The sequence below is a fragment of the Sinohyriopsis cumingii genome, chromosome 5 (assembly GCF_028554795.1).
Source record: "Sinohyriopsis cumingii isolate HCF-2022 chromosome 5, ASM2855479v2, whole genome shotgun sequence".
NCBI classification, from domain to species: domain Eukaryota; kingdom Metazoa; phylum Mollusca; class Bivalvia; order Unionida; family Unionidae; genus Sinohyriopsis; species Sinohyriopsis cumingii.
In genome coordinates, this window is record NC_142965.1 from 82,251,468 (window position 1) to 82,323,556 (window position 72,089).

The following is a 72,089-nucleotide window of genomic DNA, read 5'->3' on the forward strand; positions in this document are numbered from 1 at the left end:
CATGGTTGTGCGAGCATTCACCGAGTATTCGAAACCCAAACCGGTGATATTTGAAACCGCCAGTGTGCATCATATTCGAGTTTCAGCGCCATTATGTGCAACGACGAAAATTAACACAATAAACAAAATAGATGGTGGTTCGCCAACAAGGGATATTTCCGCGCCAGTCACATTGATGTGACCGTTGGCCTACGTTCAATTCGAATATGCGACACAAAACATATCAACTGCGACGCCAGCATTACGCGTTTCAATGATCTGCCGATCTATCTTCTGTGGCCAAATAGGCGCATAGAAATATTAAAACCGCCCGTGGTTGCTGTCGCAGGAAAAGATATCGGCAACGTGGTGGTATCTGGCGCCTCAGACACATTCATGTTTAGCTGCGTGATCGCCACTAACGTATTAGCGTGTACACTAACACGGTCATCGTATATTAATATCTGCAAAGACACCCATAATTGGCGCCCGCTTATCATCATTCTAGAAAATTGGCGACTGTGGCTAAATTGATGTGGCAAAGACAATTTAATCATCGTAGACGACGATGAAATCCGGACAAATCAACGATTGTACACGAAGTTTCTTGCAATAAATATGCTCAAATGGGGCATTAATCGCGACAACTGCGATGGACATTTTACTTGGAAAATTATTAACACTAGATCAGCGGCGATGTCTGAATGGCGAGTGTGGATCTCGTGGATACACTCGACGATTATAAAAGGCTGATTGGATCCATCCTGTTATTAAATACGATAATATGACTGGGGATATCGACACCGACGTCTGGAAAATAGTTGATCTACAAGTATTGGCTCTGTCTGAAACGCTATGTTAGATACTGCACAAAGGACGGAGTGAGACGTTGAGCGCTGATAAAGACGATGACGTTGTTCCTCAGGCGTTTACCGAGATGTATGTGGAGCCACCAACGCATCTCGGCGGCACTGTTTGTAGGGTTTAACCTCCTGATTATATGAAGCACTTCCAAGCTTTGACGTGTTGACTCGGTTAAACAGACGCGATATTCAATTAGGTGACCGCGGATCATGATGTCATCGTAATGTCGTATAGAAAAAAAAACACATTACAAACAGCGCCTTCGCAAAATTCGGATTCGATAATTGTCAAAATCACGGACAGTATATTCTTTGCACGAATTCACGAATATGTTGCTAGGTATAGTCTGTGCATGAAATAATGGTCGGGGAAGTGCCATATTATATTTTTTTTATGTGCTCGGAGGCATATTTCGCGAAGTTTTTTCAATCTCATCACCCCACGATCACATGATTATTTCACGCGCCTCGTTGATTTTGTTCTCGGTGTCATTCACTCCAATAGTCTATGTGCCAATACGATTCGAGCCAGAAACATCAAAGTAATGAAGGAACAAGAGGTAATTAAACAATTTAACCCAAACTACATTTCATTGATATCGTTTCTGTCCATATTTCGCAATTCCTACTGACTGTGAGTGTCACTTTCAATAATTCTCCTACGTTTATGCTGTATGGGCCCTGTTTGAGAATTCGCCTGTTGAAAGAAGTTGATCAAGTTAGGGATCTCGTTCACGTTTTGCGAGAGGTTCATAACAAACATATTTTGTACGGTGATGTTTGATCCGTAGAATGGGTTGCTGATAGTCTGATTCTGCTGAATATTACACGTTTGGGAACTTGATATACTGCAGTCTGAATATGTGCAGTATGAAATTACTTTGCTGTGGGGTGCGGGTTGACAGCATCATTACTTGGGTGGCCGGTGTTGCTCAGGTAATTGGATTAATCTATTGTTGTTTGTCCCTAATGTTTGAGTTGCTGTTTATAGATGGTACATTTTTGTGGCCTGAAATTTGCATGATAACAGTTGGGGGAATGTTTCTTGTCTCTTAACTTCTGAATTACGTGTTTTCGGCTACTAGTGTTTGTTAATTTCTTTCTTTCTGTAATAGTTTCTTTCACTTTTTCATGACGCATCCAAGTTTGTTAATTCCAACGACTTTTCTCCTAACCTATTTTGGGTTTGTCACTGAAATTGGCATAGTGTTGGGTGCAATATAGAAAGAACCTTCACGTTGACAGAAGTCTGTTGGTCTTAGCATACCGTTTGTAAGTAGCAAGTAGATCTCTCTCCCTCTCTCTCTCTCTGTGTTGTTTTTGTTTTCATACATCTTAGGATTAATAGCCCTGATGTCCTTGACATTGTCCTCTGCTCTTGTTTTTGTCTGCCTTTCACTGAGTTCAAGATACATGAAGCCATTCACGTCTTTCTTAGTGTAACATCCCCCCATTTCAGATTGTAATGTTCAATCACTCCCCTCAAACCCAAACGCAGAGTTGTTAAACCACAGTGTGCTAACAATAGCTTCATGTGTTTGCATCCCCAATCGTTTTTTGCTATACAAGGCATTTATTTCTTCGTCTGTGATCGGTTGACTCCGACTGGGTTTATTTACTTTTCCTTTAGATTTTAAATCTTTTTGCTTGGCCCAAAGAGTTTCCCTTCTTAATGCAAGATTTGTATCTGTTCCTCTTATGATTGTACTTGCATATTTCTTGAATTTTAGGTGGCGATCAACTAAGCTGATGATTCTTCTTAAGCTGCTTGGTTCAAACTCAGATCTGTCTTTTCTCCTAACACAGAGTATAAAACCAGCCAGGTGCTGATCCAGTTTAGATGGGTGTATCTTGTGTAAATTTCTGAATTCATTATTGACTGCAAGAATTATGTCACTAGCCTTACATCAAAAAGTGTCTTTTTTAAAGTGTTTACATTCTGCCTATTTTCTATAAATTTCAGTATATCATCAGGCTCATGGGATACAAATCCGTCTTCCCTAACACACTGATCATTTTTATTTACAAATGTCACAGCCATGTCTATATCAAACTCTCCAATTAACTCACAGTTTAGCAAAATAAATGTTGCATCATAATTTTGCTCCTTATTTGATGTCATTGTTTTCTTTTTCCACAGAGTTGCAGTGTTTGATTTTTGCCAGAGGGAGAGACTGGAAACAGCAGTGTTGACAGCAGACGACACAGGGTGGAGCTCAATATTATTCATTTCCTGGACTGAGTATGGTTGTTCGTTTTCTCTTTTCTTTTTGTTTTGTATAAAAATGTTAGTTTTTATAAAAATATTTTACATGAAAATTATTTTCTTGTTATTTTCATCATTTTAAATGTAATATTCCAAGAAATTCATATCCATGTTTAGAGAGTATAATAGCTATAAAAACATGTTCATTATGCATATTCATATACCATGGGCAAATCACAATTATATATATCAATATTACTGGTGTATCAAGTTGCTTTATACCAACAATATATATATATATATATATATATATATATATATATATATATATATATATATATATATATATACCACATCCATTAAAAATAAAATGGCCTTTGAAGTGTTGGTATAAAGCAACTTGATATCCCAATAGTATTGGTATATCAAATTGTGATTTGCCCATGGCGTATGAATGCGCATAATGAAGATGTTTTTATAGCTATTATACTCTCTAAACATGGATATGAATTTCTTGTAATATTACATTTAAAAAGGAAAAAATAACAAGATAATGGTTTTCTTGTAAAATATTTTATAGAAACTAACATTTTTATATAAAAAAAAACAACAATACTCAATTCAGGAAATAAATATTACTGAGCTCCACCCTGTGTCGTCTGCTGTCATCTCTGTCAACACTGCTGTTTCAAGTCTCTCCCTCTGGCAAAAATCAAACACTGCAACTCTGTGGACAAAAGAAAACAATGACATCAGATAAGGAGCAAGATCAAGAAGCAACATTTAATCTCCTAAACTGTGAGTTAATTGGAGAGTTTAATAGAGACATGGCTGAGACATTTGTAAATGAAAATGATCATTGTGTTAGGGAAGACAGATTTGTACACCATGAGCCTGATGATATACTGAAATTTATAGAAAGTAAGCAGAATGAAAACACTTTAAAAAAGACACTTTTTGATGTAAGGCTAGTGACAGAAATCTTGCAGTCAAAAAATGAATTCAGAAATTTACACAAGATACACCCATCTGAATTGGATCAGCACCTGGCTTGTTTTATACTCAGTGTTAGGAGAAAAGATGGATCTGAGTTTGAACCGAACAGCTTAAGAAGCATCATCAGCTCCATTGATTGCCACCTTAAAATGAAGAAATATGCAAGTACAATCATGAGAGGAACAGACACAAATTTTGTATTAACAAGGGAAGCTCTTCGGGCTAAGCAAAAAGATTTAAAATCTAAAGGAAAAGGAAATAAACCCAATCGGAGTCAACCGATCACAGATGAAGAAATAAATGCCTTGTATAGTAAAAACCTAATGGGGATGGAAACACCTGAAGCCATTGTTAACACATTGTGGTTTAACAACTCTGTACATTCTGGTTTGAGGGGAGTGACTGAACATTACAATCTGAAATGGGGGGATGTTACACTGAAGAAAAATGTGAATGGCCTTGCATATCTTGAACTCAATGAAAGGCAGACAAAAACATGAACAAGAGACAATGTCAAGGACATCAGGGATATTAATCCTGAGATGTATGAAAACAAAAACAACAAAGAGAGAGATCCACTTGCTATCTACAAACGGTATGCTGAGCTAAGACCAGCAGACTTTTGTCAACGTGAAGATCCTTTCTATATTGCGCCCAACACTATGCCAATCTCAGCGACAAATCCAATATAGTTTAGGAAACAAGTCGTTGGAATTAACAAACTTGGAAGCATCATGAAAAAAATGAAAGAGAAGGCAAATATTACAGAAAGAAAGAAATTAACAAACACAAGTAGCCGCAAGTACTTAATTCAGAAGTTAAGAGACAAAAACATTCCCCCAACTGATATCATGCAAATTTCTGGCCACAAAAACGTGAAGTCTATAAACAGCTACTCAAACATTAGTGAAAAACAACACCAGACGTACTCCAATTACGTGAGCAACACCGGCCACCCAAGTAATGATGATGTTAACCCTCACCCCCACAACAAAGAAATTTTCAGCAGCACAGCTGCAGACTGCAGTATATCAAGTTCCCAAACGTGTAATATTCAGCAGAATAAGATTATCAGCAACCCATTCTACGGATCAAACATCACCGTACAAAATATGTTTGTTATGAACCAACGGAAAACATGAACCAGATCCCTAACTGGGTCAACTTTCAACAGGCGAATTCTCAAACAGGGCTCACACAAGCGGAAACGTAGGAGAATTATTGAAAGTGACACTGACAGTCAGTAGAAATAGCAAAATATGGACATAAACAATATCAATGAAATGTGGTTAAGGTTAAATTGTTTAATTACCTATTGTTCCTTCATTATTTTGACATTTCCGGCTCGAATCGTACGGTTGCTATCGATGGATGCAAATGGCCGCACTGTTACTGTTCATGACAACAAAAGCTGCAAATTCAATGTTTGCATGCACATTATTAAAAATATTTTGAATGTTAACTATCAGCCTTGTGTTTCCATTTCATTAATATTGCTAAAGGAAACATGTACAAATTAATATGAATGAAGTGTACAGGAAATTATGAACAACTACAGAACTTCTTTTTTGAGCGTACATACATGCGAGGGGTTGTGAAGAGTTCACTCCCCTAAAGTGCGCTGTTTGTGGCCGTCAGTTTTATCTCCCATATAAAATGAAAACTTTGATGTGGTATAAATAAACTATATGTATAGTATGTACGCTGTATCAATGATATACCACTCGTTGTATACATTTTTCATTAAAAGGAAACTCGGGCAAGCCTCGTTTCCTTTTAATGAAAAATGTATACATCTCGTGGTATATCATTGATACAGCGTACATACTATACATATATTCTATATATATATATATAGAGAGAGAGAGAGAGAGAGACAGACAGACAGACAGACAGACAGACAGATATGGAAGGTATGAAAATGATGTAGGCTTAATTTGTATTCATTTCGTCTGACCTTTTCCACATTGTTTTAGGTCTTTGGATAGTGTCTTTTGCTTGAAGGTTATATCACATTCTCGGGTTTTTTCGGGAAGGACTTTGTTAACGTACATAAATTCAAGGACGCTGAACTGAACGCAAAAACAAAACATTTTCTGTTTAGACATTGTTGTTTTGTATTTATTGCAAGTAGAATTCTTCAATAATTAGCAAATCTTACGGTAAAATAAAAAAAAATATAAACGTTTTATTTAGTGACTTAGAATACAATAATATCTGATCGACCCAGTCACTACATTGGTACGTTTAAATAGAGAATAGCAAATTAAAAAACATTGTATCAAACCACATATATGCCTGATATCGATAAATCGTTATCTCAGACATAACAATTAACTCATAATTTGTGGCTTTAATCACAGGGACTCGTATCGGTGCTTACAAGTTGCACTTCGAAAAGCGTACAAAATTTGGTGCCGATGTCATGCTCAGGCATTCGACTTCTCATGCCTATGCAGTTTCATTTAGTACAACACATTTAAGGAATATCGGACTATTTTTCTACGTTGATGTAGTCGTGATTTTGCTCACTTAATATGCAACTGCGACAAGCTGAATGGAATGTAGTCGGATAAATCACACACACCCCACTCAGATATGTGTTGATACTATGGACGATAACCAGCAAGTCAACATCCAAACCCGAAAATCAACATCATCACGGGCGAGGGGCTGATTTATCGGCCGAAATAAATACTATCCTGATTGGTCCACACGCAAACACACACACACACATATATATATACACACACACACACACACACACACATATATATATATATATATATATATATATATATATATATATATATATATATATATATATATATATATGTGTGTGTGTGTGTGTGTGTGTGTGTGTGTGTGTGTGTGTGGAGAGATGGTCCTATATCAGAACAGGTCATGGTTGTAATCTGATATAATTTGGTCACTCGGTATGATTGTTTACTTTCTTCAGGCTATCGCATTTATTCAATATCAAGCTTGCGTCAGTCACCTGTGGTACTATATTGTGCGTGTATAATTTATGGGTAAATTATAAGCATTCATTCCAGCCTCTGTGCTTTTAAAAAGCTGACATCAACTGTATCAACGAACAATCTACCAAACCATGCAGCATTGCTCACTCACCCGATTGCCAAATATCGCGGCATCTGTATTCGATCGCAGTCAACTTTTTACTTAACTAGAGTGCGTCACGTGTTCCTTTGATCTCTTTGAATCTTTCTTTTTCTTTAATAAGCAGATATATTTTATCTTCATTCATGTATTGAAATCTAGGTAAATGCACCTGACCTTGAGGTTTTATTGTTTTACAGACAACCAAAATGATATTCAGTCTCGACGACAATGTCACATAATGTAAGTTTTCTTTCATAGTAAAAATATTATTACATCTCCATGTGTTGGCTAATATATATTCAGACAACGTCCACTTAATTTAACAAAATAAATTAAAATACAGTAGTTTTTCAATAATGTGTAAAGATCAATAGGCACATAGCTTTTCTAAAACCGACTTGTTCATCATCAATTAAATTGTTTTGGATCACCTCATTAACCTTTTATTCAAATTAATTGTAAATACAGATGGGGCAGGTAATAAAGTAAGGCCTCTAGAATTATTTGAAATACCTTTATCCCATTTTGTTTGTAAAGGAATTATTATATGCGTGCGCCAGTCTATTTTGGAAAATGTAAACTGCGAACACAGCATAAAAAAACAGTCAGCTGAAGTGTCTATACAAAAACAAGCTCCATGCCTTCGATACCAGCTGTTGCATTAAACTTTACATCAAGAATATCTACTCATCATCGTACTGAATTTCGTTACCTGCAGTAGCTGAGTTTATTTGAGCATCGAACTTGCAATCCAAGGGTCACGGGTTTGATAACTGCCCAGGCCAGCTTGTCTTCCCAGCCTTCTATTGTCCCTGAGAATGGCACTTAATTCCCAATTCCTCGGAATTGTGTAGTCAATAATGTGTTGATAAGTGCCGTTTAAAGCAACATCAACAAAATTTAACTGTCATGTATATCATCCTACACATTTTGATCTTACATATAACCATATGATAAACAATGGTAATCAGCTTTATTTGTCAGTATGCTTTGGAGTCCTTTTCTCCAATTCATGTACTTCAGAATGCTTTGGAGTACTTTTCTCCAATTCATGTACTAAATACACCTGCGATTTTTTTATAGTCATATTTTCTTTTGGCATTTTTTTTAGCTAACGGCAAATCAAGATCAATATATTCAATGAGTATGATGATCAAAAGTTGGTTATGAACAAAATAATCTGAACTTTTCTCAGGCTCGGACAATATCTGTGTATGAGAAAACTTGTCATTACCTTCCCCCTAGTCCATGATTCTTCCCGGGGGTTTTCCGGGTTCCTCCTCCACAAAATATACTGGCCGCTATGTATAGCCTGTCAAGTGCTGAAAAATGGCGTAAAACCCACAAAACAGACACAAACGCAAACATGTCAAGGCACCCACAGTCATATTTTTTTTAAAATTCTTTTATAAGATGCACCATACCATTGTTGTTTTTTCAATGGATAAATTTTGTTGTACGTTATACGTGTTAAAACATGATACAAACATGATACAATATTTTGTTTTACGTTATACGTTTTAAAACATGCTACTATATTTTAGTGTACGTTGTAAGTATTAAAACATGATACTATATTTTATTGTACGTTATACATGTTAAAACATGATACCGTATTTTGTTGTACGTTATACGTGTTATATTATGATACTCTGTTTTGTTGTATGTTATAAGTATGAAAACATGATACCATATAATATTTAACAGCTGTTTGTCAGATATGCACTAACTCTGCTACTTACAAGCATTCTTATAAAATCCCAGGCATTATCTGATCCTCTGTAATTATCAAATGAAAAATAATGAAAATCTTGCTTCAAACGTTGTTGACAGGAACGGGTGTTTGTCATCACAAGATTGTTTAAGTTTAATAAGATTTTGGATTGTTCATGATTCATTTTTAGCGTATATCTTGATGGCTGCTTTGTACACAACAAACACAGCTAGAGTTAATAAAAGTGACATATACTTATTTAAGTATTTCCGTGATATAACTTTAATTACACCACAATCTGATATTAAACCCTAAATCGGTCAAAGATAATAAACTACTACTGCACTGTCAAAATTATGTGTAAAACACATGTCCCTCAAGACGGACATTTACAAAACGTAAACATTTAGATTTGCAACCCCTCTCTTTTTCTCTCTCTCTCTCTCTCTCTCTCTTATTAATTCTAAACATTCGTAATATATATATATATATATATATATATATATATATATATATATATATATATATATATATATATGCTAATTTTTCCCCCGTTAACATTACATTGTCAGAATCGTTCAATATTCCCCGATACTGAACGCGCGCGACAATACACATATAGCATTCACGTGAATAAAGGAACTACTTTCTATTGTAAACAAACAATGACGCAGACGCACTTTTGATTTGTAAACAAATCATATACACTCGCGTAAGAGGCTCTTTACGTTGTGGTTGTTTAAATTTGTTTCTGACTGAACTAAAAAATGTTTCGTGGACTGCAAAGAAAACAAGCTGTTTGGCACATTGCGCGTTGATACAATGTTACGGATTTAGGCTAGCTACATTGTATAAAAGACGGAAGATTAGGTCTTTACAAATAACATACAAGTGACAAAGCATATACTGTCTTCTTTATCTGAATTTCCTCAAAATGTTTTTTTCTTAATTCTGCAAATCCGAATTACATGAGACATGTCATAGGTTTTCAATCTGGATTACACATTTCGAAATTGTGCTGTAATTTTGATGATAAGTGCAATTACATCCTCCTTACTGTACTCAAAATGAAATAAGCATTAAATTCCATAGCGTCGTTTTGATAATTGCAATTGAAAGACTTCATATTTTTCCCACGTTATGATTTCAAACATTCAATGATAGAAACAGAAGGACATTTGCAGACGTAAACACGCTTCTCCCGCGCCACTTCAATCCGATGTATTTCATGCATAATTTGCCCAGATGAATCCAGTCCAAAATCACAAACTTTCGTCGAATTGAAACAAAATACCAAAATATATTCATTCCAGATCAAATGGAAAAGTTGTTGCAATGCGCATTCATTCACAATATGGCTGCAAATTTCAATTTAACTAGACACGCCATTTTCTTTCGAAAGTTATGTCGAGCGCGCGACTAAGTTCAAATTTATCTGGGCGGAGTTATGTGCGCATTAATAATGATGTCATTGTGCAATGACAAATCTGCGCTTGTGTATCTAGTTTGGAATACGGCATTCATTCATTTACGTTGTTTTTTGTAGTATATTTTGTTTTTATAATTAAACCTTAGGTAGAATAAAAAAATTAGCATTTAATAAAAAGGTTACTGCATTTGTATGGGAAAATATGAACTCGATTTGTCGGAAGGATATACTGCACTCACAAGTTCTTGCAGTATTCCATCCCAAAACTCGTTCATATTTTCTCATACAAATGCAGTAACCTATATATATATATATATATATATATATATATATATATATATATATATATATATATACGCAAAAGTGCCCCCATTCCGTTCCTTCACATGTCGCTTCAGGTTGAAATAATTTAGTGTTAAATAGGTCTTAGTCTTCATTCTGCGGCACAGCTACATCCATGTGCTAATATATTAGTACGCCATCATAGCTAAGCTACATCCATGTTCACCATTTGCATTAAAACGTGCCGAAACTTCACTTCTATTAAGCAGTGGTCTATTTTAAACTATTTATCGATGTCTCAAACTAAATTATTGCAGAAATAAAACTTTTTGAGCAGCAACCTGTTTAAGAGACCTTTATCACTTTATGAAGTTGTTGGTCTTCCAAGATGCAAAATTTTGACTTTGTATAAGTACGCACGCTTTTTTTCTTATTTCTTCTATTGTCACACGTGTTGTAAACTAACATGAAATCAGTTTAGCTTAACCTACAACAGTGTTTTGAAACATGTAGTAATGTCACACTTTTATTCAATCATTATAACACAGAAAAATAAATTTACATTTTGTGTAGCAAGATAAGATGTAGACGTGGTCAGATGCTGTTTGTGACTTGATTGTGTGATATTAATTAATTTAATTTCTTAATTTAAGTATGCACCCAGCGTTATCACTGATAAGCGGTATCATACTTTTTTACAGTGGACCGGATGACCAGACTTCGATATCGTTGTAATCACTCATCATCACCGTCTGAACTAGACTCAGTTTCGTGCCTTGCTCTTTGAAGATTCTTAATTAATTCACGATCGTTACCTAGCAACCGTTCCAAGGGCGGTATCATGAACTGAAATTGTTTATCTGTCAAATGTTTCAAAAGGTTCAAATTTGCGTCAAAGAAATGCGGCAAGTTTTTGGACTTAGCGAAGTCAAGCATTTTCCGCAGTAATGAACGAATACAAACGTCTTTATTCAGTCGCTGCCACCGTGGCGACTGGTCAATCACTTCGTCAAGGTCATGCATAAGTACTTGCTTTAATTTGTAAGGGTTGAACACTTGAAGTCTCCAGTCTTGCTTACACAATGAGCTGACCACTTTCACTGAATCCATTCTAAGTCCTTTGTCGGTCCTGGAAATCTTCTGCAATATCTTTTCCTCCCATGGTAAGAAACATACCCTCCATAGAAGATCTGAGGTTGGATCACGATCGGGGATGTTGATTTTTGGCACATAAAGTGGGTCATCATCGGAAATTAAAATGGCCGGAATAGCGGTCAGTTTTAATTTTGAAGTATAGATTACTTCAATAGTCTGCTCTATTTCGTCGAACCTGAGCTCTGGTTTGATATCATTCTCGAATGAATGCTTCTCGAATGCGTCTTGCATGATTTTGTACACTGCTTTGTTAACCTTATTCACCGACACATGCATGTCATCTTCTGATCTCAACAACTCATATCTGTCTCGCACTTCATAGCGTGTCTTCAAAGGCAGCCTTAACTGGATGTATTCCCTCCCAAACGTTTCTGTGTCCCACTTGAGATATCGTATAGAACGTATTGGCAGGAAAGCAATTGTCTGACTCTTACATTCGGTATGCCACGCAGCAATACCGTTCACTGGTATCGGAGAGATTATTTCCAGACCGTAGTCGTTTTTCTTAAAGGATTTCGCTACATCTCGCAACTTCATCATATTTTTGAACATACTCATCATCTTTTCCTTCGTCAACGTCTGCTTCAAAAGTCTCATCTGTGCCTCCTTGTCTATTACTGCCCTGTCTTCTGGGATGGTCGTCATTGTGTTTTCCCTCGGTATAGTAGAAACCTTTGTAGATAATTCGGTATTGTTTTTCTTGATGGCGGTAGGCTGCCTCTCCCTGGTGGAAGAGGCGCTAGATATCTTGGCAAGGACCATCTCTATCTCTCCTAGAAGCTTAGTTCCTTGTACGGTCTGGGTTCTCTGCCGAGTCATACCAGGAATGTACTTGTGGCTCGTCCTGCTGCCGGAAACTGCCATGACTCAGTGTCGTTGGTGGTTGCGTCTCAGATCCTTTTTCAGAAAGCACCGTTTTAGCTACATGACCATCTTTCCCGTCTTCTCTGAAAGAAAGAAACAAAACCTGAGGAAGTTCGCTATAAATCTTGTGAATGATACAGATTAAACCCATGTACAACATGTCACTGAAATGTACATATGAAAAGCATATGCAAATGTACCCTTAGAAAAATGGGAAGAAAAATTCTTTCTTTTTCAACTTTAGTTGCTAACCTGATCTTTTTTTAAATACTAGCTCAACTGTGGTCTTAAGCAACTTTGGCTTACTATCGTACTTTCAAGGAATAACATACAATTTCCCACGCTACTGGTCGACATGGCCATGATCGCGCCCACTTAATATGCAAGTGAAATCCAATTTAATGGAATACTTTCCTCTCATTGGTTAAAAGAAAATGACGCCTCCATTTATTTATAACTTATTTTTAGATGGCCAATGAAAAGGCAGTATTCTATTCAGCGCGTTATTCTTGCATATTAAGCGGGCGTGATCATGGCCATGTGGAGCAGTAGCGTGGGAAAACTGTCTGGCATTCCTTAAAGGTATGATAATAAGCCAAACATACGCATGCAAAGTCGAATGCCTGACCTAAACATTGGTGCCAAATTTATTACGCTACGCGAATGACTTGAGTTATCAGTGTATATCCTTAAATAGATCGCGTGAGAAAAGAGATAAGTGTCCTACCTTGTAGTTATTATGTAATACATATATGACATGTAAATTATAAGCAAAAGACACGAGCCCCTGTTTCCTTGTGAAAAACCGACTTCCTTGCACAAGAAGAAGCGCAATGACAACAATCGGTTCTCACTTGGTGATAGAGAGTAATAGAGATTTCAGCCGCCTGTGATATAATGATTCGACACAAAAAGCAGAAAGTTGGAAGTTCTCTCACCAAATCCATAAAAATAACCACTGAACCAAACTTAAAATAAACAAGTAGACCATACAACCGGTTGTGATTCGAAATCACGTATAAATATGTGGAGCACATAGCCCTGTGTAATTCGAAATAAATCAACAGAAGAAGACAACATACCACTGTGTGATTAAAAATAAGAAACATGTAGACTACATAACCCACTGTGATTCGAAAAAAAAATAATAAAATAATAAGATACTGAATGCAATAATGGTCAAAATATTATTATATAAAAATAATATCAAGTAACCAAAATCAGAGCCTTACATAAAAAAAGATGTAACCTTTCATAAGAGTGTTTTCAACTGATTTAATTTACCAGCAATACAATTGGAATGTCTAAGCAAAAGGACTTTTGCTATAAGGTACATCGACATATAACAAAGACATCTTAAATTTAATTTATGCTTAAATGTTAACTATTTAACTTCGCTTGACCACAACAAGTTTTTAAAATCTGCATTCAGTTTATTTAGCGGCGTTGAGCACTCGCGTACCATCTTTGAAATTGATAGAAACGGTACACCCTGCTTAAAGTTTTAAAGCTTATACTTAACGAGCTGAGTGGACTTTAGATGATTTAGGTTGGTAATTGTTGCTTTATATCTTTCTTCATACCCAGACCAAGTCAGACACATTTTGTTTTGTCATTATTACAAGATTAGACGATTTATCTTTCATCACCCGCAATGAAATCCTTTGTCCCTGCACATACAATACTACCGTACGTATCTGCGAGACAGCCGCTTTTATACAAGTAGCACATGGCCCTGAAATGCATGATGTTATCACTAACATTTAACCAATCAGGAGTCACTGTTATAATTCTTTCAAATTCGAGGACAATCGGATCATACCTTGAATGTATGTCAATAGCTGTTATTCAGACTACTTCGGCTATTTACGAAATAAAGCTTAACCGAGATGTTACAAATGAACGAAGGGTTCCGGATGGCTGAGTGGTCTGAAGCGCTCGCCTTTACCGATCGCGTGGGTTCGAGTCTTAGGCTCAGCTAATATGGGTATGTGAGAAAGCTTGCCAACAGTTTCCCGTGGGTCGGTGATTCATACCGGGGTTTTCCTCGAGTTCTTCCTCCACCAGTTATACTGGCCTCCATGTATGGCCTATCATTTGCTGAAAATGGCATTAAACCCACATAAACAACGAATGATCGAATTATTTGTTTAATGGTAACCTGTTGGTAATCCTACAGTCCAAATGTTCTTAAAGTTTTTGGACCGTTCCGATGGCCTATTAGTTAGGGCGTCTGCTCAGATGCCGGAGGACGCGGGTTCGAACCCCGGCCGAGCCATATAACATGCTTATAAAAATGGTACTAACAGCGCTCAGCATAAAGAGGTTGGTGTTAGGACTGGTCGGCCTGGTGTCAGGATAATGTGACTGGGTGGGATATCATGATACATGTCTGCGGCATGATGCCCAGTGATAGTCATCACTATTAACTGCCACACTGCAGACATCGTAGCGATATGACTGGAGAATTGTAAAAGCTACGTTCCAAATTCAAACCACACACACACACATACACACACACACACACACACTCACGCGTTTTTTGGGGGAGACCTAGATTAAATCTGTAGTGTTATCCTCGCAATCCGTCGAATGCTGACAATACCACTTGGGTTGGCAATTTCAGATTATTACGGTTGAACTCTGCGACCCATTCAAAATAGCAACCAATGCGTTAAGAACCACTACGGTAGTCAATCCAACTGTAGAAATAGCCGAGAAGATCGAATAGACTGGGTTTCCTTTTGTAAAGAAATTTATGGCGAACAAACGTACAATTTTAAGGTAAATTATTGGAGGCATTCAGTTTATTTTGTTGAAATAACGGAGGTACCTTCCTACGTTTATAACTTATTTACTTCTCGTTTTTCCTAATATGTTGAATACTGTAAATTTCAGAATTGTCGACCTTCGCAACAACTCTGAAGTATACGGTAAATGGCATATTTACCTTTATTCCATATGGACCTTAAACATATCAGTTTGAGAAAGGTGATGTGATGTGATTTTTATTTTTAACGTAGCTTTAACAATTTTTCAGTCATATCGCTACGATGTCTGCAGGGGCCCCGAGTGGCCGAGTGGTCTAAAGCGCTCTTCGTTACGGATCACTGCCATCTCACCTCTGTCTGCGGCGGTTCGAGTCTAAGATTCAGCCAATGTGGGTATGTGAGAAAGCTTGCCAGTAGCTTCTCGAGGGTCGGTGGTTCTTTCCGGGGTTTTCCCGGGTTCTTCCTCCACCATTAATACTGGCCGCCATGTATAGCCTATCGTGTGCTGAAAAATGGCGTTAAACCCCACAACAACAACAACAACAACAACGATGTCTGCAATTTGGCAGTTTATAGTGATGTCTAACACTGAGGCATCATGCCGCAGACATGTAGCATGATGTCCCACCCAGTCACATTATACTGACACCAGGCCGACCAGTCCTAACACTAACCTCTTAATGCTGAACGCCAAGCGAGGCAGCTGTTAATACCATTTTTTAAGTCTCTGGTATGACTCGGCCGGGGATTGAACCCACGACCTCCCGCATCCGAGGCGGACGCTCTAACCACTAGGCCACCGGAGCGGTTTGAGAAAGGTGTATTAAATTGACGTACAAAAATGCTAAAGACATCATGGACGATAAAGTCCTAATAAACTATATATTTTCACTCCCCACTAAAAAGAGTTCTGACTGGACTATACATTTTGTAATGGATAATCTTCTAAAACAAGCAACGAATATACAAACATACGCAATAAATATTAAATTCGAAGTTATTCTAAGCATCTTTACACAAACACTCGGATTCAAAGTTTTACGAGCCAAGTAGTTTTAACATTAATAACGCAAAGGACTCCCACGTTGAATTGCAAAGCTGTGCTTCGGTTGTTTGTTGTCGATACCTTGGGCTTAAGCTACAAAGGTTCGATTTTATATCTTAATAGGGTGAATAATACTTCATATTAAGTCTGTAACTATATATGCTCCTATACACTGTATCGAAACTGTTCAAGTTGGAACTCTCAGGTCGAGGGATCATTCAAACACTTGTAATTGTCAACGAAATCGGACCGCGTGGGAAACAATAATGCGCGACTGTAACGGGCCTTCTATATATATAGATCATTGACTCTCGCAGAGGGGCACAGGAGGGCAGTAATCTGGTTTATCAGTAGTGATTGATATAACGAGACCTTAGTGCATCGTCGTCGGGTTCCCGTATCTTTCTTCTTATGAGTACCTTTATTATGTTAATTCTTACATAGAAATAAGGTCTAGATAATACTCCGATAAAAGCATGCGAACAATAACAACAAAATATTTGCTATTAAATGGTTCATGCTGAAGACAACATACAATCTTTTCAATGATTAATCTTTAATACACGTGTGCAATGTACACATCATAATGGCATATGACCAGTTTTAAAAACAAAATAAACAAATTATTAAAATAAGAACTATATAACAATGGGGATAACAGTTTTGCATATAAATGAAAATATTAATAGAATTCAAACGTCATTGAGAATATTGCCATCCGACTTCTAGAGTGTCGTATAAGAAAACGTTTTATCAGTTTGGCGTGTGATTTAGAAGTTACATAAGAAACGAAAACTCGTTATGCAGCAGACAATAGGTGGTTTATTTTTGATAGCGTTCTCCTTGCCTTCCTAATGGTGTCACCCGGTGCGGTCCGCACCCCCCGCAGCCCCCTAGCGACGCCACTGCTTGCCTTCCTAAGTATGAATTTTCGCTTAAGCTATTTTAAGATAATATAGTTACATTTAAACGAGTCACGATGACTCAGTGTTTAGCCAGACTCTTACATTTAAACGAGTCACGATGACTCAGTGTTTAGCCAGACTCTCGGTAATTGTTTGGGCACTAAATAATGACACTTATTTTCAAGTGCCTTTTAAACCATTTAATCAATCAATGATTCAATCATTATTACATTTACGAGTTTAACAAAGAGACCCAAAATCACACAACCCTTGAAGTCTCTTGCAGACACTGTGTTCCTATGCGAAAATGTACGGTTTTTCTGTGCATACAAAACTCTCTTCTTATTCGAGTAATAAAGATAGATCCGTGATTATCTCAGAAGAATCATTCCCTTTGATTCCCATTACAGCAAATTTGTTTGCCAATATCTTGTGTCTAGGATCTCATTATTTATAACAAGTTCAAGAGGATACATTTATATTAAATCTGGGAGGAATGCTGTGTAAACTTTGAACATTAAGTTCAATTTAGTTTGAGCTTCTTCAAGTTCCATTATAAATTACATTGACTTCTGAATATGTAGGTATTAAGTCACTCTTCATCGAGTAAAATCATATATTTCACAAAATTGTTAAATACCATGCACCAACGTTGGCTATTTAAGTTTTAAATCATGTATGTAAAGTATGTAAAGACATTTATATAGATATTAGAACTACATTTAAAATATCCACAACTTGCATAATATGAATGAATCGTATTTACCTTTTGATGCAAAATTTAGAATATTTCAGCGGGACTGAAGTCAATTTCCTTTTAAATATCTTGTATTATTAAGCATATACACGCTGTTTCATCAAAATATGACGTGTCATTGCTAAAAAAAGGTATTAAAAATACTCAAAAGTGGAGAAGAAAAGAAAAAATATTTTAAGGAAATGACAAGGTTTATTTCAACATAAAAAGATTCTTTGAAGAAGCTCTTTGCCTAAACGATCCCACAGGCTGACTTGTTTTACCTTTTTATAGCTCTGAAACATTAAATAGGGATCACCTGTGAATCTGTTATACTAATATTATAAGAAGAAAAGAAAAACGCTTTTATGTCATGGTCTTTTTCTGTAGTACAATCAGGGTCACAGACAGGATTTGTGGGACCTAGGAAAAAATTCTCCAGTAGTCCCCTATGAATTATAAATAAATTTTCTATCTTCAGCGACAGGCCCCTTGACCGTTGTGGGCGCCTGGAATTTTGTCCTGTCATACCCTGTCCGCGACACTGAGTACAGTGGATATTTTAAGTACAGAAAAGCAGTATAGTGAAAAGCGTCTGTAGTGGTTAGAACGTCCGCCTTGATACGTGAGGTCGCGGGTTCGAACCCCGGCCGAGTCACACCAAAGACATACAAATGGTACTTGCAATTGCCTCTCTTGGCTCTCAGCATTAAGAAGTTAGTATTAGGACTGGTCGGCCTGGTATCAGAATAATCTGACCGGGTGGGACATGATGCTAACATGTTGAAAACATTGTTAGTTGATTCTGTTGCAGAAATATTACCGGATGTACACCTTGCACTCCAGGATAACAACTATTTTAAAATCGGAAAAAACCCCAATCGGATTATAAAACTGGACACACTATTTTTATATTATGTATGCAAGTTGAAACTATATCAGCAATTTCGCTCTTTAGGACTATCAAGAAATGTAAATTTGAAATGTCATAAATATACCATAATACCACAATAGTTTGTTTTCTTCAATTTATTTTTGAGGTTTGAATGCACAAAAGCGGCCTGTATTTTAGATAATATTTTTAAAAATAAATTTTGTCTAACTGAGGAGTAAAAGGAAGATGTTTTTGATTGCATTACGGTGTGTCTTTTTGTTCCACGTGATGTAGAAATCTTGAAACAAGTATTATTATTATTATTATTATTATTATTATTATTATTTATCTTGGACTAGATGCATTCCAAAATAGAATTAGCGCATGTAGCACAGTGATCGTATGGAACACTTAGCTTTCAGTAAAGAACACAAATTAAGTGTGTCTGGATTGTACCGCTCGCCTTCCGCCTCCGCGGTTCCAGGTTTAGGGCTATTTTTCGATACATGCAGCAGAAAGTCGCCGCTCATCTTAGATAGGCATTTTTCTCAAGGTTTTCAGATTTGGTAGTCACATCTATGACCAATCAAAAAAATGTGGAAAACAATTTCAACACAAAATGAAATGTATTCAAATATGCACTTATCAGGAAGAATTAAATAACACATGTCACCTCATGCTGATAACACTGATGCTTCCCAGGTGTGACACCTGATCCCCAACATTACAATATCAGTTTTTATCTAATAATATTAACCACAGTGGTAATCATTGGCAGATGAAGTTATTCCTGTTCTTCACCCCCCGAGAGACAGATTATAATCCTGTCAAATTGTGTATGACCTGGTCCCGCTTCCATAATTCATCTCAGCCCTGAGTGACATCTCGACTTAAAAATTCGAACTCTTGCTGTTTGTAAAGCACCTTATGATAACGGAATAAAAAAAAATAAACGCCTTTGAAATGAGTATTTAACTGTTTTAAAAGTGATATTTTTACATAGCAATCTAACATAACGTAGAACTTTACAGGTTGGCTTGTATTTATTGTGCGATACTCCTAGTTGAAAATTTATTCACACAAATTGATCTTGGATAGAACAGAATGACGAAAATTTTCCGGGCGCAAAAAGCAGTACAATAATTGTACAGCATATAAAGAAGTTTCCACATCATATAATAACAATTGTCATCTTAAGACAGCTCTGGCGTTCCATAGCAACGGCTACACAGTCCAGTACTGGATCTGCCGAACTGTCGGTCCACAAACTGTACAATACACCTTGGTAATACAAGTGACCTCATATCGAAAACGTCATACTGAACTGATCGCGTCATTTCTAGCTGCGCAGTAAACGATCAATTTACAAAGGCTAACTACCTTAGACACAATTTATAAAGAACTGGATAGTTTGAAACTTCCGGTGATGACCTTAAACATAACTTAATTGTTAAAAAATACAGAGGGACAACTTTGTGTTGAGTACCTACTCAAGTTGATAAGTTTATGAAAGCCAGGCTTGGGATTAGTACGATATCGATTTCCCATATCTACATGTTTACGTCGGATGTAGATAGCAGTTTTATATTAAACTTAAATTATGCCAACAGGCGTCAGCTATATTAATCTCCATTGTCTATCATTATGTCGACCTTCGTTATCTTTCGGAACATAATCTAGACTTTCTGGCGATGACAGGAACAAACCCCATCTAAAGTAAAGTAGCTACCATTGCATATGTACGTACCCTGCATATTAAATGACTTATGTCAATGTCAATAGTATGCACCATGATAGCGTTCATTACAGTGCCGTATCGACTGCGATAACTTATTCTTGGTCGAAATGTTTCCAGGTTTATTGTTTAAAGGCATAAACTTACATTATAATTTTTTTTTTACTACACGACTGAAATGTGCAGATTATACGGTAAATGCGTCATAATGGTTTTGACATGGTTCGATTCTGCGTTTCGCACTTTAGCGTGTGACTGAGTTCTCTGCCACTTTCTGGCGATTTCTTTTTTGTTGTTGTTGTTGTTGGACTGCATAACTCCATGAAAGTGTACTGACGTAGTCGTAATTTTCTTCAGCTAGACCTCTCCCGTGGCTTCATGAGATCTGCGCCATTAAAGGTCTGTCAATTTAAAGTGGAACAAAGGTTTCTTAAAGTGTGGAAAAGTGATTTGATTTACGATTGAGATTATGTGACGTAAAAAAAATCATTGTGATGGCAAGATGACATTATGTTTTGCATCATCGTGCAGCCGGAAGAAACTCAACAGTTTCCTTCAAGCAGGGAAAAAAATCAGACGCAAACGTATAATTGACTTACCCAATTTGAAAGAAAACAAGAAACCAAACAACACATACTTCTTCCGCATTAAAGCAGTACTCAACCTACAATATGGGTGTTTCTTAAGGTCGAGGTGCATGCTGACTGGTAAATGTGAAGTTTCTTTGATATCCGGGTACCCTAGGTAGTCGGTTAAAACATCCATGGTACTAATGTTTTACGCAGCGTACCCGGATGTTCCTTTGATATCCTGTTATGCTTACTCAATAATCTTGGCTTGAATTACTGAAGAAAGTATGTCAAGATTTTGTAGAGAGCGAGAAATGTTTCCGTACTGTCGCTTTCAACAAATCTGGCCAAAGCGATTTCTATTGGACCCCCAACGGGTTTGAAGATGTAAAGAATAAGTCCTAGGTGCCCTGCTGCATATCATCGAGAGACGACCACGTGAAGTAGGAGCCATGGTGGTTTAGTAGCTAGCGCGCTATTCTCGCGATCGAAAAGATACGGGTTTGAATACAGCTGTTGAATCAGTTGGATCGTCTAGTGCTGTGCTTATATAGGCAACGCTCTTTACTCCATTTGCCTCTGTTCTAAATAACTGACTTATGTTCCTGTGCCGTAATTAAACAACATAAAAACCAGCAACAATAAATTACAAGCAAAATCCGTTTCGTTTAGGGATCACAATGGCAGAAATATTCTTGGATTTCATACTTTATCAAAATATAACCCTTGAGTATGTTGAACTTTTCAGGATGAAAATATTATCCGCCATTGTTGATCACAGGTAGGAGGAATAAAACAAGTTAAAGACATGTTCATTAAACCTTTGAGAACTCTCTTCTAGTAGGGCACTACACATTGTACTGAGACCAGATGCATAGGAAATACGCTATTACCAGTTCATCGATTGGTCTCAACGTTTTATTAAAGATTTCTTTAATGAAAAAAAAGTAAATGTATCCTTCCCCTCAAAACTATACAACTTAGTTTCACGGCATCAGTGATAAAGCTAAATGACCAAAAGAGCCTGTCAATAATGTCTGAACAGGAGCCATTCTGTCGTGATATATATACATGCTAGGTCGGACCATGACACGTCAATGTATTCACAACCAATGGAGTCTAACGTTTGTGCCAAAATCGAACTTTGCTGTCTTATCAAATGCAACTTCTTACAGTAGACAGCTGGTGTCTTAAAACAACATCCACATATCACTGCATCTACAAGATTAGGAAGAGTATATATATATATATATATATATATATATATATATATATATATATATATATATATATATATATATATATATATATATATATGTGTGTGTGTGTGTGTGTGTGTGTGTGTGTGTTTGCTAAGTTTGATGATCTGATTTTTTGTTTTGTTTACTTATCATCAGGTTTACAAAACGCAGTGCTTTTTTAATTTCCAATCATCTTTGTCGCAATATAATAATCAAACAGTTTACTTCCTCTAAGTGCTTTCTCGACTTCCTCTGTGTTTATATTCACATATAGGACTATAGCATTCTATATGCGAAGGGGTTTTGCTATTTATTGCTATTGAGACAGACTATTTACATCTGAGTTGTCTCTTAAGATACTGATATTACCCTTATCGGCTATCCCCTATACTAATTACGTTCATTGTGTATCTCTCATTTTTTTAAAATTAATTTTTATGAAATCCAGTATATTATTTATAAACTTATATGAACCAAGACTATCTTATTTATGTGAGGCACTACTTTGGACACAACATATTAAGAAACCAGCATATGTAGCAAATATTTTTTTTGTGACACAGTAGTTTAGTCGAAATAAAATGACTGTAGCTAATAGTGGAACAGATCTTTCCAGATCGGGCCGAATCACACTTGTTTATTTTGTCATCCTACGCAAATGTCAAATAGGCTGATCTCAGTAAACATGTTATTTTCTGTTTATGCTTTGTGCAAACAACATTCTTCACTGGTTATCAAATCTCCAGGAAAAATTATCCGATAAAAATATGAACGATTTATGCAATAACACCTATTGGCTCATTGTGGTTATACCTATCAGGGTTTATATTCTCTATCAATGTCACACAAAGCGTTAGATTATGTATCATATCTCATTGTCGATATGAAACAAAGCGTTGGATTATGTGTAATATCTAATTGTCAATCTAAAACAAAGCGTTGAATGGTGTGTCGTATCTCTCTGTCCATATAAAACACAAAGTGTTGAATAGTGTGCCATATCTCTGATGAATTGAATATTATCTATATAATCTATAAATTTAGTAAAATTTTCTCATGGGAAAATTTTTCTTTGCATTTTGACTCATAACGATATTGGATACATCAAGATCTGTACAAGGTGTGAAATTTTATTAAAATGTAAATTAAACATTCCACGTGTCATGATACGGTAACAAAAACTTTATCACACATAAACTATTCATAAACGTGCACAAATAAATCTGCACACGTTAAAAAAATATAAGGTAATTATATATGGAAATATTATTAATTGTAATTAGTTGTTCATTCATGCTGTTCTTTCAGAAAGGCAGAAAGACTATGTAAGAAAGAAAACATCTGTGTGATTCAACATTTACATTCAAGTAATTAATTATGCTCATATGTAGTGTCAAAATATCTTGGCAGAATAGTAATTATATTACATAATGTAAAATGTCCATAAGGTGGCTTTTATTTTCATGAATTTTTTAAATTTTGTTTTGTTTCTCGTCCTCGTACAGAATCTCAAGGAAAATAGTAAGTAAGTGAATTAGTTATAAAACACTCATCCAGTTATGTTTATCTATAATTTATTTATTTCAGTAGATAGACACACAATGAACAAGTTATTCCTGAATGTAACACTTAAAAGTTTAGTCAGCAAAACAATTTGCTTCAACAAGCTAACAAGATGAGACTCTGACGCTTGATCTCAGATTCGTAAGACATGAAATGATCAATTCCATCCAAAGTATATTGTTTGTATCGTTTCAATATCAGCATGTGAAAAGGCATGACATTTTTTTGTCATAATGCTGATGACCATAACCTTTGACCTTTAATACTCTTACTATGAACCTTCGAGATTATGGTTAACAGTCCCTTTTCGTACAATGTGCATACCATCCCATTCTGATTCAAATCCCATCTCCACTGTCCTACGTGAAGATTTGATAGCGACCGCTTAGGGGTCATATTCTAGTGACCTTTGAATTAGCCAATAGAAATGTAGTGTTCAGAAAAAAGAAAGTAAATCAAATCATTCGGCACACATTGATGCTACTCAGCTGTACTCTTCAGTCTCCCAAACGCGAAAATATAAAACTTCATATGATTGGCTGATAAAAGTAGCGATTATGGTAATAACATAAGTCACCAGAACATGACTCTTAAGAGGTTGCTCTCAAATCTTCACGTAGGACAACGGAGATCTGATTTTATTCAGACTGCATACCCTCTTTTCTAATGACAAATCTTAGCCTTTGTTATACACGGTGCATGAGTATTAAGTCCAGATTTGCCCCAAACAGCTAGCCTATCTCATCCATAGGTGTAACGGGAGCAGCGTCGGGTGGTAGAGCCTCGGACTGGTAATCCAAGTGTCGCGGGTTCGATACCCGCCCAGCCCAACCCAGATAAACTGCCTCGATGTGTCCTTGGGAAAGGCACTTAGATCCCATTTCCTCGGCACGACAAACCAACGGCGACAACAAAACAAAAACATAGGTGTGACACAGGTAACTAATTGGGGTATCGATATTCAGTCCAGATCTGCCCCACACTGCCTGCCTATTTGGTCAAGAAGTATGACATAGCTAAAATTTTGTTTTAACTAAGGTGTGGGTATTGAGTCCAGGTCTGTAGCATTTCTCTTAGGTGAAGTATAGGTGAGACATGGGTAACACTTTACTCTACTTCGGGTGTAGGTTCAGAATCCAAATCTGCCCCAGACCGCTAGCGTACTTCGTCCGCAAAGCATAGTTTATACATGGGTAACACTTTGTCCTACATCGGGTATGGATACAAAAACCAGATTTGCCCCAGACCTCTAGCGTATTTCGTCCTCAAAACATAGATGAGACATAAATAACGCTCATCAAACAGCGTAGCCGACGCAGGCACCAACCTTATGTTTTTACAGTTTGTGCAGTTTTTCCGACATCACTGTATATACAATAATGCAATTAACGTATTTATTATTCCTGTAATGTGCTTAGTAAAACGCCACATGCAAAAGCTGGTCTTAGTGACCTACATTTTACGCTGTTCTTGCATTTAGTTCAGTTTCTCTGATACAATTGTATGTATAACCCTGAAACTCTATGGTTTATTCGTCGCAGACGATGATTTCCATAAAAAGCAAAGTAGGTCATTGGTAGCAACTTTTCACGCTCCAGTGATTACGGTAAATTCTGCATTTAGCTCTTTGTCGCGAACATTGTTCCAGGTACAACCGTGAAACTTCGTGGCACGGGCATCTGGGAGGGTACTATTAGTAGGTCATAGTTACCTACTTTTGGTCCTCAAGTGATCATATACACGCCTGTCGTGAAATCTGACCATATATGAAGTTACTACTGACACAAGCCAAGAAGATATGCCTACGTAGAAGTGACTAGCATGTACTTTGGATATTTCTTTTTTATTTACATATAGTTGTTGAGGGTTTAACGTCATTTTCATCACATGATAGGCTTTACATGGCGGCCAGTATATCTGGTGGAGGAAGAACCCGGGGAAATATCCGGCAAGAACCACCGACACACAGGAAGCTAGTGGCAAGCTTTCTCACATACCCACATTGGCCTAGTCCAAGACTCGAACCAAAGCGGACAGTGGTGAGGTGAAGACGAGCGCCTTAGACCATTCGGCTACCCGTATTTAGCCCAGTGTCCTGGATACTGTTGCATGCATGATCATGAAACTTTATATATGTGCACTTTTATTTATCATTTTATATTAGCACCCATCATGAGTAAATTGAGGTTGTACTGACCTGCTTTTCTTGAAAATGAGGTTCTGCTAAGTGGCTTTTTTTGTCTTTTTTTCCTTTTCGCTTGTTGTTGTTGTTGTTTTGTTTTGATTTAGCTAGCATTGAAGGAGGTGCAACATTTCATTGTTGGTTCATTCTTAGCACAGACCTTCAAAGTTTGATCAATCATAAGCGTGAAAAAGAAATTATTTCATGGATTGGAACCACAGTATCAACACCGTTTCACTCGCGTCCTCTTCTGATACTTTTCTAAATAATCGTTGCTTTTCTTGTTGTTCTTGTTGACATGGTGCAATTAGGACGAGATGCTATTGTTATGGTACACATTATGAGAAATTTAAACAATTAGTTCACTGCAATATTTTCAAAAACGCACCTTTCTATCCACACCCGCTCCCCTTCAACCATAAGCATAATATGTTTAGACACTGTATATGATATGCTAAGAGGAAAATTAACAAACCATCTACGAAGTGCTAAAGCAGATAATGACAGAGTTGTCATATTTGCATCGTGTCTTAGAAAATGTGATTTTATGAATTTTTATAACATACTTACCTGTGCTTTATATATCTCTTCCAGGTATCCGTGAGAAATATTAACCTTCCATCGGAGTAATGAACTTCGTTTAATGTCGCTAACTCCCCAGATTATACGTTGATAAAAGAATAATTCCAGTTATTGATACACCGTGACGCTTAATATAACATCATACAACAGGTGGTTGTCAGTTAAACATTGACAAATGAAGTCCGTATCGGTCGATAGCTGCAAGATGTAATCAAATACCGTATGGTCATAAAATACCACATCACTCAAGCTAAAAGTCTCAAATTCAGTAAAAATTCTTTGCTTTATTACTTTTTCACATCATAAATCACCATGGCACAATTTCGAGTCCCCGTTCGACTACTCTAACTCCTGTGCATGGTAGGTAACAACTCCAAAGATAGGACATTACATTGGCGTTTATTAGGACGAGATGCTATTGTTTTTGCGCTGCATGGGGTATTTCACAGTACATTGTTGTCAGCGAACATATTTGAACTAATTTAACATGTACACGCTAAGGCCAACTTGTAACTGGCAAATAGTTTGCAGTTAACTTAATCAGCATTGTGTATTCAAAAATGGAACATGCAATTATAGGAAAAGAATAGAGAGCAGTGCATTGTTCTGTAACTACTGGCTATACATTTAAAGATAACTTCTAATAAGAAAGGTAGCGATAACAATACTATGGTAAACTGCTTGGAGGAAAGGTGGAACATTTCTTACCTTGAAATATGGACATAATTCATTTTCGCAGTTGGTAATTGTCTCCCAATTAGCTCGTGGCTATAATTACAGTAGGATAAATAATGATGTATTTGATAAATCAAGAGAGAGAGAGAGAGAGAGAATGATTGAACACATACATATGTGTATATGTGTGTGTGTGAGAGAGAGATAGAGAAGGATTGCACGCACACACACCAACACAGAGAGAGAGAGAGAAAGAGAGAGAGGACTATTTCAAATATAAGGGAATGAGAGGCACAGCGATAATGACATCCGGAAAACAGATAAAAGGAGAGAAAACAATAAACAGAAACAGAATTGTATCTAGTGTTGGATTGCTTTACTGTTAACTGTAAGTAGCATGGCCCACATGAAAGGTGGGGGGGTAGGGAGGGGTGACTTCTCTGGACCTTTCCGCTTAAACATCAATCAGATGTGAACAAAAAAAACCATTTTTTTTATCTGGGCCAATGGGACCGATTATAAGAAGGTTTGTTTGTCAAGACTTTTGTAGCTTAAAGTGATGTATCTGATGTCATCTTTTCCTGCGATCTCCAGAGTTGCCAAATATCCCATCGGGGCTTCGAACTTCTTTGGATTACTCTTAGTGTACATTTTAATATACATTTTAATATTACATGTTTTTACTAAGCATGTCTTTTTTAATCCCAATTTTTTCTAGCAACTTTAATTTAGGGTTCTGCAGAACACAGTATGACGTTTCGGGCTGTGGTATAGACCATTTTCAGAATATATTCATGTATTCATGTGACTCTGGGTCAACGAATCCAAAACGAGGCTAAGCTAGGCACCAGCTTCATTTTACCTCGCAACCATGGCTGCTACAATTGATACTGGCAAGGGAAAAATAGTTACGAATATTTTTATGTTACATTGTGCAATGACAATGGTAGAATTCACATAGATTTAAGCTTCCACTATATTGCATCAGTGAAGAAGATGGAGCTTCGTAGAAAATGGATTGTTGCAATAGGTCGTGATGAGGGGCCGAATGTTAAGAAAATAATCTGGATGAATGTTGGTGTGTTTGTTTTTTCTTCTGAATGATGTAATAAAGTGAAATCAAAACGCAAAATAGGTTATATCGTCGAAGCAAATGAGTGTATGTATCTGTATTATATAATGGTAGGTTTCTAAAAATGTTACCCTAGTACCATTCCACAAAACAGGGTCATCGAAATCTCTGCGTACCTCCACGCAGCGCATTCATCTCAGCGATTATGAATTGATATACGAGTAGTAATTACAGAAAAAGTGAATATTATTATCTAGTTGAAAAAATAAATAGAAACAGTAGAATGAAAATGACCAAAATAGAGAAGAGATATAGCACCAGTAAAATGAAAACGACGAGAGGACAAGTTGAATAAAATTGAGAGAGAGAGAGATAGAGAGAGAAATAACGTGAATGGATACAAATTAATGAAACTGTTGATAAAACCTATTGATATGTGTAAACGTAAGGAAAAGTGCACACTTATATCACAGGCCATTGAAATTATATCATTGTAGTAAGTTAATGTCAGAGAAATCCTACAAAAGGAAGCATATATATATATATATATATATATATATATATATATATATATATATATATATGATTTTTCCTCCCTTTTCCTTTTTTTTCTTGCATATTTTGGCTTTGTTTGTTTACTACAGTGATATAATTTTAATGGCCTGTGCTGATAAAATATAGTTTGATTTTTTTGAGAACTAACTATTGCAATTAATTCATAGTTGATTTTTGTTTATTTGGAGACACCCGTGATGAAATTCTCAACGAATGCAAACGAAATATCTGGCAAACAGCTTGGATCGTTACTCGATGTACACGCCATATTTTTTCTGGATCTGCCTAGCTTAGCCTCGTTTTCGTGATATATTAATATTCATGAGATCTCATTAAGAATGGTTTATTACGTACCAACGCTGTATGTATATGACATGCCAATACGTTTAAACAAAAATGTAATGGCACGGCTTAACGTTAACGATGCTGCCGCCGGACACAGTGACAGATATGCATGTCTCGCAAGTTCTCAATCCGCAGATTGCAGGCTGGACAGTTTGTCTCCTAAACCCAATAGATGACTTTGGATAATACTGAACAACATTATTTAACTGCACTCTTTCTCAGAGATTCGGACATCTCTTTACCTCTGTTAACGGTGGCGCTCAGGAAGACGTTTTTTTATATTGTTTTACAGATACAATAATTAGCTATGCAGAGCGTGGCCTCCTACATGTTAGAATCACTAGGAAGAATTAACAACAAGATATATACATATATATACACACACACACACACACACACACACACACACACACACACACACACACATATATATATATATATATATATATATATATATATATATATATATATATATATATATATATATATATATATATATATATATGGTTAATTGGTGTCCGGCTTTGACGCACAGTGAAAGACATACATTATCGGCAGCGACTTCTACGTTTATGAATGGTTTATTCTAAAGGTTTTGCGCAGAAAGATTTTTTTTCTTCTTCAGAAATGCAGTGCCTATTATCAGATGTTGCGACCGAATCGTTTGCGAATGTGAACTACATGTTAGATTTATGGGCAATACCGCAGAATTTCTGCAGCCCTACCAGCTGGTACTGAAACTGTTTTCCAGAACTAAAGAATAGCCATCTGCAACAAAACGTGTTTCAAATATGGTTTTAACTTGTTTCTCTGAAGTTGTTTATGCTTTGTAAAATATATTGTAATAAAGTTGGAGTATGCGTATTTGGTTATAGCGCCCCGTTTTAAGGAATTCTTAGATTTTTGTGATTACTTGTCTGATTATTGAAATTCGGTGCAAAAGACATATTCCTTTGCCCGAAACAATTGGCCAGTTACTAGGAGCAAACGTCACGGAGTAAAGTGTTAGTGAGATTCCATGATACCATGGTTCACTAGTAGTGAATTCAGGTTCAAACCGAATGAGTGTCCCTGAAGAACAAAGTCCCTACTAAAATCTAATGGTGTACAGCATTGGTGATGTGACTGCAGTGGCAGTATTTACAGTAGGAAGCCGGTAAATTACACCATGGAATCAATAATAAGGGACTCGGCAGATACCGTTTATGTCGCCATGGTGGCAAATGTAGTGCAGTTATACTGGCGAAATGTGCATGGAAACCATACATTTACTGGCCTAAGGTGGCGGAGTTAAAATAGTTCCCTGTGTTAGGGGAGAGGTGCATAGTTTCTACGGCGAAAACTGCTGGCGGCAAGGAAATCTAATGAAAAGAAACCATTCAGATGTGCGGTTGATATATATTTGGCAGGTTGTTTTATCAGTGGTCTTGCAGTGATTAGAGTAAAATTTGTATGTAAAACGGACACGTCGATCTTTCTAATTTGCAACTGACGTTGTATGGAAGTGTTTGTAAGATTGGGGTAAACTTATGACTTCTAGCGGGAATCGTGCCTGGGTGTGACACCGCTCGGTCAAGTAAAGACCCCTGGCTTGTAACAATATGATAAGAAAGTTTGTAATGGCCCTTCGCAGAGATCTGATATATTCCTTTTATTTGTTAGATGCGGGTATTTTGGGGCTCTTTTGACTTCTTGACGTAATAAGAGTTCATCTTTATTGGACTGTTTTTCTCATCTCCATACATAATAATGGTGTTTTTGGCACGCATAATGGAAACTATCTCAGACAAAATTGGACATTCAGAGCTGAGTTTGTTCAAGAGCATGATCTTCTGGACAGGAGAATTGTGTACAGCGTATGAAGAGCAATGCAACTAGAAATATTCTACCTTTTTTCGATGTTATTATGTCTCCTTCCAGCAAGGTTAAGGTTTGAGGGTGAAGGATCAAATGAATGATGTAAACAGCGGTTTTTAAAATAAAAATGTAATCTGAAGATGAAATCATAATAGTTATGAATAATTCATATTATCTACTCCATGGAAATTCTTCAAAATTCAGACATGCACTCTGCCAGTAACCTCTGCACAGATACAACTGACATATTGGTTTGACTGGAAGGGGGGGGGGGGGGGTAGAGGAACTACCAGAAACTCAGATGAGTAGATAGAACAGATTGTATTGTACCACTTGCGCAAAATTTCTAGTGACGTATGAGTTATCGCGAGATATTCTGTTGTCATTGACGGGAACTACTACTACTTATTGGTGAAAGTATGTCATCCTGAGTTTAGACTCTTTTGTCCACAGTCATCAGATTGGATGGGTGTGTTTATGATCCCAGACATAAGATACGTGTAGGTAGAAGAGACATGCGTATTCTCATGATTCATTGAATATTTTCTCCTTTGTTTTCTTTGATTTTGTTTTTGCATTTATATGCACTACTGGTTCGTAGACACTAATGCACGAATGGTCATTGAACAGTGTCAGCAAAGTTAGCAATCATAAAATGTAAATCATGCTTGTGACGACCTACTTTTCTTACTAAATAGGTTATGCTAAGTTTATGGAGTATTTACGAGCAAAGCAGACGAGACACGTCAGTCTACATAATAATCTTTTGTTTTATTCTTTAATCTAAGTCTTACAAATGCTTTAAATTAAAAGTGTAAACATTATACATAGCATTAATTTGGCTTGATTTTATGGATGGGAAATAACACTGTTTCGTGCAGATTCACTTTACGTGGTACTTTTCAAAAGTGCCAGTCTTATTATTGTTTACAATCTATTTTTCAATTCTTTCAGGAGGCCTATGTTCCCGAATTTTTGGCATTTCCTGAAATGAGTGCTTATAACGTTTCGTTGTACTCTGGGAAACAGCTTATTAGCGACATAAAATCCTACGAGCATGAAAGACTAAGGGGCAGAATAATCAAGGAACATAAACAACTGTCACAGAGGGTTTTCTCCCTTTTACATGTACACGAACGTGTTTATGGAAGTTCACTTGTACTAAAATGGTACGTGTAAAAATGCTACCTTGAAAAAAGTTTCATGTGACACCTTTATTGATACATTTATATTAAAAATATATGCAAAGAAAAGTCTGTAATGTTCTATTGTATCAAGGAACATTATCATGGCACCGATCGATCTGACGAGTCATATTATCGATACAAATTACAAACTCACTGCATGGCATATCTACAAAACTTCGAAAATATGGTTTCACACTCATTTCCTGGTCTGGCCAGAAAAATGAATCATCAAGCTATATTCTTATTCTATTTTCTTTTTAAATATAAAGGGTTAACGTTTCATTTGTAGAAAATGTCAACCTGACACCTACCGTTTGGGTTTATGTTTTGAAAATTTGTTTAACATTTACACACATTAATTTAGTAGTCAACACTTTAAGCGGAAACGTTCAATAAAGAATAAAGGATATATATATATATATATATATATATATATATATATATATATATATATATATAGATAGATAGATAGATAGATAGATAGATAGATAGATAGAGAGAGAGAGAGAGAGAATATGTCATGTCTCTGTTTTGCCACACATGGGCTATTTATTTCAATATTTACAAATACTAAACAACTCATATTCCTTTTATGAACAGTTTACATAGTTGGGAATGATTGAATGATTAAGTATGTGTTTGTTATTTTTAGCGGATATGATCACTGTCCCATAAATGACAGTTTGTCTTGTAAACATCAATTAAAATTCTTGGATCTCAAGATGTAATCATCTAGATGTAAAGACCTAATGGATACCTCAAGATGTAATCATCTAGCTGTAAAGACCTAAATGATACATCAAGATGTAATCATCTAGCTGTAAAGACCTAATGGACACCTCAAGATGTAATCATCTAGCTGTAAAGTCCTAATGGATACCTCAAGATGTAATCATCTAGCTGTAAAGACCTAAATGATACCTCAAGATGTAATCATCTAGCTGTAAAGTCCTAATGGATACCTCAAGATGTAATCATCTAGCTGTAAAGACCTAAATGATACCTCAAGATGTAATCATCTAGCTGTAAAGTCCTAAATGATACCTCAAGATGTAATCATCTAGCTGTAAAGTCCTAATGGATACCTCAAGATGTAATCATCTAGCTGTAAAGACCTTAATGATACATCAAGATTTAATCATCTAGCTGTAAAGACCTAATGGACACCTCAAGATGTAATCATCTAGCTGTAAAGTCCTAATGGATACCTCAAAATGTAATCATCTAGCTGTAAAGACCTAAATGATACCTCAAGATGTAATCATCTAGCTGTAAAGTCCTAATGGATACCTCAAGATGTAATCATCTAGCTGTAAAGTCCTAATGGATACCTCAAGATGTAATCATCTAGCTGTAAAGACCTAAATGATACCTCAAGATGTAATCATCTAGCTGTAAAATCCTAAATGATACCTCAAGATGTAATCATCTAGCTGTAAAGTCCTAATGGATACCTCAAGATGTAATCATCAAGTTGTACAGTCATAATGGATACCTCAAGATGTAACCATCTAGTTGTAAAATCCTAATGGATACCTCAAGATGTAATCATCTAGTTGTAAAGTCCTAATGTAAACCTTAAGAGTGAACTGATACAAACTTGCAGCATTTATGTTCAGCGCGCGACCTGATGAATGGATGAGTAAACGAACTGCAGTTTAATATCCGCATGTCATACAATGAAATAAATAGTAAATAAAAGATGAAATTATAACTTGAGACTAAAGATTAGTTGGAAGCCGTAATGGATTATCTATTTGTTTTCCAGACCTGAAATAGCTGTTCTGTTGTATTCTGAAGAATAAACAAATATGAGTTATCTCCCTTCCATCCATATAAACCATATAACCCATATTTGTTTAATCTTCTGAACTCTACCAAATTTGATCGAACATGGCTGGGAAAAGTTTCTTGTGTCATTTTATTTCTTTTGTTCTTCTTCTTCTTCCTCCTCCTCCTCCTTCTCTTCTTCTTATTATTATTATTATTACTATTATTATCATTATTATTATTATTATTATTATTATTATTATTGGTCTCCAGATATCCTAAGATTTTAGCAACAACTAGTTTTAAAACTTGCTTTAGATTTCTTCCTCTTCTGGAAGAGCAAGCTTATTATGATCAAACTTTGAAGGAGTACATGCATACCTGACACATACAAGTGAATGTGATTTTAAGGTATTTCTAGCTTTTATTTCATCTCCGATGCAAAGTTGTGTAAAGAAATTTTTAATTTCACCACAACTTCAGGGAGAGTTAATATCATACATGATTTGTCCCCATTTATCTACTGAAGTTGATCAGTGAGATTTTAACCTTTTAAACAATTAAACTGCCTTTGAATGTTGGGTTAATCCAAGTGAGCAATATCAGCTTTATTTGGACATCGAGTTATTTTGTCTCCTCTTCCTGCTTCTCCTTAGTTAGACACACATACACCAACGCTTTGATACCCACTGAACAGGAGTTTGATCTGTTTTAGTCGTAAATAAAATGTTTAAAATGAGATTTATTTATTTTAAGAAATAAACAGAAAACCAAACCAAAGAAAACAAAAAACAACATAATATATGTTACGGGCGAGTAAGTCTACCAGAATTTCGAAACACAGTAGAGGTAGGTGGCAGCATCGCGCATGGCTTCTGGTGTGTAGTAGTGAAGCAGACGGTTTTTCCAGACAGTCCACGCTGTAGCATCAGTTAGCTTGGGAATGGGACGGTTCAGGAGTGTGATCGGAGTACCAATCTTGTAGTGGTTAGCCACCCATCCAACTGCATCCTGTGAGATATTTGAAGGGAAATCTGTACATCAAAGCATATGAAATGCAATGAAAGGAAAAACAAACAAGCGTAGTATTACCCGCTAAATATGTCCAGTATATAATAGACATTTTACACACGCCCAACCATCAGTGACACACACACACACACACACACACACACACATATATATATATATATATATATATATATATATATATATATATATATATATATATATATATATATATAACTTGCAGGTCTTAATCATTGACGTATCATAAAAGTCTTCACTGTTGTAAATAAATTAATAAATGTTTTGCTTTAAACGATGTAAAACAATTAGAGTCGTAAGTTATTCGCCTCTTTGAAAACAAGATTGTGTGGCGATGCATTGGGCAAAAGTATGCTTACATATTTTTATTTATAACGGTACTGCTCATATTCCCTGAGAGCAAAGAAGCAGAAAGCAGGAGAGTATAAATTGTTGCACATGGTTCAGATTAAACAACAGGTAAATCGCAAGAAAGATTAACAACAACATAATCAAAATAATGGTTCTGACAAGATTTCGTTTTCTGCGATGTTCGTTGATGAATAAAGACTGGAAACATATAGTAATACGAACAAATAGTTTTGAAGAAAAATATTGTTAAACCTTACATGTATGTCCATAAATTGTCAGCAAACGATTACTTTAAAGAAATCGCGCTAATATCATATAATCAATTGCGAAATGCTTTTCTGTCATGCGTTTCTGCCCCCCACCCCCACCCCCTGCAGAATATATTGCCATCGATAAGATTTACCTTAATTCCATTGAAATCCACTGAGGACAGGCATGTGCAGACTTCATCAGATGGTGGAGTTTGCAGGACTTTGGGCCATTCGGTCTCTTTGATCCTTTCCCACAGATCCTGCATGTGGAACACATGAGCCACGCGCTCGATGGCCGACCAGTGAGGGCCTAGGCCGTCTTTGGAATTTCCAAGAGTGCTGAGGATTTTGTCGACAACGTTCATGGTACGGGTCTGGAAGTCATTTCCGAAACCATCCTTTGGTGCATGTTCAAAAACGGGTTGGTCCGAGAAAACATCTTGGTTCACTGTTGGTACAAAATTTATCTCAGTAGCTTTGGGGTTGAAGAGTTTGAGTCCTTCCACGGTCATAGAATGGATTGCATGGGCAATAGTTTCATTATAATTTGGCGATAATTTCGTGGAAGGAAAAGTGCTGGAACAGTTGACGGTGGGTTTCGTCGCGGACAATCCAGCAATGGAAGTACAGAAAAGCGCTGCTAACAAAAATTCCATGGTGAAAGCTTCTTGATTTCCCAAAAGCGAATGAGATCCTTGTGAGGTGACTACCAATTTAACGAAAAATGTCACACGGTCGACCTTGTGATTAGACCAAGTTAGATTATAATGGGTAATCACGCTGCAAAATTATCGGGTCATTTACTAGAAAACTTATCTGTCTTGTCCTGATATGTGACTCTCACCTGCTTCTTATCCAGTAATGTCTTATTATTGTCTAGAACGAAACTAATACGTCAGATATGGTAGTATTTCAACAATAATATTAATACATAAACATGTAAGTCAACTTTACAGTCACGTGAAAAGGAGCCTGACTATTTCGGGCATATCCAGTAATTTAATAATCGGCGAGTCTATTTAGTAACGCGGATTCATGGTTGGAAGGCTACATGCATGTAATAATCCTTTTTAGCGGTGTAGGAAAAGAATATATTCTGAACAAAATATTAGCGCTGTATATAACATTACCATGCTTCTAAGTTTCATACAGACGCACTCAACCTTTTGTTTTCAAACGTCAATGAATGTACGTCCGACATAAACAGGGCCGACATGAGGACAACCGGGGATATACATGTAAGGGGGCCCAGGCCAAACAACACTTTTTAATTTTATAAACGAAATAATTTGCTTGAACAAGAACTAGGAGAGGCCCGGGTGATTCTTACCCCGGGGCCCGTGATTGATCTTTACGACCCTGCACATCAAAGTTCAGATAATCTGTGTTTGTACATGTAACAGAGCTCCAAGCTTACATAATCTGTGCTTATACATGTTATAGTGTGATTTTGATTTTTAACGCAGCTTTAACAATGTTTCAGTCATATTGCTAGAATGTCTGCAGTTTACAGTGATGTATACCATTGGGACTTTATGCCGCAGACATGTAGCATAATATCCCACCCAGTCACATTATCCTGACACCAGGCCGACCAGTCCTAACACTAACCTCGTAATGCTCAGCACCTAGAAAGGCAGCAAGCTATACATTTACTAGTGCAGTTTGCCTAACCACTGTATCAAGAAATGTATATGAAGTGCATATAAAAGACACGTGACTGTAGTGACTCATTAAACACACATATCCTCTTGACTCATAAAATACATCTCATGATCCACTTATTGCCGAGTATGTATGTATATATGTATGTATGTATGTATGTATAGATGTATGTATGTATGTATGTATGTATAGATGTATGTATGTATGTATGTATGTATGTATGTATACCACATAACATACAGAGGGAGAATGAAAGCTGCAGATAGAGTGTTAAACAGATGTAATTGTATTTACATGAACGGATACATGCATACATATATGCATACGTACATACATATGTACATACGTATGTACGTATATACGTAGATGTGTACGTGCGTTGGTTGACCATTTCGAGTAAAATGAAAGTACATTGCCCTAAATTTGGGGTTCTTGCTTCACGGGACGAGGGAAAGAAATGAAGGAGGAGTTGCGAGTAACATAAACTATAAAGGTTCTCACATGGTATATATTTTTTCACACCAACCCATCAACTAGTATAAGGGATACAACAACACTAAAATAAAAATTCCCAAATTTTAAGGAACTAGCGCAACGCACCAGCTTTCTTGTATAATGACAAGGAAACGTTAAAATAAAAATCGATACTAACCAGCGCGGTAAGACAGGGTTTAGTGTGCAACGAATCATTTTCACTATGGCAATTAGTGGACCTTGAATGAAAGCGCCATTGCATCGAAACCGTAAAACCGGAAGAGCTAGCGAAAATTAATAATTTGAAACTTTTTGCAGATGTATTAAATATGAACAAAGGTCATTATATTGAATTTAACAGTTCTCAGAGAGGTGATGTACATATTTAATGAGATTAAAAGGAAAACAGTGTGGTCAAAGACTTATATTCAAGAAAATAAAAGTGTTACTTTGTTGATTTCAAGTATCACTGAAAATATATTCAGATGTGTTTAACAGAATACTTTTAATGATGATAGCACGGAAATGAGACACAGAATCAGTGAAGGCGAAATGGTTAAAATAATACAGTATAAAGGACTAAACAATGTATATTGATGTAGATTAATATATACATTTATATTCGGATATATTTACCTAACATTTTCAAGATCTTGCAAAGTTGTTAAGACAAGTTTTAGAGGACCATTATAGATTTAAAACAGCACACTGCGACTCATTATATCTTTATATGATGTAGCTATTTTAGATTCAACTATAACAATGACACAATATCCGAAATTTTTTATAACTTTTAAAGGATTGAAGATCAAATTTTTGAAAATAACGTGCCTGTTATTAACTGATGTATTGTTGGCTTGTTGATAACATCAAAAAACAACATATCAATCACAAATATTTTCTGTATGTTTCTATTTTGTTTAAAAAGACTATCAACAACAGCATTTGTTATGCATATTTAATTTTCATTGTTTATTATTTATTATTTTTATTTTAAAAAATGTTATTTTATTATATGCTATTATAATGTAACATTGTATATCGGACTTACCATTTTCCAAATTCAAGTTTATCTTCTACTTGACCTGAATTATTGATTTTTCAATTTGTAATTATTTTCAAATGTAAACAACTAATACTTGGGTAAAATATTCTCTATGGGTATGGGTTTATTATTAGGATCATTATAACAGAAGTACATATGTTTATTTGTGTCTGGATCTAGGTTATTGGGATTCCCCTAAAATTTACCTGGTGTACCTGACATTGTCCAGGTTATATATTATAATTTTAGTAATTTTGACCCTAGGTCAAGTGAAAGACTATAATCTTGTTACTGGAAAAAATATTCATTAGTGCTAAAACACTTCGCATACTCAGTTTGTATTCTTGTTGTGTTCATTATTCATTTGGGTTTGTGTTTATCTCTTCAAATTGTTCAATTCAAGTGAATTTTCTCTGGAAATACAAAAGTGCTCTGATAACATTCTTGGAAATAGAGATTTGGATTGATGGTGAATTCAAACCTGGAATTATATTACTGCGTTTCAACAACAGACTATTGGCACATCAGCATTATACAGGTCGTCACAGACACATCAACACCTCATCATCGGACTTTATCTGGGTTTCTACTAAAGTTTATTCAGAACTTTAGATTATAAGGAGTTATGTTTGTAATTCTAAGATTATTTTGGGATTTAATTCACAATACCGTAAATTCTTTTTTTCATTTTCACTTTTGTATTTTAGGGAAATAAATTATGTGTTGAAGTTTACAAAGCTTGTTGCTTTTCACTCTTTTATGTTACTTTTTGTACGAGCATAGACTCATAGTCCATTACAAATCTTTAGTTGATTAACATATGTCACCTCCAGCAGGGGTAAACTGGCAGACATGTTAACTCCTTTCCGGTTTCAAACACAAATTTATATGAACATCACGTGTCATTGCAAATACAGGTGATTGGTTGTAAATTGGTTGTTTCGACGCGTAGACAGTTGGTAACAGTCGTGAGTATGTATTATATAATACAACCGTATTTATATCTAAGCGCATCCTTGCATTAATGAGTTACATCCTATGCATTCCATAATCAATGAATGCAGATTGTAAGAGTTTAACTTACCGGTTAGAAAGGCTTATAATTGAAGTCGATTTCTGATTTATATTATTTTGAAAATGTACAGTTAGAAGGACATTGTTTTTGCGTGACAACTGATGTACTGAATTAATTCTTCCCTTCATCCAGACATTCAAAAGATCACCACCTTAACATATTCATAAGAACATAAAAAGTAATATGTTTTAGTTAGTATGTTTGTAAAGGAAGAAATTGTATATATATATATATATATATATATATACAACGGGGTCATTAAAATGTCCTTCGATGAAGGATCTAGTATAATTCATTTTGAAAAGATCGCTGTAACACTATATGCTAATAATATTAAGTGGCCTGCTTTAATTTCATCGCATCGAGGGGGAAAACAGAATAAAAAATTTGAACAGACAATAAGTGGATTCAGTGATATTAAATAAAATTTGTTAATAGTACCAACAAGAAAACCCAAAATGCACAAAAATGGAAACTTTGCATTAATGAATAAGCTTATATATGCAATCTACTTTTTCCTCAATGTTTTTTCTTCTTCTCGCTCTTCTAGTTTTAACATCATTTCTAGCACATTATTGGAAATATCATGTCGAAGAAAAAAGGAGCTAAGTGCGTTTCTCAAGGACATACCGAAGTAGTCTACCCGGGTTTCCGTGAATTGGCATCGAACCCGCTACCCTTGGCTTACAAAAAGACGAACTGCGCTACCGCAACTTCTTTTATCCCTGAAATCTTACCCTGAAAAACTGAATATTAAAGATGCATGGATAGTAGCAAACTGTATATATGTTGGTATTTTTCTTTGATAAAAGAAACGGTTCTTAATTTCAAAAGTGTCTTTTGAATAAAACATCATAAATAAGCTACCTGTACTTACCTTTATCAGACACCTGAGAAACACATAACAACGTTATACGCACAGCTATTTTAGGTACAGAAAGCGTATGAAACCACATGGAGATGTGGCAAATAATGGTCTATTGAACCCTACGGGGTCACACCACACCCCCCATGTATTCATGTGAAAGATTGTGAAAAAGAGACATTCGGAGTTCCACACTTTCTGAAGGCTATCATTAGGATCTGCGTGTACCTTATGGTAGCGTATTGTCAATACACCTTTTCAACCTGAAAATTAATGGCATCGTCAAATGCCTAAATCCAGTCGGTGCTTACTCATTACATGTTGACAATTTTAGTTATTCATTGGCAAAGTGCTAAAGAAAATCAACGTTATTGAATCCACTGACTGTTGTAAAGGAAATTCATATTTAAGCATGAATTTTACCTAAATAGTGCCCAATAACCTAAGAAAGTGTACTTTCTTTTCATTAGGTAGCCCAATGCGGAATTAAAATTTACCATGTGGTTTGTGACAATACATGAAGATATAACTGACATTTGTATAGTAAGCCGAAAAGGCCGCCTCGCCAAACTTTACTAAAGAAAGAAAGAAAGAGAAATTTATAAAACGTGGTGTAAAACGCAACAGGCAGAATCGACGTGCTACGTGATTTTTAACTTGTAACATGGTTTGAGGTGTCCATTGTAAACAGGATTCTGAGTTACGATTGTACCTGTGTGGCCTCTGAATTTGAAGGAGAGATCGACGGACGGACATATTAACATAGTATATACACTGTTTTTACAACACAGTTTTGATATCAAATCGGTGACCGCAAGAGTCGACTGGGCGAGTGTGTCACTGACATGCTACCCATTCGAATTCGAATAAAATGTGGTCGTACATCAAAATAGAATAATTAGTGTTTGGGCAACACATTTTTTAAATTAAACATGAGACGATAGAATGCGATATCAAATGGGGTGGAGCGGGCGATCTAGCTCAACCACCACCACCACACCCCCCCCCCTCCACATTAGAGCAAAATAACTGGAACGTTTCTTTCCAGGAGTTTCTGGGGCCTCTCCCCCTACCCTCCGACAGGCTCCATCCGACAGTCCATTTGCCTACTTTTTAGGCCCCATTGGACGATATTCCTGGATCGCCCCTGGAAGTCGATGGAGATAGCGTGACATTGACATGACACATACCCCAATTCGAATATAATGTGGCTGTAAACAACGTATACTTTTCTTAATATCAGTATGGTATATTACTCAACTTTACATCGAACTTTTGTCAGTCCAGCCTGTTACCAACAGCATCTAAAGACGCAAAATTCACAGAAGAAAAGAACTTGCAAACTCATGGGATTGTGCCCTACTTGTGGACAAGTGATACGTAGCAATAATGCCAAGGCACACCTATGTCCAGGAAAGAAACGATGTCACATTTGTCATCAAATCGTGGACTTCGAACACGGATGCAACATTCAAAAATAGCATTCCAAACAAGAGGAGGAAGTTGACCAGAAGAAAAGGAATTCCATCTTTTTCGATTTCGAATGCACACAAGAGACTGCCATTCACATTCCTTATTTCTGCGTGGCTCATCGACCGTGCGAGAAGTGCGTACAAGAACACATCTTTAGTCATTCCCTGCACTGTAGCAAGAATCCTGGAGGACGTGATAAAATCTTTCGGGTACCAAACACGCTAGCGATTTCGCCCAACGGACCTTAGACCCCATTGAAGAGACGTGGAGCCAAGAGGACATCGAATGTTAAGGAGATTGAATGCGCTATGCCACGGTCATGGCTCACAATTTCTCGGAATGCGATGGGCAATTTCTTCTGAATTACCTTTCGGAACAAAGTACCGAACGTCCTAAAGTCACTTTGAACGGAGCAAATCTGATCTATACAAAAGTGGAACTAGTACAGTTTAAAACTTCGTTGAGTTACTTGACCATATCATTGAGCCGAATGCCTAAAACATTTTAGTGATGTTTCCAGTGTGCTGTACTTGTGCTGGAACGTGCAACAAAGACCAACCTTGTCAGCACACGAAGGAAAAACGCGCCTTGACATGAACGTATGTCAGCGTGGAATTGTCCAAAGCTCAGGACAAGGGATACCAATTGTTAGAAGTGTACGAAATTTACCACTTTCCTAAGACAGAACAGTACCACAAGTGTGACGAGACTCAGAAAGGCAATTTTGCAGACTACATGAATGCCTTATTGATTCTGAAACATGAACCGAGTGGTTATCTTTCCTGGTGTCATGCTCCCGATGACCAAAAAGAAATTCAAAGACAAATACTTGGAGCAGGAAGGCATCCCTTTAGACCACATTGAGAAAAACGAAGGAAGGCGATCGTTTGTCAAAGTGATGTTAAATCGCTTGTGGGGCAAAATGGCACAACGACCGTGTTTACACAAGACGGAGTACTTGACAGAACCTTCCCGCTACTTCTAGATCATTCACGACAAAACCAAATACATGAAACACGTGGACGTCCTTCCTGAGGACTTGATCTTGGTCAATTACGAAGAAGACATGGACTTTATACAGGTTGACAAATTTGGAAATGTCATCATTGCAGCCAACGTGACAGTGCAAGCTCGCTTACTATTGTTCGAAGCTTTAGAATTTTTAGGAGATCGTGTACTGTACATTGACACGAACAGTCGCATCTACATAGAAATCCTTGGTTAACGTCACCCTGACATCGAATGAGACCATTTAGGAGCCTAGACAGACAAGCACCCCGACGACAAGATTCTAAGTTTTGCTAGTGGTGGTCCCTAAAATTACGGCTACGACTACCGTGACCAATGAGGAGAAGTGCTCACGGAGTGTAAAGTGAAATGATTGACTCTCAGTTATCACAGCAGTGAACTTTAGGGTACTGAAAGAAGCCTTGGAGTCTGGAGAGGATCAACATTTTAAAGTGATCACCTACGAGCTTCACAAGATTGAGCGTTTAGCCAAACACCAAATCGTCAGTCGACCTTTGGAAAAAGTGTATCAAATCGTGTACCACAAGCAATTCCGGCTTTCTTAACGCTTCACTTTACCTTATGGATACATCGATATTGGTCAGCATATTAAAATGGACAATGTCCAAGACCGATAGTTTGTTGTGACTACCAGACTAACATAGACATGGACATCACAGAAAGACCATTCAGGGAGGGCTCCTGTGTGACTGTGCCAAGTGGTGTAGCGACTTAAGAACATTACAAACTGTCCCTTGGACACCACACGTTTTTTTTACCAGTAATGTTCTACAGTGACTTGTTTATATTCCACTTTGATTGTTTTCATGCGTATTTTATTGATGTACTTAACTATTTGGCTTTTATGTATTTTTGTCTTTCGCGTTCCATTTTTAAAATGTTTTGAAATAAACGTGTCCTGAAATTATATTGTCTTGTCAGTCTTGGTTTCAAAAGTGACATTCCCTACACTATTGCTACCTCTGTTGTCTCTGCTCCCTCTTCCTCCACTTCCAAAACTATCGACGAAAACTTTGATTTGTCCTTGTTGGGAGGACTTGTATTTTCAGCATCCTTTTAACATGTTAATTGCTGCACCGAATGGTTCAGGCAAAACTGAATTTGTCAAACATTTGATCGAACATAAAACTTATTTGTTCGATCGTACACATCAACCTATCGCGTGATATTACAAAGAGTTGCAGTCGGCGTACAGCCTACTGCGAGAAAGTCACGGCGATTCAATCGTGATTGTGGCAAGCATTCTTGGCGAAGACGACGAGATCGTGTCTGACCCCAATCAAACCCGTCTGGTCATCTTCGACGACATGTTAGGAGAAGACGAAGAAATTAAACTGTAGTTTACGCGCAAAGGGATTCATCGTAATGTCAGTATCATTTACTCACCCCATCATTTTTTTCAACAAAGTAAAGCTTACCGCACCATCAGTCCCAATCCTCATTACGTGGTTTCATTTAAAAGCCCTAGAGATAATCGCAAGTACAAGTGTTAGCGAAGCAGTTAGGACCTCATTGCTTGACACATGCGTACCACTCAAACTCCTCACGCCTATTTACTCGTGGATTAACACCACCACCACCCTCAATTATTTGCGATTTCGTACCCATCTGTTTCACCACCAGTGCCAAGACAGAAAGCATGTCGTGTACAGAGAAGTGTTACGATGGTTTACGGTGACATCACGTCAACTATTACAAGGCATCATTCACATCCCACATCAAACCAAACGCTTTTTTGAGAGAAACAAAGTAGCCGTGACGCAAATGGCAGATCCCAGCATCGACACTCAAACCAAAAAGCAAATCATTTTGAAACCAGGATGTAGCGGTTCAATAGGAGGTGTCATCATTCACTCCCTCTTAAAATGGTATCTCAACGCCTCCAAAGTCATACACAAGAAAAACTACTCCCCGACCCAACGCAACGGACCCAGAAGAAAAATAGCAGTGGTGTCAAGACCATGTCAAAGCCCCATGAAAAGAAAAGGAAAAGTCCCAAGAAATTAAAGCCCAGAAATCGGCTTCTACCAACAAGGGAGGCAATGCGGCCAGAAGGCAACATTACATCCCAAGCCACGACCTGCAGCAACGGTGACCGCGTCTCCAGTATTCTCAGGCTCTTCCACTTCTCCGTTGCTAGCGATGTCAGTCAAACCCGACTTGCCACGCGTCTTTCCTGAATTGGAAACCCGTACCTGCAGGAACGTTTCCTCCAGTGGTGACACCCTCTATCTCTTTAGCTGCTGCGGAAGCTGCTCACAAAGTACCTGTTACAGAGTTTACTGTATTTATCCAAGCAAAAACTGTCCCGATTTAGTCCGTTGCGAACCCCTCCACGACGCGTAATGCCTGCCTTGAAAATGATACAAGAGGCTGACAATCAATGGCGACGCATTCCACTATAAAAAGACCCGTACCAGACGATAAGTGTCAGTGTTTTTGTGCTCAGGAATAAACAAAAGTGTCATCCACCAGAAGCCATTCCTCATTTAACCCCAAAGGAAAGAAAAGGAAAGGAAAGGATTGCCTCCTCGTATATCCAAATGCAGGGGCGTGATATCCGTCCTGTCCAAAGCCGCTCCACCCATGCGAAAAGAACTCATTCAAACATCATTGAAGGACGTCATCTATACCGTGTGTGAATGCTGCCTGAATGTCTTGAAAGGCACCATACCTTTGTCTCAACATCAGAAAGAATGCTTAGCCAAGCATCGACACGTTTTTCGCCAAATGGTCCAGAAGAAAATATCCATCCGTCAAAAGAAAGAGATGTTAGTTCAACACGGAGGAATTTTGCCCATGTTATTAAGACCATTGCCGAAAGGAGTATTAGAAACAATGCTGGGATGAATCATGGGAGCAAGAAAAATACAAGCAAGAAGATAACAGTGACCTTTGGAATCCGATGACAGGACGAAAGCTGATTTTATTACCCTACTAACGATGGATGTAATTCCATCGATGGCAAGAACAACGGAGCCCGCATTTATCTCCCAATCATCATTTGACCGAGACGACCCAGTTACAACATGAATTGCAATCGTTGATGGATCTCAGCGCTTTGTCAGAAACGGAAAAATCGCAACGGTAAGGCCAAGTGTTGCAACGACTTCAGCTCTTTATCCAAAGAGCTTTAGACAAAAATGCTCGACCCACTCTGAAAGATTTTAAGACCCTGATGAAAACTCCATCACCACCACCACTTCCAGTGACCAAGACAGATGCAGCCACATGGATTCTAGATGAAGAAGACCTGCGAGAAGTCTTTCAAACACAGTCAGTGGCTCCCATCCCTAGAAAGATTTCAGCGCCCTTGTTGACCCATTCCCCCACACCTCAACGAGAACTCAAAGATTGGGTTGAAAAGATTATGTCCACTGCTCCTTTGACAGAAGTCAAAAAGAAAGAAGGGAAACCAGAAGTGAAAAAAGAAAGCAAGACAAAAGCCATCTTATTACCACCACTGCTACCACGACTACCCTCGACTTCTACTCCCATGGCACGTCGGACATGTAAAGCCGTTTTCAAACCACAACCACCTCACCCAAGCCTGAGTAGCATTCTTGAAGAGTGGGTGACATATTAAAAGAAGACCTGATGTAGAATGTGTTAGGCAGCATTTACTTCGATCCATGCCATCCTGCGGAATACGGAGGAGTTCAGAAATTGCATCGTGAAGCCAAAACCCGACTCAAAAGTGTCCGTTTACCTCAGTTGCAACGATGATTACAAGAACATGCCACGTACACCTTACACAAAACCCATTCGACGAAAATTTACCAGAAATCGTACCCGAGTGGAGGGCATCGATCATCAATGGCAAGCCGATTTAGCCGATGTCTCTCATTTGGTCACCTACAATCATTGCACAAATATTGTTTTGTGTCATCGACGTCTTTTCCAAATTTGCCAGGGTCGTGCCTTTGACTTCCAAATCGAGCACTGAGTTAGTGCGATCCATCAAACTGGTATTGAAAGAAAGTGGTCGTCACCCTGTACGATGGCAAACCGACAAAGGCACCGAATATTCGAACCATGCTTTCCAAAAAGAATTAAAGAAACGAGACATTCATTTTTTCACCAACGAGAATCCAGAAACCAAAGCCAGCATCGTGGAACGTTTTCAATGTGCCTTGAAAGAACGCATGTGGAAATATTTTAAGCATCAACACACTCTCAAGTACATCGACGTCTTACCGGACCTGGTCAAACCTTACAATCAATCGTACCATCGGATGTGCCCCCAATAATTATACCCGACAATGAAGTGAGCATCTTTGTGTGCCTGTTCAGTACGTTCCCGACTGTGGATGTCCCCATGAAAGGTGGAGTGTTGATGACGGTAGGTTGGGTACACATTGTCAAAACCAAACGCACTTTTCACAAAGGTTACTTACCCAACTGGACCACCCAGTCGTTTTGAGTCACTGGACGAGTGCGTGACTTATTTTCCGAGTTACAACAACTGACCAAAAACAAAGACGAAGTATATGAAATCGAAAGCAGTCTCAAACACAGAATCCATAAAGTGGGAGAACGACGTGTCATAGAAGTCAAAGTACGTTGGTTTGGACATCCTCCCAGTTTTGACTCTTGGATCGACGCTTCGCAAGTCATCGACTATAAAAAGAAGTGACCATAATGCTCTTCAACACAGCCCCAACCACAACAGTTACCACTCCTTCATCGAGTTTTTCTCTGCAAGATCGACAAAAGCAACCCTTGAGGGTATTGTGTGGAGAACGTTTGCCTAAAACGCAAATTGTCAATATCTGTCCAATTTTTATGGTATAGTGTGTCATCGGTGCTGCCATTGCCAATCTGAGTTTGCCAACCTCGAGTACAATAAAGTGGCTCATCGCCTGCACGCCTTGCAGGATGCCGCTTTGACGCAAGGAACAGACTTTCTCCAAAATGTCATCATCGACAAACAAAACACTAATGAAGCCTTCTTGATAGCAGGCAAAAATATCTTGTTTCAAACTGGCAAAGAGATTTTGGGCCGACTATGAACTCCTATAAATGTCCTGGACGATTCAGAGCCATGTATTCCTGCTTCCTTGACACCACAGCAAGGACAAGGCAGAAAGAGAGGACAATGGCCCCCCTCCAGTGGACTTCACACACCTAGATCTAGAAAGACCATGAAAAGAAGAACCGTCCTCGAATTAGACGTTTTTGATTATTAAATCACATGAAGAAAAAAATATGAACCAAGAGTATTGCGAAGTTTAATGACACAGTTCTGATAACAGCTGGCGATCCTCACAATGTGGGTTTTAACGACCATCAAAAGAAAATACTGCAAGGACGTAGTTAAGAACTGATGGATCGTTTGCATTTGGACAAGTGGTCGCAAGAAAAAGTATTTGATGAACGGGTTGGATATTCGCCTGAGACTGAATCACAATAATACTGTTTTACATTTGATGGCTCATGCCAACGAGTTACAAACCATCATCCAAGAAGCCAGACTCTACATGCGACGCCTGGAAGTGCTACCTAAAGTGGGAAACGATATCAGACACACTTTGAGCATAACGACCGCCAAGTATCTGATACGACGCGTTGAAGCGAAAACCTTCAACATTGCCGCTTCACTCCGATCCAAGATCGAAGATATCTGTTCCAATGACAGTTATCTAAAGGTTTAATCTTGGTATCGTCAGTAACAAAGCCCTCAAAAGAATCATCATTGCCAATCCTTTCGAGTTTAGCCACTACAGAGTGTCCAAGATCTCAGCCAGTCGCGATGGCAACACCTTGTGTACCAGACCCTTCGAACCTAACTTTGCTCAGAAGAAATACTTGAGATCGTACTTGTCACCGTACGAAACCATGGGACAGTTAGGGACCTATACCAATTACGGCATTTCGTACGATGATTATGCAGGAGCCTACGCTTTGTGGGCCTTTGATTTCACTCCAGACCAAGGCAGCGACGAGGAACATTTCCACCCTACAAAAACCAGTGGAACTTCAGTTTGCAGAAACTCTAACCGAGGCTGTGAACTTCATCTTGTATGCCGCATTCGACTACACTCTAGAAGTCAACAGCTTGAGAGAAGTCTCTCTTGACTATTAGACGTTATGGAAGACATGATCGCGACTCTTCTAGAAACGGTGACAAGGTAGATCGATGACTCTGTGACCATTATGTATATTTCTTCTCTTTAGCTAGGAAACGTATTGTACATCAAGAGTCCAATGTCTTCCATCAGTGAAAGTCTAATTCGACCTTACAACGTTGTCAACCTTTCAAAAATAGTTTGTTTGCTATTGTTATGTGACGTGTTGGTTAATGGTTGGTTGAATCAAAATGTGATAAAATAATAATTGTTGGTGGTTTATTTTAAAATTTGTATTTATCACTATCTATGCTCTTTGACTTCTCTCTCTATCACTCACCATGAGATAAGCTATAGCGTTCCAACCCTAAACACCGTAGGGATGTTTTCTATCGCGTCCGCGCTTGAGCCATATAACGATGTTAGGTCTCCATGGTAAAAATACCAAGGACCATCAGGCTCCGCAGCACAAGATGACAATACAAAAATAAAACATCCTTAGAAAAATAGGCCCCAAAATTAAATTATAAAAGGTGGTCTGAACACCAGAGATCATCAGGGCCCAGCAGCACAAAGCGGCAACAAAAATATCCAACTCCAAGGTCTAAAGTTAATATAAGAACCCACATTTAGTAACGTATGAGGGGGTCTTAACCCCAGGACCATCAGGGACAGCCATACAAGGTGACAAACCTAGATCAGGAATATAACATAGTTGTCATCTACATAACTACTTCGTTTTCTCTAACCCACTCAAAAACAGCACAAAGGTTTTTATTCAAAATTCGTGAAAGACGACAATCTTTAGGTCATGATTCCTGGAATCTCTCAGCATCATCATGTGACCCTGCGCCGACCTGACCCCCTTCCCTGCTTGCCTCGGACAGACACTAAAATTAACAGCGTGCAAGTGCACGCATAAATAAATCAACGTCTGACATATCCTTACACGGACCGACTATAGCTTCCTACATGAGTGTGTGTTGGGTCTATTCCCCTTCATGTACTCATTACAGTAGATACAGACCTTAACCATGAGTATGTTTTGGGTCTATTCCAACTCATGAAAGCATAAATTAAAGGTCAAATGGGACAATCTAGTCCCAAGACCTACCATCTAAATTATAAGCACTCTTTGAGCGCATAAATGCGTGGGAGTTGTGGCACTGATTCCTTCATGCACGATCAAATTTTAAGCCTGCACGTGTGCAGGCATTAAATAGTCGCACACGCCCTAGCGGGTTAATGCGACTATAATTAAACTAAGCAAGTCTGACCATCAACCTATGATGATGACTTCAAGACTAGCTAAACTGAATGAAGCCCACCTAATTGTACATCGTGTCAGGAAAAGTCTGATTCCCAAACTTAAAGAGATTGAGAATGTCAAGATGTTAAAAGTAGCCCAAGACCTGATAGAAGATGTCTTCAAAGATGAAATCTAGAAAGAGCAAGAAGAATGGACCGAGAAGTACAGACTTCTGAAGCAGCGCAGAGAGCAGCAGCAACAGCAGGAGACAGACAGAGGCTTTGTGGGCTGTCGTGTAGACACGAAAGGCCAAAATTAAAATTAAGTTTGTTTCCCCTTACCCGACCGACCCTCTTAAAATCCGCCGACTGAAAAATTTTTTTTGAAAAATTTGCGATAGTATTTTTTTTTTTTTTTTCGTTTTGTTCAAAAGTTCGTTTTTTCGTTTCGTTTCGTTGTGCGATCCGTATTTTCATGCAGTCAACAAAATCGATGTCACTAGCGCGCGAAAAACGTTTGTTGCAAGGTGTTTAAATTAGATAGGAAAAGCATCATGACCGGCATGGCCGGCAAAAGAAAATACGAAGAAGATTTCATTATATGTGTAAGCGTAATCGCGAAATGCGGGAAATCAAACAAAAAAATTTGTAACAACAGAATACTAGAATACTCAACGGAGTGTACATGGGATGATGTATATCACGACATTACCAATGATACAGACTTTCGCCCTCATAAAGCAGATGTACTGAACGTCAGTTTATCAGACAAACTGGATGGAACGATGACTTTTCATCCAGACCTTCACGAAGGTCTGCATGTGGTGAAAGAGTTTAATCAGCGACTGAAATATGTTACATTTACGGTGACCCGTGATGAAAGTGTTGGGTTGGATGATGTTTCCTCAACTACTACTAGTACAGAAAATCAACAAGCACCACCTGCACGGACTGCCTTTTCTGTTTTAATGTCTACTTCCGTGGCAACAAAGCTACCACAACTTAAGGACACAAATGCTGAGCGTTTCACTGGTATAAACAATTTTTTTTATATGAAATAATGTTATTTTCAAACATCTGTCTGACAGTTATTAGAAATGAATTCATGCACCCTCTGACAACTGCAATCTTTCTAGAATTTTTACTGCCTTCCTAATAATATATTTAAAGTCTGTTTGTCAAGTACAAATGTTTAAGCTTTGACCGACAATAAACACAGAGCATACACAATATAGCAAAAACTATACATATATAACATACAAAACAAAAGCAGACAATAAAAACATTAAAGACATACATAAACATGATTAAAACATTATTTTGATACCTGCAGTGCATAATGAATATGGCAGTGTTAAAGTTTATTAATTATGAAATCCGTTTGTTGATATTAGATTCAAGGTTTTGAATTTTATCTGCCATGGGGCACGATTGCAAGACAGCCAACAGTAACTGGTGTCACATTGAAGACTGCTGTCTGTTTTTTGTGTGCCATGTACACTTATTCCACATCTCATATCTCATTTAATATTATCTATCAGTAAAGCTGGCCATTCCATCTCAGTGAAAGGTTTTTCTTATTCCATTTTTTTCAGCTAAAGATGAGTTGTTTAACGGCATAGTCAAAGATATGATAGAATGTGGAGACAAATTTCCTGGAAGCATGTCCCACCAGAGTATATCTGAACAAGTCCTGGTGCTAGTAAATGCTTTGTGGTACATAAGTGGCAACATGTCCACAATAGAAGAGAGAGCGGCCCACCTGACAAGAATCAAGCACATCCCGGAGAGGTGTTTATCTTTGATAATATTAAATTGAAGTAAAAGATTAATCTTTATTCAATGTATATTTATTACAAACATTCCTGCAACACATAATTCTAGAGAAATTTAATATAGTAAGTGTCTTAATGTCCATAGTTTTTTTTTTTTGATTTTCAATGATAAAACTGAGCAAGCAATACTATCTCACGTTAAAGGAAAATATGACAGACTTTTTAATATTTGGTAAGCTGATTAAAATAAAGGTTCAATGTCATAAGATTTAAAAAATTGGTTGAACACTTGACTTTTTTTATTTCTTTTGTGTTGCTACCCAACCCTAATATTGCGATGGAAGAGGGTGGTTTTATAGCACCATAAAATCTGGTTCAACCTTCCACGGTTTCATTTAAGCCTGTACAAAGTCAGGACCATTGCGGTTGTCAATTTCTCCATTATGTACATGTAGTAACCTCCATTTTGCTTACTTTACTTTTCCGTGACATTTGTCAGAGATTGATTATCCTTGTTCAGTAATTTTGTTGTAACTTACCTTTTTTTTACAGGTTTTTAAAGTTTGATGGTGCTAATGATTATAAAAGAAAGAAGCAAAAACGTCCACAGCTTACTGCAAAAGATCTGAAGTTACAAGTCCAGTGTTTATTCAGGCTAATCTCAAGACCTTTTACACAGCATTGGACCATAAGAGGTGACACTGAAACCTTAACTGGATGTTTACAGTCTTATGCAGATTATTTAGAAAAAGCAAATGAAAAACAGATATCACGACAATTACAAATGAATCCAGTTCGTCAGATTGATTCCAATCTCTCCATTGCACATCGTCCTAGACAAGATGAAATCCTACCATGTTACAGTCGATTGGATGGTCAGGTATCTCAGATGGCAATGTTTCAACCTCTCTTCTTTGATGAAGATTTGCATTTAAATGAACCATTTAAAGGGCCAGAACAACGATTTAGATATTTTGAGAAACTTTGTCTGACCATACCAGTACATATGTTAAGGTACGACCCTGGTGGAGGAATTGGGGCGATTTCTTTTATCTGGAGAATTCCTGAAGATGGGATGTCTTCTTCGGAAATGTTTATGAGAGACAACCAAGTTTTGCACAGCTTACGCAATAAACTGCCTGAATATCACACAAGACAAATGAGACAGGAGTTCTTCAATACTTACGGAAATATTGCTGGAACCATTATACCTCCACACATTTTGCGGTCTATCTACACAACCTTTACAAATGATGCTTCAGCAGATCAAAATAAGGAAATAGATAACCGAGTACGTCTTTCTGTTTTGGGGATTGATCCTGATCTTGTGGTAGATTTACGTCACTTAAATAAGGGTAGACCTAATGACACTTTCGATGTATTTTTTCAGACCCTTGAAAAGTAGATTCAGGACATGGTTGCTGCAGATGAGAGGAGACACAATACAGAGCATATTTCACGTTTTTTGTCTGTTAGGGATATGATAGAGCAGGTGAAAAGTAAAGTACCAGAAGGAACCAATATTCCCAGTGAGTCATCAGTCCTACTAGCATTTGTTCCAAAAAATGCACATCAAAATGTAGCCAAGTTATACAAAGGTAGAGTACCTATTAGATTGAAAGTACAGACCAGGCAACTTCGTGCACAACACCAAGATGATCACTACTGTTCAGCTCTTTTTAAATATTGTAGAGCATATGCAACACAATTTAGAGACATTAGTAATTTTGTGTGTATGGACGACAAGTCTAAGCTGGACTTTGGAGAACCTGATCTCTTCACCTCAACAGGGGTAAGAGGGAAGAAATCCATAGTTCCGATGAATTCAGTACTTTCCTGTCTTGATCATGATGTGCAGAGCAAAGGCTCACTTACTCCTTCTGTCGTACTTGATGTAGATATTCCAGGTGATGCAACAGAAACATTCTACAGGGGACAAGTCTCGGTTACATTCAAAGATAGTATCTTCCAGGCAAGCACCCCCTTCCGTCACATAGTAGAGCTTGAAACTATTCTGAAAGCTAAAAATGAGAACAAACCAGCTTTATTTATGTACACAGATGGTGGTCCTGACCATCGGGTCACATATGGAGCAGTAAAGTTGTCATTGCTTGTTTTATTCAGAAGACTCCGGTTAGAATTCTTAGTTGCCTGCAGAACTGCACCAGGTCACTCTTGGACTAATCCGGCTGAGCGGATTATGTCACTTCTCAACATTGCCTTCCAAAACACTGCACTTGCACGAGAGCTTGCCTCATCTGATGTAGAAACAATTCTGAAAACATGCGGAAGTATGAATGAAATCAGAACAAAAGCTGGAAAAAACAATCAAATTAAAACAGAATGGCTACAGTCAGTTCAACCTATGATCAAAACCCTGTCCTCAAGAACAGAGAGAGTCCAACTTAAGGAAAAGTCTTTCAAAGTATTTAAAGCAGCAGAGGATGCTGATGTTGAAATGGCTGAAGCTGAAGTGACCCTTATAGACCCTGCCATCAAAGTTGGAAAGTATCAGCATCAGCAACTTAGCCATGCAACACAGCTGAAAAATTTATTGGTAAGTACAGAGATCTACAGAACATTTTTATTGCTTGCGACACTCAGAAAGTGCCAGGGTTGAAGTTGCAATATCTTGTCAGTCTGTCCGTAATTTCAAGGGTGAGTGTCAGAGCATTTTATAATTCCAAACTGAAAGTGGACATGCAGCTCTCCCGATTTGTTAGACTTCTACATTATAAAAACTCACCATTGACAGATAAATCATGATTTATTTACAGATATACACAAATTTTAAAAATAGAATAACATTGCATACAAATTGTCTTTGTAAGTCGACAGGAATTATTTTGAAATATTAATTTAATGTCCCAGGGCACTACTCTTAAACATTATGCCAGGAACCCGTTCATTGTGCATTTTCTCATTTTTTCTTCATATGAAACATAACTCAAACATAATTTAGTCCTTAGTTTAAACTTATTGGCTCATTTTCAAAAGTGATGTGTTAAATGTCCCTGCATGTCAGCCCTTTCTATTAAATAAAAGATTTTCATGTCTCTTGGTATTTTATTACAGCTGATCACTGCCGTGAACGTCATTACTCCTTTCAGATCAGAAGATGTCATGATGAGGGTTGCTGTCCTACTCCAGAGAGGGAATGGGCGTGGTTACCAGACCCCATATTAGACATAACTGGACAGCATTACAAGCCATTTGATGAACTGCTTGGTAAAGAAACTACAGATAAGGACAGGCCGTCTAGTTTAAAGCAAACTGTAGCTGCTGTGGCACAAGAACAACAGGTAAGGATGTTCATAAATCTTATTAAAATATAGAAGTTTTACAAAGTATTGATTTAACAGTTATAAATTGTGCAATAATAACAACACATGTATATAAAAAAGTTATTTAAGAAACTGCAACTTTAATAGAACCCCTTGTAACATAATAAGTTACAAAATAGAGGGCATGTCACTACACAACACTTAAAACACAAGTGATGATATTTATGTTTCTTTTTACAGGGTTGTAAAAACAGTATTCTTGTGGGACAGAATGTTAGACAAACTGTTAACTGCTGTGAGTGTCTAAAACCACGATGCATATACGCTAAGACGAAACTAACAGCAAGAGACCAGAGAGCTTTGACACATACTTTGGAGAAATACGACTATACTTGTGGTTCTGTTATCACACCTGATGGTAAGTTCTAATGATTTAATATTTTATACTTTTATCCAAGTCCTTAATACTTTATTCAAAAATATACCTATACACTCTTCACATACTGAATGCGGTTTGACTCTTACCTTGATTTAGAATCATGTCTGACACTGTCAGAGAGCCCAGATAGTTTTTAATGCTCTTTCATGTCAGATATTGCTTTTTTTAACTGTGATTTTCTCTTAGTACTAGCCATTGCACTAAAATTTTAATGTGAATATTATTTTACAAGTATTCCTGTTTCCTGGTCCATGCTCCCAATTTTTAGTGAAGTCCAAGTTGCTCATTTATCTTTTTATACTAGTTTCTCTGTGTTTATAAAGATAATTATTTACAGATTTAGTTTCAGGTTCTATATGCTATTTGTTGTGTATCATGTCTAGTCACCTTCGGACATTAAAGTTCAATTTTGGATAATTGGTGTTCTATTTAATATATTTTAGGAGACATCCTACAGGGAAAAGTGTTTGTAAGACTACAATTGTCTTGTGCTGTACACATTGAATTCCCATACTATGCCAGCAACATTGGCAGACCAGATATTTGTGCTCATTGTGGAGCCATAGGAGCAGAAAAATCCCAGGAAATGACTGGAAGATTCCGTACTGTTCTACCAGTGTGCCAGCAATGTTTAGCATCTGGAAAGGACATTCCAAAACGAAACCCAGTTAAAAACTAACCAGCAGCTTTTAGTGACATTTAAAATGATGTTTTGCATTGTTTGTTTCTTTTTTGTTAGTTAGATTTCTACATGTATTTAGTGTTCTGACATTACTTTATTGACATGTTTCTGCATATTTGAGACACTATTCAATGTCTAACTTTATATTTGTGCATTTTGACAGGTCTTGCAAATATGTTAAGTCTCATTATATATTGAACCCAATGATACTAGTCAGAAAGAATACTCAAGACTTTTAAAATACTTTTATTAATTATTTTAAAACATTTTTATACATTTGACCTAGTCAGAAAAAATACTAAGGGTTATTCCAGCAAATATCTACCTTAACCCAACACTCCTCAAAAACTCGGAAAAAAACACTTCTTGCACCTTTACATGTGTATCTTTATATTTCATTGAAATTACTCTCATTTAATATATGTTTCAAAATTTGAGTAAATCTGTTAAATTGGTACCCTGGCCAATGCCTGCAGGGAGTATTTTTATTGGAATAGCCCTTATCAAATACTAATCTAGTCTATAAAACATTTTAAACTTGTTCACAAGTTAATGTATTTCAGTTCATGAGTTACTGTATTTCAGTATTATTATTAAAGTTGAATTTATCGTTTTTCTGTTTCTTATGTGTCAGTTTATAGTGTCATGAATTTCATGAGAAAAAAAAAATTATTAGCCTACCTACCTACCCAACTTCAAATTGTTGGGTAGGGTAAGGGGAAACAAAGATATTTTTAATTGCGGCCAAAGAGTTCTCCTTCTTTTTCCGCTGAAGCAGAACCTTTCCTGTCGGGAAGCCTGCAGCCAGACTGGGACGCAATCTTCGACGATAAGGCATTGCCATAGCCCCCTTCAACAAAACAGGCCTTTCCAGGGCTACCCCTAAAATCTAGAAAAGAGATGGTAGTCAAATTGTCAAAAGTTTGTCCATTTTGTTTGCATGTTAAAAAATATACGTGTTTCTATAAGCACTTCATTTCCCTGGCTTGTAAGATAGTATGTGTGTGTGTGCGCGCGCACGTTTGTATGTGTTTGTGTGTTTGTTTCTTTCCCTTAACAAAAATCTTATCCCTTAACAAAAAAGTGCGTATGTATGGGTTTTTGTAATCACGCATTCGTTTGTATGTACGTGCTTTAATCCATGCGTTCGTTTGTGTATGTGTGTATATGTGCGCCCGTACGTTTGTATGTGTTTGTGTTTGCTTTTTCTTTAACATAAAGCTTGTCCCTTAACAAAAAAGTGCTTATGCATGTATGTGTTTTTGCATGCACGCCTTCGTTTGTGTGTATGTGTGCGCGCGTACGTTTGCATGTTTATGTTTGTTTTTTCTTAGCAGAAAGCTTATCCCTTAACAAAAATTGTATGTGTTTTTGTATGCACGCGTTTGTTTGTGTTTATGTGTGCGCGTACGTTTGCCTGAGTTTGTTGTTTTCCTCAACAAAAAAGTGTATGTGTGTGTACGTGTGCGCGCGTACGTTTATGTTTGTTTTTTCCCTTAACACAACAAAAACCCTGGTCTCTTAAAAAAAGTGTATGTGTTTGTATGCACGAGTTGGTTTGTGTTTGTGTATTTTGTTTGTGTGCGCACGTTTGTTTGTGTGATTGTGTTTGTTTTTTCTTAACAAAAAACATGTTCCTGCTCAATGTGTTTGTTATGTGTGAAGGTAGTGTCATTATAAACACTGGCATTTTTACTAATGTGATTGTGGGTGATGATATGTTTTGTAAAATTTAAATTTCCTTCTCCACAATGTATTGATAGTAAACAATGTGATAGTGTGTTGCTGTGATGCTTTGAATAAAACTATTTTAGATTAGCACTCTCATCATTATGGATTGTTTGGTAGGTGATTCTATGTCTATAAAGTTGTGTCCCGCCCCCGCCAGGCGATGTTTTTGTTTTTTTGCATGAACGTTATTGGTTCCTGCCACGCCAGACGATGTTTGTGTTTATGCTATGTTTGTGTTTGTTTATTTGTCTATGTCTATAAAGTTGGGTGTCCCGCTGTGCCAGGCGTTATATAAAGTTATATGCCCCGCTCGCTAGATGTTATATCAAGTTATACGTCCCGCTCCGCCATGGGTTATATCAAGTTATATGTCCCGCCTCGCCAAGCGTTATATAAAGTTATGTGTCCCGCCCCGCCAAGCGTCAGTTCGCTGAAAGGGAACCGCTTTCCATTCACACAATATTGTAATGTATAATCTTAATGAAGAACAAATTGTGAGCACAAAATGGATCTGCAAGTATTTTCTACTTGCTATTTTATTTTTCTAGTTTAACAAGCTCTACAAATATGCATGATTTGAAAAACTGGATATATGTTACCAAAAGAATCCACAGCAGCTATTTGAGAAAACCTACCGATTTGGAAATAAATTATAGTACTTACCAATTTGGAAATAAATTCTAACACCTACCAATTTTGGAAATAATTTCTAATACCATCCAATTTGGAAATAAATTCTAGTAACTAATCATTTCGAAATAAATTTTAAAGCATGCTTTCAACAATACTGCAAAGTGTTACATTTCTGTCTAATTTCAAACGGTTAGTCATTATTTGTGCAAGTCGCAAATATATATCGATCAAAGCATGAAAAACAAAAACAGAAAACGAAGTCAAGGAATGAGAACAACTTGAACTTTCCTAATTTTACAAGAGTGAATAATCTTTACGACATACACCTCGAACAACTGGTTTGAAATACTCTCTAAGAAAGATGTGGAATAATACATTAAAGAAATGAAATCGCAGGATTATTTCAGCAATGTTGTGACATGTCTGTGGATGATGTATTGTCTAATTTAATCAGATAAAAGGTCGAATATTTTGACAGTCATCACTTTAAGTTTGAACAATCACAACGAAATACGATTTGCAGAGTGTCTGAAATAGCCAAATCAAACTTATATTAAATTATTTTGAATACTTTAACGTCATTTGATTGTTTTTCAAACACAAGAATTGTGTCGTTCTTGTCATTCAAACAAATGCCAACAGGATTTTGAAGTTTATCATCGCATGACAGAAGCACACCAAGCTGTCGCCCTTCTGGAGTAACCTGTATGACAGTGTAAGACGCCATCCCACAACAGTAAATGAACCCTTGTTTGTCTACCATGATCCCTGATGAGGCTTTCAGATCACTGCTTTCAAACGTATTTATTTTATTTCCTTTCATATCCATGGTTACCACTGCGTCATCTGTTGTGTAATATATCTTTTGTCCATCCGGACTTACACAGTGAGTATTGTGCAAATCTAACAAGTCATAAGACATAATTCTATTGACGATTTTGTCTGAAGTATAGTAAGTAAGCAATGAATCTCCAACAATGTCGACAATAATGTTCTTTTGGTAGGATGCTATTCCATAGCAGAGTTGGCCGACAGATATGATCCTCAGTGGTGTGAGATTATCAGTAACAGACACAAGTTTAATATATGTACCTACAGTTACAGCCACAGTAACTTCATCTATACGACATATATACATATTCGCACCTTCCACTTCCAGATAAGAGGCTAGTTGACAATGTCTATTAAACAACTTTAATTTTTGATTTCCTGCATCAGACAACACAAATCTTTCATCAATCATGAAAACACCCGAACATATCTGGCATATTTCCTGATCATTGGGAATCTTGGCACTAAATGTGACCATTGAATTAGGTTTAATTTGTGGTAATATCGTTTTCTTTGTTGCCAATGATGCGTCAGAGGATAGTCTCGGAAAAGTGACCCCTCTTCTTATCAATTTACCGATCGATGACAAGGTTTTAATTATTCCTTCACAACTGCTGTCAATTTCAACTCCTAATTCAACAATTTCTGAGTTATTTTCCATTGTTTTATATCGCTCCAAATACTTTAGAACTTGTCCGGATACTTTGGTCGTGGTGATAAATATTTTCATGCCATCCTCTAATTTTCTACTTCCCATTAGCATTTCTTCAGTCGTTTCAATGGCCGCTATTGAGCTCTTACATTCCACAATTTGATCTGATATTGTTACTGTTTCCTGTTTACACATCTGGTTTAGTTCTTCAAGAGCTGCAGTCTGTTGTCTATCAATAAGTTCTTTGATGGTGGTGGTCCAATCTTGAATCGACTTGGTTATTGCAATCTTTTGCTGCTCAATTAATTCCAAATTTTTTGACCTACTTTCAAGCATGGTGATAAACATCTTTTTCGCTGCATCCTAATTTGTCAGATATTTGCTTATTGTCTTTCACTTCTAGCAGCAGAGAGACTGGGCCCACCAACTTTTTCGTCCAACAGGACCATCTATCAAAAACTCTTCTGATAGAAGGTCTTATTTCGCAAAATAAACCCTTCTAGCCAGAAACTATGATGACTAAATCCTCTTTTCTGGCTACGGGGGTTATTTCGACAGCGATAACCAGCCGCTATAAATAATAGTTTCTTCACCGGGGTGACGTCGACGACGACGTTGTGGCGTAGTCTCTCTGCTGCTAATCATTTTAGGATTTCTGTTGTGAATTAAAAATTCGGGTTAACAATAATGGCCAACATCGGAGAAGCACATTCCGCTAGACTAGCTCGAGAACGACTTGAAGCAATAAAAAATTTTCTTCCTGTGCGAGATAGTGTCAGAGAAAAATTACAACAACGACAGCAAGACAAGTTGAATTCACGGAGGATACAACAGAATTATTTAAACCCGTAACAACAGCTACTGAAACAATAAAAACCGCTATCATAGGAAAACCTGATCCTGATAAACCGCAACAAAGTCTTCTTCAGGCAATAGAAGAACTTAAGAAGGCTCAACCGAAACCGATCAAAGGATTTAATTATAAGGAGGATTTCGCTGAAGATTTTGTGGATCAAATTAAAAATCGTCCAGTCAGAAATAGAGATGAAATAATTGCTTTTGGCGTTGACGCTGCTAGGGCTTATCACTCTCGAGAAAAGTTTATTAAAGATCCTAATCAAAAGGTAACTAAACAACAATTTCTCGATGGAATTTATAAAATAAAACGGGGTGTTGAACGGTTAGATACCAGTGATGCATTTTATCGAGAGTACATGGCAGGATCAGATCGATATGATATCCAAATGCGACAGACAAAACGGCATAAAAAACCAACGCCGAAAAAAATAGCTAACCACAAGCCGTCACAACGACAACAACAAAGGAATCAGAAGAAGAATATCGACTTCCTCCTCCGTTGCAGCAGACCCAACAAGAAACTCCTCGGGGGTTGTTTACGAAATTCGGTCTTGATAAAATGGGGGGGGGGGGGTTGGAATCTTCCCGCTTTTGCTTTAAATAATTTTGATGACAGAGAAAAATTTTTAAGAAAAAAACGTAAACAAAAAATTGACACCCTCAAGGATTGGGCAGAAGCGGTATATTTTGGTAACCATGATTTACCCGTTGATATAAGCGATCCTGGTTATATAAAATTTAGTGAGAAATTGGAAGAGTTAAGAGAGAAACAACAACAACAACCACAATCATCCTCCGATGAGGGAGCCACTAAAGAGGAATTTTATAGTGACTCCGGAGAAATATCCGGGAGCCGTTTAGGGTCTGGTTTTATTGCTTGTCCTAATAATATCGTCGATGATGTATCTCGGTTAGAAGTTCTCATCGGAGGAAAACGTGCCGGAAATAACTCTCCGGAAATAATTAATGAAGCTGCTGATATCTGTCAACGACTATTTCAGCGTGGCATCATGGATATCGGCATCTACCGTGAACTTGTTAATGAACTCGCAGATGGTTATTACAGCGACTGAAGGTCACAGTAATTTTAGTTAGAGAAACAGCAATTAAATAAAATGATTATACACGATACTCGACCCAGCCCAGTCAGAGTAGTGAATTCACGATTACCGGTCTATCAAGTAACATACGGAGATGGTCTCGGTGATGTTGTTACGGGTTTGTTTTCAAGGATGGCCCCTAAGGCGTTACCGATTGCGAAACAATTGGCGATGAAAGCGGTTGATGTTGTTAAGGATAAAGCCCTTGGAGCTGTTGGTAATCTTGCCGGAAGGGCATTTACGTCAGTTAAGGGTAGACTGTCTCGGTTAGCACGCAGACCTAGCGCGGTTAAACCACCGCCAGTAAAATTGCCGAGCACTGAACTTATGCCCGCGGATGTCAGTAAAGTAATAAATCAATCCGCGAATCAAAAACTTGCGGCGCTAGTAAACCAAATACCCGAACAAATAAATACAAGCCTGATATCAGGAAGTGGTTTTCGTTTTAGACGACGATAATTTTATATAATGGTAAACGTGTATCTGACCCAGCGTTCGACATGGATGCACCAACGCTTAAAGATGAGTCTGTGCGTGATTATCAGTATTATTCCTACGAAGCAAGATCAGCCAATCAGCCGAGTCGAACTGAATTACAAGTACATGATACAAGCAGATATTTCTTACCCGCTGAAGCATTCCTTGAAGTAGCGGGTGAGGTCGTAACAGATGTTGTCGCTAATACACCATATGGGCGTGATGTCCGAGTTGGTCTTGTCAACAACGGCATCATGGCACTGTTCAAAAGTGCTTCATATAGCATCGATGGAAAGGAAATTGAAACGATTCAGGATAACGTCGACGTTGCCACAACAATCGTGGGATTAGCACGATACTCAGATGATTACACTAGATCGGCTGGTCCGACTATGATGTTCGCTAAGGATAATACTGATCATCCGGATCATAGATCTAGCATTGCGAGACGACCAACCAACCGTGCTGCTCCTCCTGCTGCTATTGATAACTTTGAAGATTTATCATTTCCCAACCCTAATTACAATCTTGGTTTTGCTATGCGTAAATTAATGCTATCAGGTGATCGCAGAAAATTTTCGTGTGCAATTCCGCTGTCTCATATTTTTGGGTTCTGCAGAAATGTCAGAAAAGTTATTTTTGGAGCCAAGCATACAGTTGTCCTTGTTAGAAAGGGTGATAGCAACGACGCCATCTGACGAGACGATGATGCTGGTGTCGCTGCCGGTAAAGTAATATTATCCAGGCTTGCGTTGTGGATGCCAGTAATGTCACCATCGTTAGCTGAAGAGCAACGGTTACTCTCTTTCATGGACACAGGTGGCAAATCATTGATATCATGGTTGACAACATCTACAGATTCCATTCAGGGTGCCGGTGCTGGACCATTCACGTGGCACATAGCATCACAACAAGGAGTGTCAGCACCGCGTCATATTTTCATTGCACTTCAAAATAATAATAGGTAAATAGTCAAACACACTCGCATATGATATTTGACCAACTTGATGTCAGAGAAGTTTCGCTGCGAATAAATGGGCATCAAGAACCATCCGAGGATATAGAGATAAATTTTGGAAATAATCAAGTTGCGCGTGCGTATCATCGTCTGATGACATTTATGGGACGTGATCAAAATATTGATACCGGCTTGCAGATATCACAGTTGGATTTCACAACGTTGTATCCGATTTATTACTTTTCGCTGGAACATCTTGATCTGACCAAACAATCGGTCGTTGATATGCACTTCAAGGCTAACGTTGGTAATTTCCCCGCTGGTAGTTTTAGAGCAATCGCTGTTATACTCTCCGATAAAGCAATGCTACTTGAAGGTGTTGGTGGACGAATGAGAGTCATTGATGCACCAGTAGAAAACCTGTAGTTTTCCGAAAATATGTAGACAATTAGACCCATCTCGTATTAAATAAAATGTCATACAATTATGTTAATGTGTCACCGACTCCTGGTCAGGTGAAGAAATTACAATCGAAAAACGCGAGCACATGTGGGACATCAATAACGTTAAAGCACGATCAGCTAGCGGGCGGTCCAAACAAGCTGTCGCTGACTAAAACTCAGCTAAAACATTTCAACAGCGCGAAGCAGGGCACGACTGGAGTTCGAATTGATCTCTCTCCGGCCGCGGTCAAATATATGGTCAAAAAGACCGGCGGAATACTTCCATTTCTTCCAATAATTGCCGATGCGTTAGCACCAGCAGCAGCCGCCGCGGCAAAGGCAGCCGCGTTAGAAGCAGTTGGAACCGCTGCTGGAATGGCACTAAAGAAAGTAACCGGAAAAGGAATTTTACACAAGGAAAGTCTAAAAAAAAGACAAACAAGAACACAAAAACCAACAAGACGCCCCCGAAAGACAACTATGCCTCAGCCCAATCGTTTAAAACTTCAAGTGGAACAATACGGAGCAGGTCTAAGACTACCGGGAACTCCGGCGTCATGGTACCCAAAAAGGTTTTGAAAACACTTCCCGGGGGGAATCTTCCCCGGGTGAAGCTTCCAGCGAGTAATTTTGATCTACTCGATGCTGCTAAACAATTACGTGTAAAATCCTTCAGAGGTGTATTTATGCGAGATGAATTACCTGCAACACCGAATAATCCAGAAACAGGAATTATTAATCTTGACAACCGAGAAGGCCCTGGGACTCATTGGGTTGCTTACGCGATCGATCCGCGTGGAATTATCTATTTCGATTCGTACGGGCTAGCACCGCCAGTTGAGTTTCTCAGGTACGTCCAAGGATTTTCAATTCCAGTTTGGCAGTCAACGTTACCAACACAAACACTAACCGATCCTCCGATATGTGGGCAGCAGGTGTTAAACGTCCTTGATGCGATATAAAAAAAACCAGCAACACCTCCTCATAAAGTCGTGCACGAATACACCACATTTGAAAACGGTGGTAACAAATAATGGTTGACATTTACGGAAGATCAAGCAGAACCAAGGAGCGCCGCGAAGACGTAGACTTATCGAAGTATGCAACCAAAGATGACGTTGATAATCTTTTAAATCTGGCCGGAGTTGGCCCAGATGAGGTTGTCATTTTTCAGGACACACACGGGAAACTAAAAACCAGTAATGTTTCGTTGGGCGACATAATTCTCAAAGTCCGTGGAGCTTCCCCGGACAACATCGTTGTGTTTACTAACGACGAAAAAATCAAAGACTCGTTGATATCAATTGCGATGCTGCGAGAGGACACACGAAGAGTCGCAGCGACGCGTGTAGCAAAGACCGGTGATATAATGACAGGCGAACTCAGCATGAACAACAACAAAATAACTGTGTTAGCGGATCCAATAGGTCCCGAAGATGCCGCAAATAAACTATAGGTCGACGCGCAGTACAAACTCGTTGTTGGCCTAGTCAGCGACAGAGTAATAAAATCCGGCGACACAATGACAGGCGAACTCCGCATGAGCGGCAACAAAATAACCGCGTTAGCGAATCCCGAATCCGACCAGGATGCGTCAAACAAACAATACGTCGACATCGTAAACGGTAAACTAAATACGCTACGGGTAGAGTATGATGTTCACATAGGTGCGTTTGCAAGATTTCGCAGAAACTTCAAGATGCCATGAATAAGTTTTTTGGAACACCCTTAGTCGTCGATATGAAGCTTTCCGAAATCAAAACCGACATCAGCACGATCAAACAAACACAGCAGGATATCGTATCGGGTATTCCTGATATCGTTAACAAAACCGGTCTGATTAAGGTCCCCGTTACAGTTACTCCCGGGCATATCACCAACATCGTATTCACGGTATCATCGGGATTTGCAACATGGTCACGACAAAATAATACTATCAAATACACAGCAACAGCCACCGGTGTGTACAGGCTGTCTGTGTTTTCCGCTGCTAAGTTTGAAATCTTCACAACATATCCCTGGAGACACTCCACTGATAAGTATTCCGGGGTTTGCACTGTAATACTAAACAGCGGAACCGAGGAAACATTTATGCTTGAAGCCGAAGACGATAATTTAACAGCAACATCTTACTGGTGGTGTTTGGAATTCGTCGCAACAACTCCTCAGTTGGTGACCGCGTAATTGAAAATCGCCAGTGATTTTAAATAGCGTCGATGATGACGTTGAATCCAGATGCTCAACAATATCGATACAATCAGGTACGTGAGTGGCAGTCAGCGCTGGAAAAACACCATTGACAGATGTGCAACAAAAATAAAAAAATACCGACGCCATGTAACCGTGCTGGACATAACAGTGTATTCGGTATCCGCGGTGGTTGCATCCGCGGGCGTGATACTGTCAGCGCTAACTCCGGTAACCGCCGCCATCGCAATCCCGATCGCGATTTCAGCGTCAGCGACCGCGGCCGGAGTCGCTAATATCATCGCGAAAAAAATATCCTCGTGCGCGACGACAAAACTACACGAGTATCAACAACTGTCCAACGCGGCCAGCAGCGCTTACTCAAGGCTGTCTTCGTTGATATCATCTAGCGTCGACGACAACAACATATCAGATTCTGAATTCGCGTTGATGTCTAGCTGCTACAACGATTACGAGCGCGCTGCTGAAACCGCAAACGGTTTTCATTTGAAAACCAACAATAACAATAACGATGGAACGACAAGCGTTGCTCGACATATCCGCGAATACAACTCCGACAAGGACCACAATGATATCAGTGTCCTCGACGCAACCAGAGTTCAGCATTAATTTACCAACTGCAATTCCAGTTGCCGAAATCGCGTTGGCACAATTACGAGTATATCACAGTTGGCCCAATATCAGGTCGACATCATTTCACGGACAATCGCCGAATAACTCATTTGTATTTTCAAATCAGAATAACGCTGATGGAACCCCAGATTGGAACGCCATTGCGTTACCCACTGGGAGTTATCAGATAGAGGAAATCAACAAAGAAATACAGCGTCAAATAAAACGTATCACCGGAAAGGAAGCAAAAATATCAATCACTGCACACGAGCCAACGCTGTCCACGATCATCGAAATCTCAACGCCGGGTTACGCCGTTGATATCTATAACAGTTCAATCAGAACCGTGCTAGGGTGGCCTCGAAATCCACCACCGGCATCACCGACACCACCTGCACCAGAAAAATCCGATTATATCACTGACGCGCAGTCATATCACACAATTACACCGCCGTACCGAGAACGTCTTGATGAGATCCGCAAGGATAATTTACAGGGTAAGATTTTTCCTGTCGCGCGCGGTGTCGATATTTTGTTTAATTTTACTCCTGAACCCGAGCATGGATGGGTGCGTGTTGGAGTTGTTATGAATCTGAACGACATCGTTGAACACCTAAAGGGTATCAGTGACGCGCATGGAACGCACCGAGGGTATCTACGGCAACACTTCCAAGAACATATCACCGCGGTAAGCACCGCGATGACAAGGTCACGCGAAGAAATTGTTAAACAAATTGAGATATTAAATCAACTTGCCGCAGATATGGAGTATATCTACAAGCACGTGGTTCAGGCGGTAATCACCACCACATCCCCCGATAAACAAAAATTTCTGAGCAAGTACTCGCTGGCCGAAGCTGAACTGCCGAATTTTAAATTACCAGGATATGTTTCCCCGGTCATCTTGCGAAAACTCGTCACTGATATCGTCGATGAATACTTCGATGACATACTTGCACAGCACAAACGAACACTACCAGAACCCGTTATCTTGGCACATGATAATTCCACAGCGAGCGATGGCCAGCATATTTCTCCGGGCATCGTAGCAATCACTGATATCGTCGCGGTCAATCTTGTATGTGATGTCATCGATGGCAGTTACAACATAGACACAACAATATCAAATCAAGCCCAGCAAGGGTTTATACTGTATTCATTTACTCCTACACAACCGCCTGGATTTTTGATTGTGCAAGAGCCAATCAATCCGGTATCGTTGCGGTGTCATAATCCGACGCTGACAAGGATGAATTTTAAAGTCACTGACCAACAACATAGACTGTTGGACCTGCGTGGGGAGACTGTTAGTATTAATCTGCTGGTGAAATCCTAAAGGATTTTCGTCTTAAGACTTTCATCGTAAAAATACAAAGTATTTTTCAAGGACTTTCATCGTGAAACGATTTCCATCGTAAAAATACAAACTATTTTTCAAGGACTTTCAATTAATAATATCATATCATAATAATGTCCAAAAAATCTTCGAATTACCAACAGTATGATGATGACGAGGATGAAACACAAAGTGTTTCCACTGACAGTGATTTTGTTGTCAGTGATGAAGATGTCTCTGACAGTGATTTTGTTGTCAGTGATGAAGATGATGAAACACAAAGTGTTTGTGAATCACAGCGTGATTCTGACAGTGATTTCGCTGACACCGACGACGATGACGATGATAGCACTGTGGGAAACGCTAGCGTTTCCAACGGCATCACCATCAGCGACAGCACTGTCACAATAAATTATATTAAATGAACGCGAAAATAATAGTATGTATCAACACGTGAAATGTTCCATCGTTGACAAGCGCGCGCTTGAAGAATTCATCCGAAAAATATTTACCGGAAATCATTCCCCGGGCGTTGTTAAAATAATCATCGATAAACACGGCAATGATGACTTTTTACTGACAGATTTTCAGCTGAAGCAACTCCGCGAAAACAATATCACGATGATTACTTGTGATGCAGACCAAATCCTCAATGTTGCTCACTCGTGCATTTCACGGGATCATCTTGATAAGATACTTCAGTGAAAATTCTTTACTTTATATACATTTTTTTTACCACTGACCATTTTCCCGATTTCATAACGGTATTTTGCTATGAAAATCAACGAAATCGGACAGTTGCATAATTTACACAGTAAAAAAAAAAATATTACTTTTTTTTTTACTTTCGATTTCACTTCCAGGTAAAATGCAATCAAGGTGAGGTATTTACTTCCTCGTGAATGACTTCGTCATCGGTGACAAAGCTATCATTGCTTGATAAATTCTCTGGATTTTCATCCTTGACCTCGTCAACGGACATACAATGCTTTAATTTCCGGACCCGATTGTTAATTATTTTTTTAGTTTCATACTCAGCTGCCAGTGCCAGCCTGATCTTTTCGACTGCACGAGACAGTGGAACAAATTCATTTATTTGTTTCTCCGCTACGCTGGCCAGTGATTTATACAAATTATTTTGGATCATCTTTATGAATCGATATTGAGCAGGAAGAATATAACGCCCTGCACATTTAGCTTCGTATAATGATTCAAAATCTGACAGAATAGTTTCAACATTTAGTAATATTTTAAATCCTTGTTTTTCTAATTTTTGAATAGCATCAATCACATTATTGATATTTTCTTGATTCATATTTATATATATTTTTAAATCTTTAAAATAAAAAAACATCACATCTCGCTGAGTCTCTAGGGTGTCTTATGACATCCTACCAAACTCAGGAGGGGGCGGAAACACTTACCCCCGATTGAGCCCCTAAACTGCCAAATAACAGTCTAGAAGGCCCAGAGGGTGTGTTTGCGAAACGACGAGACATTCCCCATTTGTGAACCTCCTAGCTTACCATTTGATATGCTAGCAAGGCTCATACGGGGATAACACATAACATGTAGGGACGGCACAAACATATAGTATTTACAGTAGAAGCTATTTACAGCAGTTGTATTTTACAATTGTATACATAACTTATCCTAAGACGGCACAAACACATAACTTATCCTAAGACGGTACAAACACAATGCGGGGTTATAATTCTACATCCAACAAGTTGCACACTACCCCCCTGAAATCAACCCTGTTTCCGGGTAAAAGGTTACCCCGAAACGGGGCGATAACAGAGTACGTGTGCAACTTCGTTGGGTTTCGAAACCCCAATATGGTATTAGGACGATATTGTATATAAACTGACTGATACCCGAAGGTTCAGAAATAGCTCAGCGTGATTTGTTTAAAACGTATTTTCTTAAATATGATCATGTGGAAACCACAGATGAGCCATAAACGAGAACAAGTGTAATAAAAGAGCGATATTGTCTGTGAAAAAAAAGATGAATACACGTTTATTCTTGATTTCATCAAGTACTTTGTCATTCTTGCGCTGTCACCTTGATAGCGTCAAGGGGAAAACAAGGGAAGTTATTTACTTCCTTGTGCAGAAAATCGTCTGCTCGCACCTGTAATACTGCGCTCGATAAATTTACCTATTGCACAAGGGGAGGGGACTAATTGCATGAGATATGCCTAACGGAGTTATCTCCCTTAGGAAAATCATCGTGATAACGAAATATAATTTTCTGATTATTATACTTTTTTGCCAACGCGGATTTATATATTTTTTCTGCGACTTTTCGTACTGAGGATGCACAAATACCGAAATACTTGCCAGCTGAGGTCATTGAGCGAAATATTATTTCTTCTTTTGTATTTAAGTTTATGGATACAACTGCCCTAGACTCTCTCCCCCCCCCCCCCCCAGTATTACCAGCCTTGCAATTTTCGCTCTGCGTCACAGCTCTCAGATTGGATAAATTATTATTAAGTTTCTGTCCATCAATGTGATCAATTACAAGACCTTTTTTGATCTCTCCGCGGAAACACTCGAACACAAACTTGTGATTAAGATAACGTTTCTTTCCAGCAGTGAACGTTAAATAACCAGCATTACTAACAACATCAACTGGTTTTTTCACTCTACAGTGTCTCACTATTCCCTCGCGAGATGCTTCATAATTTTTAATGGTTGGATGTGAGACAAATTCTTGGCTCATTTATATAATAATATATTTGTCTAATTTATAATTTGTCTGAAAACCTAGTTATATAATCACTCTCCGATTTTAGCGCGTCTCCGTTATTTTTTTTATTGTAATATCGCTTGAGTTCCCGGTATCGTTTCCCCCCGCACCCCGCACATAATTGTGTTTTACCCCTGACACCAATGCCACATCGCAGGCAACGAATAGGTCCTGTGCTTCCTCGTTTGATGCTCTGTATATGTTCACCGCAGAATTCCTTCCTACAGGGCTTACCACAGACTGTTACAGATCCAACTTTTAACCATTTGCAGTTGTTCATTGTATATACTATATTTTCTTATTTAAATATTTGTCTTAAATATAACAATGGAGGAGTTTTCTAGGCTAACCGCAGTTGGCGCCGGGAGATTCGATCTTGACAGGCTAAACCCGGATCCACGACGACGGCATCTAACTGATCTGTTTGATATTATCAACGAGGGTAAG

The 72,089-nt window shown here is 37.8% G+C and overlaps 5 protein-coding genes and 1 long non-coding RNA gene across 8 annotated transcripts; 2 read left to right on the plus strand and 4 right to left on the minus strand.

Moving 5' to 3' along the window:
• Nucleotides 1-3,605: 3,605 nt before the first annotated feature.
• On the minus strand, nt 3,606-5,424 carry LOC149799617 (uncharacterized). Its single transcript, XR_016420914.1, has 2 exons — nt 5,357-5,424; nt 3,606-3,775 (listed from the first exon to the last, which is right to left on the minus strand). It is a non-coding gene; the product is annotated as an uncharacterized LOC149799617 (long non-coding RNA).
• Nucleotides 5,425-11,105: 5,681 nt separating this feature from the next.
• Nucleotides 11,106-27,188, minus strand: LOC149799618 (uncharacterized). 3 transcript variants are annotated; one of them, XM_089958957.1, is made up of 2 exons: nt 26,803-27,188; nt 11,106-12,689 (listed from the first exon to the last, which is right to left on the minus strand). In XM_089958957.1, the coding sequence occupies exon 2, from the start codon at nt 12,609-12,611 to the stop codon at nt 11,328-11,330; it is 1,284 nt and encodes a 427-aa protein (XP_089815083.1). In that variant the 5' UTR covers nt 12,612-12,689; nt 26,803-27,188; the 3' UTR covers nt 11,106-11,327. The 3 variants fall into 3 exon arrangements, with proteins under 3 accessions (XP_089815083.1, XP_089815081.1, XP_089815082.1); XM_089958955.1 differs by having other exon boundaries at nt 11,106-12,694; nt 26,803-27,187; XM_089958956.1 differs by lacking the exon at nt 26,803-27,188 and adding an exon at nt 12,864-14,727 and having other exon boundaries at nt 11,106-12,694.
• A 7,491-nt stretch (nt 27,189-34,679) lies between these two features.
• Nucleotides 34,680-36,902, minus strand: LOC149799619 (uncharacterized). The gene is made up of 2 exons (XM_089958959.1): nt 36,077-36,902; nt 34,680-35,286 (listed from the first exon to the last, which is right to left on the minus strand). Exons 1-2 carry the CDS (start codon nt 36,578-36,580, stop codon nt 35,098-35,100), a joined length of 693 nt encoding a protein of 230 aa, XP_089815085.1. The 5' UTR covers nt 36,581-36,902; the 3' UTR covers nt 34,680-35,097.
• A 14,333-nt stretch (nt 36,903-51,235) lies between these two features.
• On the plus strand, nt 51,236-52,816 carry LOC149799620 (uncharacterized). The gene is made up of 2 exons (XM_089958960.1): nt 51,236-51,898; nt 52,462-52,816. Exons 1-2 carry the CDS (start codon nt 51,421-51,423, stop codon nt 52,683-52,685), a joined length of 702 nt encoding a protein of 233 aa, XP_089815086.1. The 5' UTR covers nt 51,236-51,420; the 3' UTR covers nt 52,686-52,816.
• A 996-nt stretch (nt 52,817-53,812) lies between these two features.
• LOC149799621 (uncharacterized) lies at nt 53,813-57,546 on the plus strand. The gene is made up of 4 exons (XM_089958961.1): nt 53,813-55,202; nt 55,717-55,943; nt 56,166-56,343; nt 56,808-57,546. The coding sequence occupies exons 1-4, from the start codon at nt 54,056-54,058 to the stop codon at nt 57,041-57,043; spliced, it is 1,788 nt and encodes a 595-aa protein (XP_089815087.1). The 5' UTR covers nt 53,813-54,055; the 3' UTR covers nt 57,044-57,546.
• A 1,737-nt stretch (nt 57,547-59,283) lies between these two features.
• LOC149799622 (uncharacterized) lies at nt 59,284-61,300 on the minus strand. Its single transcript, XM_089958964.1, has one exon. The coding sequence runs from the start codon at nt 61,239-61,241 to the stop codon at nt 59,964-59,966; it is 1,278 nt and encodes a 425-aa protein (XP_089815090.1). The 5' UTR covers nt 61,242-61,300; the 3' UTR covers nt 59,284-59,963.
• Nucleotides 61,301-72,089: the final 10,789 nt, after the last annotated feature.

Coding starts and splice junctions, on each gene's coding strand:
- LOC149799618 (XM_089958957.1), bottom strand. CDS start 12,611: ATGGCAGTTTCCGGCAGCAGGACGAGCCACAAGTACATTCCTGGTATG.
- LOC149799619 (XM_089958959.1), bottom strand. CDS start 36,580: ATGGAATTTTTGTTAGCAGCGCTTTTCTGTACTTCCATTGCTGGATTG. Junction 35,287..36,076: donor TGGATTTCAATGGAATTAAG/GTAAATCTTATC, acceptor AATATCTCACAG/GATGCAGTTGGATGGGTGGC.
- LOC149799620 (XM_089958960.1), top strand. CDS start 51,421: ATGACCGGCATGGCCGGCAAAAGAAAATACGAAGAAGATTTCATTATA. Junction 51,899..52,461: donor AAATGCTGAGCGTTTCACTG/GTATAAACAATT, acceptor CATTTTTTTCAG/CTAAAGATGAGTTGTTTAAC.
- LOC149799621 (XM_089958961.1), top strand. CDS start 54,056: ATGGTTGCTGCAGATGAGAGGAGACACAATACAGAGCATATTTCACGT. Junction 55,944..56,165: donor CTGTGGCACAAGAACAACAG/GTAAGGATGTTC, acceptor TTCTTTTTACAG/GGTTGTAAAAACAGTATTCT. Junction 56,344..56,807: donor TTCTGTTATCACACCTGATG/GTAAGTTCTAAT, acceptor AATATATTTTAG/GAGACATCCTACAGGGAAAA.
- LOC149799622 (XM_089958964.1), bottom strand. CDS start 61,241: ATGTTTATCACCATGCTTGAAAGTAGGTCAAAAAATTTGGAATTAATT.